The sequence below is a fragment of the Arachis ipaensis genome, chromosome B3 (genome assembly GCF_059453495.1).
Source record: "Arachis ipaensis isolate K30076 ecotype BB chromosome B3, ASM5945349v1, whole genome shotgun sequence".
NCBI lineage: Eukaryota > Viridiplantae > Streptophyta > Magnoliopsida > Fabales > Fabaceae > Arachis > Arachis ipaensis.
In genome coordinates, this window is record NC_142438.1 from 5,060,206 (window position 1) to 5,132,294 (window position 72,089).

At 30.2% G+C, this 72,089-nt stretch overlaps 4 protein-coding genes and 2 pseudogenes across 5 annotated transcripts; 4 read left to right on the forward strand and 2 right to left on the reverse strand.

Annotated features, from left to right (window-relative positions):
* Positions 1 to 2,525: 2,525 nt before the first annotated feature.
* On the reverse strand, positions 2,526 to 2,939 carry LOC107632330 (peroxiredoxin-2F, mitochondrial pseudogene; annotated as a pseudogene).
* A 4,191-nt stretch (positions 2,940 to 7,130) lies between these two features.
* On the forward strand, positions 7,131 to 10,501 carry ENODL18 (early nodulin-like protein 18). Its single transcript, XM_016331757.3, has 2 exons — positions 7,131 to 7,543; positions 9,836 to 10,501. Exons 1-2 carry the CDS (start codon positions 7,318 to 7,320, stop codon positions 10,372 to 10,374), a joined length of 765 nt encoding a protein of 254 aa, XP_016187243.1. The 5' UTR covers positions 7,131 to 7,317; the 3' UTR covers positions 10,375 to 10,501.
* Positions 10,502 to 11,923: 1,422 nt separating this feature from the next.
* On the forward strand, positions 11,924 to 27,976 carry LOC107629066 (ARM repeat superfamily protein). The gene is made up of 35 exons (XM_016331756.3): positions 11,924 to 12,303; positions 12,954 to 13,121; positions 13,544 to 13,633; positions 13,906 to 14,042; positions 14,142 to 14,229; positions 14,491 to 14,573; positions 14,701 to 14,807; positions 15,045 to 15,197; positions 15,698 to 15,762; positions 16,398 to 16,485; positions 16,571 to 16,649; positions 16,994 to 17,102; positions 17,670 to 17,729; positions 18,246 to 18,364; positions 19,156 to 19,525; positions 19,594 to 19,778; positions 19,854 to 19,926; positions 20,155 to 20,302; positions 20,408 to 20,577; positions 20,752 to 21,102; positions 21,441 to 21,608; positions 21,760 to 22,053; positions 22,665 to 22,841; positions 23,094 to 23,357; positions 23,493 to 23,591; positions 23,671 to 23,855; positions 24,308 to 24,643; positions 25,420 to 25,573; positions 25,676 to 25,786; positions 25,926 to 26,093; positions 26,223 to 26,346; positions 26,612 to 26,770; positions 26,862 to 26,974; positions 27,060 to 27,119; positions 27,578 to 27,976. Exons 1-35 carry the CDS (start codon positions 12,100 to 12,102, stop codon positions 27,761 to 27,763), a joined length of 5,445 nt encoding a protein of 1,814 aa, XP_016187242.1. The 5' UTR covers positions 11,924 to 12,099; the 3' UTR covers positions 27,764 to 27,976.
* A 1,130-nt stretch (positions 27,977 to 29,106) lies between these two features.
* LOC107629068 (octanoyltransferase) lies at positions 29,107 to 32,012 on the forward strand. The gene is made up of 6 exons (XM_016331758.3): positions 29,107 to 29,285; positions 30,384 to 30,443; positions 30,529 to 30,595; positions 30,797 to 30,837; positions 31,414 to 31,473; positions 31,818 to 32,012. The coding sequence occupies exons 1-6, from the start codon at positions 29,220 to 29,222 to the stop codon at positions 31,869 to 31,871; spliced, it is 348 nt and encodes a 115-aa protein (XP_016187244.1). The 5' UTR covers positions 29,107 to 29,219; the 3' UTR covers positions 31,872 to 32,012.
* Positions 32,013 to 49,687: 17,675 nt separating this feature from the next.
* On the reverse strand, positions 49,688 to 50,470 carry LOC148569690 (uncharacterized; annotated as a pseudogene).
* A 5,297-nt stretch (positions 50,471 to 55,767) lies between these two features.
* On the forward strand, positions 55,768 to 59,704 carry LOC107629064 (Aldolase superfamily protein). Of its 2 annotated transcripts, none has more exons than XM_016331755.3 (9): positions 55,768 to 56,084; positions 56,975 to 57,156; positions 57,272 to 57,473; positions 57,652 to 57,831; positions 58,088 to 58,168; positions 58,252 to 58,415; positions 58,531 to 58,667; positions 58,934 to 59,049; positions 59,221 to 59,704. In XM_016331755.3, exons 2-9 carry the CDS (start codon positions 56,990 to 56,992, stop codon positions 59,467 to 59,469), a joined length of 1,296 nt encoding a protein of 431 aa, XP_016187241.1. In that variant the 5' UTR covers positions 55,768 to 56,084; positions 56,975 to 56,989; the 3' UTR covers positions 59,470 to 59,704. The 2 variants fall into 2 exon arrangements, with proteins under 2 accessions (XP_016187241.1, XP_088365885.1); XM_088509759.1 differs by lacking the exon at positions 55,768 to 56,084 and adding an exon at positions 56,677 to 56,871.
* The last annotated feature ends 12,385 nt before the right edge of the window (positions 59,705 to 72,089 follow it).

Here is a 72,089-nt window from a genome sequence, read left to right on the forward strand (position 1 = left end):
TCATTTCAGATAATATTCTAATTGCCCACGAATGTATGCACTATTTGAAAAATAAGAGAAGTGGGGCAGAGCATGAGATGGCTATTAAACTAGACATGAGCAAGGCTTATGATAGGGTTGAATGACATTTCTTATAGTATATTATGGATAAGATGGGCTTTGATGCTAAATGGATTAACTGGACTAAGAAATTGGTAACGACTGTTTCTTACTCTGTCGTTGTGGAAGGTTAACCTTTTGGCTATTTTAGGCCAAATAGGGGCATCCGACAGGGTGACCCCTATCTTCATATCTCTTTCTTTTTCGACACAAGACAGAGCAAAACAGATTAATTCAAGGAGTTCAAGTTAATCAGAGATGCCAAACAGTTAATCACCTTTTGTTTGCTGATGATTCAATCATTTTTTGCAAGAGCGCACCTAATACAAGCCAAAGTATTCTAGAATTTCTAGATATCTATGAGGGTTTCAGTGGGCAAAAAGTCAATTTGAATAAGTCGGCTATCTTTTTCAGTCACAACACACCTCAGAACACAAGACTAGCAGTTGCTCAGACACTAAATATTGAACATATCGGAGCACAAGACAAATACCTGGGACTGCCCTCTATAGTTCAAAAATCAAAGAAAGCAACCTTTGGAGCTATCAAGGATAAAATTCAGAAGAGGATTATGGGTTGGAAAAGAAGTCTATTGTCATCAGGTGGCAGGCACACGCTATTGAGAGCGGTGGGGGAGGCGATTCCTATTGATACACTCTCTTGTTTCAAGCTCCCGGATACGCTGTTGACTGAGATTCATAGCATGCTCTTGCAATTTTGGTGGGGTCAAAAAGGCGCAGAACGAAAAATGGTTTGGATTAAATGAGATACAATGACGAGACCGAAGAAAGATGGAGGGCTGGGGATCAAGGATCTAAGGGCGCAAAATTTGGCTTTATTGGGCAAACAATGTTGGCGTCTAATGAAATACCCTAATTCTACTCTATCAAGAATGCTCAAAGCTAAATATTTCAGATATACAGATTTTCTACATGCAGAGATAGGAAGCGTACCGTCGTGGGGCTGGAGAAGTGTTCTTGAAGGGCGCAAGGTGATCGAGAAAGGCTTGTTATGGAAAATAGGCTCTGGTACTAATGTTCGCATCTTCCATGACCCCTGGCTCCCACCACCAGTGCCCCTTAATGTCCCTCAAAATGCACTCACAATCCCGCCAAATCTGCAAGTGTATTACGTTAGTGCGTTATTAAATCCTGATAGAAGCTGGAATAGAAATCTGATTGAGTCAATTTTTTCAGTTGATATATGCAATAAAATTTTTTCAATCAAACCAACAGAGGAGGAGGATGAAGTTAATTGGTGCTGGACAAAATCTGGTATGTATGAAGTTGGGTCAGGATACAAAATTGCTTATGGATTCTTTCATTCTCCTACTTCATTGAGGCCCCAGAACATACAGAACAACAGAGTCTGGAATAGCATTTGGGAATTGAAATTACCTCATAAAATTAAGGTTTTTCTATGGAAAAGTTTTCATGAAAAGCTTTCAGTGTTGCAACAAGTTCACAGGCGGTTCGCATCTACTTCTGCTACTTGTCCAAGATGCATGTTGAAGGCTGAATCAATTTCTCATGCTTTGTTCCAATGCCCCATGTCTTCAATAATATGGTGCCTAAGCTTAATAACCCCTGACCTATGGATGAGAGAAGAAGAGACATTTTTCAATTGGTGGCAACGAGTCTTATCCTAGGCAGTGGCTCAATTTGACGGTAGACAAAAGACCCTCCTCATAGCGGCGCTATGTTGGAGCACTTGGAAAGCGAGGAATCGGTGTGTTTTTGAGAAGGTAATAAGCCCGGCACTAAAGATAGTGAAAGAAGCCAGCAATTTAGTGCGTGAACTCGTGAGCCATACCTGATAGATGCTGTTAATTTTCTTTACTCTTACTTTACTCTTTTCTAAGCTCTTAGTCTTTCAGTCACCGTTGGTGATAAATGGGAATACCCAATTCTTTTATACTTTCTTATGGAAACACTTTTATTTTATATTAATAAAATAACACTTATCTTTGAAAAAAATTAATAGTTTAAAAAAAGATTAAATAAATTATTAAAATCATATTCTCAATTTATTAGAATAATCAATTTTTAAATTTAAATTATTAGAGTTAGGCGATATAACCTCCTCTTAATATACCGTCACATTCTCATTCCATCTCAACCTTCATCTCCTTTCTCCACTCACACCGTCGTTCATCCCGACAGTCCTCCCCTCTACGCCCAAAACTCGCTGTCGTCGATCTCCGGTTCACGCCCAAAACTCATTGTCTGTGCCAGAGACAGCCATTCCGACGCATCATAATGCCGTCGTCCCCCTAACACCGTTCAGACGCAGTCGAAACATCGCTGTCCTCCCAAACCGACGTTGCCGCACCCGCCGATACCACTGCGGCCTGACCGCGTGAAACAAAAGAGTGCATTTTATTGAGAACTCGTTACATTATATAACTATCCTACAAAACATAATCTTTAAATCTGTCCCAAAATGGTGTCTGCGCCAGAAACCTTGACATCGGATGTAGCTTCTTCAACATTAAGAGCTTTCACTTTTCCATCTACCACGTATGCTGACCACCTCTTGGATCGAGTTCCAAGCAAAGCACTAGAGAGATCAGTAACTAAATCTAAGCTTTTGTGAAAGCTCCCGTCGAAGTCTCCATAAAACTCAATAGCACTATTGGCTTGAAGCTTCTCTACCCAAGCATTCATAGTATATGGATCATTAACAGCCACACAACTAACAGAAACAATCCCTTTGGCCTTAAACTTATCAATATTTTCGATGTACTTCCGCATCCGTGCAGACGCAGCCGTGAATAGCAACCTGTGCCTTCCCCTAACATAGTCATAGATGGAATCCTCTATGAGAAATTTATTGTGCATGTTAGTGGTCAACCCATAATATGCCGGATGGTCATTTTAGTAGATATGCGGATGGTTATTTTAATTCTTATGTGAATGGTTACCTGATTAGATTGGGTTTAGTTAGATACAATTAGAATATATTGGATGTTCAATTCACCATGTATACAGATGATTATTTTTATCCTTAAGTAGATGATTATTTGATTGGATTGGAGGAGGAGGAGCCTGGCGGCGCCGTTCGTTTTCGGTCTAGAGGAGCGACGCCGATGAGGGTCCTTGTTGACGAACCAACGGCGGTGAGGAGGATCCTGATGACGACGATGGGGGCTGGTTGGCAACCAAGCGACGGCGTGAAGAACCCAGGAGGTGACGATGATGTCCGGTGAGGGAGAGAGTAACGCCGACGGCTGGTTGGTGAGGCGGCGACGGCAGAAGGTTTGGGGAAGAAGTTGGTGCTTTGGTAAATTAGGGTATAACGAATGGTTAAAATTTTTGGATTACTGATGAATGAGATTTTTTTTTGTTGGGTAATCTGGGTGGAGTATTTTTTTTTTAACTTCATTGGACCAAATTTCCAATCCATTGTTCACTTTATTCAAATAAATTTTCCGTTGTCTACCTAACGGAGCCGATAATTAAAATTTAAAATCATTAATTAACTAATAAAACTCATAAACTAACTAACAAATAAGAACCATGAACCATAATTTATAAAATTACACATAATAAGCTATAACATAATAAACCTGTAAATTGAAATAGGCATAGATTGATAGCAATAATTTGTTAAAAAAAATTACATGAAGTAGGAGTGTGACTGCACTACTGATGTAGAAGTAAAAGTAACGAAAAAAGATGAATGAACGCAGAAGAACAAGAAAGTCAACTTTCAACAAAAAGAAAAAGGCGCGATGATAAACAACTGTACACAACGGATGCGGGCAAATAAAATGAGCACAGAAAAATTGAGGGTGGAGTTGAGAATGGTAGTGCGACGACAATTTTTTGTAGAAGCGTGCTTTGGAAAGAGAAGAGTGACAAGGGAGGATGAGAAAGTGGATGTAGGAATGGCAATGCGGCGGTGAATGACCATAGAAGCGTGTGGCTTCGACGGTCAAAGAAGAGTGACAAAGGATGAAAGAAAGAGCTAGGGGAGGTGGAACAACACATAACTTCCTCGTCCAGTCTCTTGGTTAGATGTTTACTGACTTAGTATAACACTAAGCAATGATCTGATTCTCTAACTCTTTTCTTTAAAAAAAGACAAATCGATACCGTTTTAATCAAGTTGGGACAAGATTCAAACTCGTAAATAGATTCATGAATTTGAACGAGTTTGTTCGAATCTACTTGAATTCGGCTACATCTATCAAGAATCAAGATACAAATTTGAGTTGAGTCAATCTGATTTCATCAACGAATTTACTAGTTAACTCATAAATTTAACAATATATATATATGCAGTCTAATAATATTTTTTTAGCTCACACTTTTAAATATTACTAATTAACTGTTGACCAAAAATAAAAAAAAATCATAACCCTCTAACATTTCTCTAATAATATTTCAAAATTCACCTTGTTGAAGCCTTACATTTCGTTTTCTATTAAATCTATCTATTGATCTATTGATAATTTTATATGTGATATTATAGTAATCACAATATTATAGTGATCATTTCTAAGAACACTAACAATATGCATTGATCGATAGTCAATTCGAGATTTCGCAAAAAATAAACAATGATGTTTTGAGTATATAAAAAATCAGTTATTATTTTATATAAATATATATTAACAATAAAAAATAATATATATTTATATCTAAATATATAATAATTAATTTTTTTATATATAAATAATATTTTTGATAAACAAATAACAATATATTATTTCATAGCATTATCACCGTTTAAATATCACTTTCAGTGCTTATTAATATAAGCTTGTCAAACAGATAGGTCAAATCCAAGTAGTTGCATTGATTCGTTGCTTTATAGAAATTGTTGTTTACAACTCTAGTATTGCACTAAAGAACAAAACTCACAACAACTTCATTAGCTGTTAAAAGAGTGGCATTCTATCATTTACATAGCGTCTCAATTTAAAGTTTAATTTGTCATTGTCAACCTAACCAAAACATTATATATATATATACAACGACGGAGATAGATAAAATATTAGAGGAGTACACAATAAAATAAAATTAAAATAAAATTAAAAAAATTAAACTAAAATTTATATATAAAAAATTAAAATTACAAAGATCATTGTCCAACTTTCTCACCATGTGACTCTATTTCTGTATATATAACAAACAAAATAATTAAAACAATTAAACAAACTATATAGAAGCAGAGCTGTCGGCAAATCTTGAGTTTGGTACTTTACCATAATTAATTAATTAAATTAATTTATGTGCTAATACCAACAAAAAATTAAATAATGATAGGCCCTTCTACTTTATTCCTTAGCATGCATTCTCTATTCTTTGGATTGCTCTAATTATTCTTTCAACTTTTCGGTGTTGTAATAGAATTGTCTAACGAAGATAAGATAATAAGATATTTTTTGATAATCTAAAACCATTCTATTATTGAGTAGTTCTATTAGTACATTATTAAAAATTAAAATATTTACCGGAATATTTTTTTTTTAACTTTTATCATATTTTAGATATATTGTATTCGATTTGTGTTTTTAAAGATTTAAATTATATATTTAATTTAAATAAAATTCAATTAAAATATGGTCTAACTGATAAACTACTTTAGTTGGTTCCACGTGTTTGAGTTTTCATGGTGAGATTCTCTGACATCCGAAGTGATTGTTAACTTGTTTCAATCCATTTGATCTCTCTTGAGATCTTCCCCTTTGGGAACTTGTGAAACTTGGATCCTAGTTTTTTCTCTTTCTCTTGCTTTTACCCCACCGCCAATAACTAATATCTTTTTTCCCAATATGGAAATAAAATGGTAGAGCAATTTAACGACATAGTTTTATTGTAGTAAACAATCAATTAAATATTATTATATTATTGAGTCTTGTTAGGGATAATAAACATCTTCTCAAAAGATTTTTCATACTATCTAAAATAACCATATCTTGAATTCTTGAGCTTTCGGATCCAAAATTCTAATATTATGTCATGATACCACTCATCCTAAAAATTTCAGCTGATGACAAAATGTAACACTAATAGTTATATCTCTAATACTCCCTAATCCTTCATTGTACACATTGTATAAATATTCCATTGGCTCCTCATACTTTCTCTATATTATTATATAAAATTTAAAATAAATTAAAACTAAATATTAGACTACAATCATCATTTATGATTGATATGTGATCTTATAAATACTAATATAGTATTTTGTGAGATTCAAAATAAAATAAACTTAAAATTGCATATGCATAAATACATAAATGCAGATAAATGTATCTTATCATGAATATAGATAAAGTTGAAATATATATATATATATATATATATATATATTCATTTTTAATTATAGAGATCAGACTATATAATGTGTTATATTATGAATAATGTATTTCAAAATTTAAAAATTATTCTATATAATATAAATGTTTATATATTTAGTACAAGTGTATGAAATATAATGTCGTTGACTCATTTATATATGGTCTAATTGCTAAATTTAATATTTGAATTTTCAAATACTTTACTTCTTATCAATTAATAGATGGATAATAGATGAATTATGAATATACACATGCATTACTATATATAAACATAGAGCATGTTTGGATAACCCAGAAAAATAAATAAATAAAATTGTAAAACAGCTTATAATAAGGGAAAATACTATCTTGAAGACTATGATTACAAGTAAGTATTTAATTATTTTTTAATCAAAATTATTTTATCAATTTAATTTCAAATATTTATATAAACAATTATTTTGAATTTATTTTTAGAATTATACTATTTAAAAATATTTTTTAATATATATCTAAACATAATACATTATCTTAAAATAACTTTTTAACTAAAATATTTAAACAAAATTAATTATCATATAATCGATTATTTTTAAAAAAATGAATATACAAATAAATTTTAAATTTTTTCAACATTCTTAAACACATCCTTAATATGTCAATATTCTTATGAGAACCTTATTCTTGAGACCAATATAACAAGTGTGACTAATTTAGTAATTCAGCTGAAATCCAGGGTTCATGTGGGAAAAAAAAAACAGATAGAACATAAAGAGCTGGCACAGGAACAGCATAAGAGTCCACACATGATTCTTTCTCTTCTTCTCAATTCTCATCATCCACTTTAATCTCTCTCTTTCAATCCTATAATAAAAAGCAAGTTTATCTCTGGAATTAAGTGTCTTTGCACATTCACAAATCCACAAAACATGGAACACAAAAGAAGAGGAACCACTTCATCAAATGATGTTCTGTTCTCAACTCTTATCCTCATCATCATAGTACTTTGTTCTTCAGGATCTTTTGTTGTTGTTGATGCTTACAAGAATTACACAGTGGGAGATTCTTTAGGATGGTTTGATAGTACCATGAATTCTGAGATCAATTACCAGAAATGGGCTTCCAATAAAGTTTTCAGCTTGGGTGATTTCTTAAGTGAGTTTCATTTCTAACACATCATTCTGATTATTCTTCATCTTCACTTTTTCTTCAGTGTTCTTTTTGTTTTGGCCATGTAAATTTTAATTTTGGTTACTAAATGATTATGTCATGTGGTTATTTTGAAATCTGTGGTTGAAATATATATATGAGTTTAATTTTGATGTGTAAATCGTTTTGCATAATTGTGTAATTATATTCGTTTTTTAATGATTATTTATATGATTAATGTAAAAAATAATTATTTTTACTAATATGATGTTATATAATTAGATTAACATGTAAAACTATTTTATACAATCATTACATTAAAATTTTATATATATATAACATTTATGAAAGTAAGTTTTCTTATCATGTCATGAGCTTTCAAGTGCCAATTCCTTGAATCTTATCTTCAATTTTCCATTGATATGTTGTTTGTTTAGATGAAAAGTTTTGACACTAATTATATAATATCTTGTCATGTTGACAAAAAATTTTAGCAATATTGGATAGGAAAAAAATATTTATTTATTTTTTCAATTTTATTTTTGTACTTTGGTTTTATCCTTTGTACGGTTGATAAGATATGATGAAGAGCAGGAACAAAAGTTGTACTCTTCTCTAATATTTTAGGAAGCATTTCAAGTGCACCGGGAGTACCGGTGCACTAATTATTTTAACCGTTGATCTGAATTATAAAAAAAATATATAATATATATTAATTAAAATCAACGGTTAAAATAATTGGTGCTTTCCGGTGCACTTGAAATATTTCCAATATTTTAATCCTGAAATATATAATATGTGGCAGAATATGTATATCTGAAAATGGCATTAATTTATATTTGCTTAAAGCCTTAAACCTACCTTTGTTGGCCTCAAATCAAGTAATATTTCTTCCATTTAGCAAAAGGTGTAGAAATACAGAAAATAATAAATGAAATTACTGTTAACATTTGAGAAAACAAAAACTCTTTTTCTTAACCATTATTCTTTTCTTTTGGTACAATTAATAAATATTCTCTTCCGATATTGAATAGTGCTTCCTTCTTTTAAAATATTTCTTTTTAACTTTTTTTTTTTTAATGTTATGAGAATATTTTGTGACGGTGGAAATAGTGAAGAAAGGCATTGACAAGTCATGTTCATGTATAACTTTAGACTTTAGAGCATTCAGTTGGGGGTTGAAGGTAGGTCAATGTTTGAAAATAGATCATTTATTCCAATATTATAGTTAGGAAAAGTATAGGGTACCATCATATTATCTGCCAACTTCTGCCAACTCTTATTTATAATTGTGTTTCATGGAAGTGTATTTGTAGATGTGTCTTTTTTTTTGTGACAAACAAATACATGCGTTTGCCGGGAGTCTAATATATTAGATGTGTCTAATAATTAATATATTTTAAATACATATATAAAGAGACACATTCAGAAAATATATCTATAAAAACACTTCTATTAAATACAGCTATAAAAAAGACATTTTTATTAGACACATCCACGAACACACTTCCATAAAACACAATTATAAATAAGAGTTGGCAGAAATTGACAGATATGCTGTTGATAACGTAGCGGAACCGTTATAGTTATTATTGTCTCAATAAATCTTTCATTTCAATAATCTTATTCAATTCTATAATCTATTAATCTTACACAATAATTATTAGTTGTTTGATATGAGTATTTATGATCTTACTATATATTTTTTTCATATAATCTCAAAGTAAGTGTACACTTTGAAGGTCAACTAGGTTGAACACTTAACTAGCTCTATTTTTTTCTCTCCTTTTTTCACATAAGCCTTAATTTGATGCCTAACACTACAAGAGATTTTGTCATCCAATTAGATACCTTCTTTTTTTCTATTGAAGTACTTAGAGTGAAAAATATGATTATGTTAAATATTCTATTAAGTTAAGAATTCATAGATAATTAAATGACAATTTATGTTTAGATAAAAAGATAGGTAGAAAGATAAATAAAATATTTTTTTGGCAAATATATTTTTCTCAGTGATTTTTGTCCACCCATATAGGACAACAAAAATAAATATTTTTTAATTTCTAACTATCTCAATATAATATCTCTCTATTTTGTTTTATGAGGTTGTTGCTAAATGAAGCCATATTATAATTAAATATTTTAATTTTTTTTTTTACACTTATGCATATAAATTACATAGTTAGGTTCATTACCAATTTTTCATACCTCTAATCCATATAGTTTCTCTTATGACATAAAAACAATTACTTTTTAACTAATTTGGGTGATTTTGTTGTTCAATTTTGATGCATGAAGTTTTCAACACAGACACCAATCACTCAGTTGTCCAAACATACAATGCAACAACATACAAACAATGTGACTATGATGATGCACAAGACAAAGACACAAACCAATGGCTTCAATCAAATCCATCAAACACAGAAACACATTCAATCTCAGTGTCAGTTCCTTTGAAGAAGGAAGGTGTCACCTACTTCTTCTCAAGTGACTATGATGGTGACCAATGTAGAAGTGGACAAAGGTTCCAAATCAATGTCACTCATGGTCAAGGTTTACCTAAGAGCCTTAAGGATCCTTCTGAGGATTCTGCTCCTTCTCCTTCCGGCGCCGGTGGCGGTGTTGCCGGCGATGATGAGGCTGCACCGGATACTATTGTTCCGGCAAATTTTAATCACCCCAAGTATGAAAATAGTGATAGTAGTGGTGATGACGATGATAATGATAACAAGGCAAAAGGAAAAGCTAGTTCTGATTCTGTGTCGATTTATGATCAAATTCATATGAAATTATTTGGGTTTCTCGCTTTGTCATTGGTCGTTTTCTTGTTATAAACTAAGAGTGGTGGTGAAAATTTACGTGCAATAGTCTTTATAAAGTTGATAGTTAAAAATCGTTATATGATTTGATATGTTTGACTAAATTATCATTTAACAATTTTCAACTATCATATGAAGATAACTACATGATTTTTCACCATTAAGAATATTTGGTCATAATTGTGGGTATACTTTTATCATCCAAGATAATCCTACTTGAGTGGAGTAATACTGATATGATAAATCTCTCATTTTTGAGTTTTATCATAGTTACACACCATGGATTTATACCTAATATACCTTTGTCTTAGGTATCATATAACTCCCTTGCAGTTGAGTCCTATAGAGAGAGTGAGAGATTTTTTTTTTATATATATATATATATATATATATATATATATATATATATATATATATATATATATATATACATATTTGATAGATTTTACACTTTTACACCTATTTTTATGTATTTATATTTTAATTGATTGTGAAAGAGGATATATATTATTTGTAGACTAGAAATAATTTCATTATTGCATCCTTTATTGTTGTTTGTGTTGCTAAGTTCTCCTATTTTCTTTAATGTTTTCAATTGATATTGGTAGCAACTCAGTTTAATTAGCAAAGACGATTGATGCTGCCATGGTGTTGGTTTCAATTTCCTTTTCTCCTTCAATGAAGAAAATCAGAGACATCTGAGATCAGTGCGATGAGACAGAGGGGCTCTGGACAAATATCTAATATAATTAATATTAATATAATAATAAATTTCTGCTTCTAGTAATAGAGATTAGACTCTTAACTATTTGAGTTAGTTGAGTGGTCAATTTACTCGATCGCTTAAATAAGTATCAGAGGTTTGAATCGCGCTTTATATATGTAGCAATCAATTGATCCGTGATAAACCTTAAATAGAGATTAGATTCACGACAAATTAGTTCTTAACCTATTAGGTTGGGAGACATAATGAGAAAAAAAAAAAACTCTCAAACTTAGCCGTTGAACATCAATTACAAACAATTAATTTCCAACCATATAAACAACTTTGTAATAGGTTAAAAAAAACATAATGTCTCCCTTATAGGCTCATAGTAGTTACAAATAAATTAGTAAGCAATCCAAATGGAAAAAATTGCCATAAAATTAAAGATGCTTTCAAGAGATATAATTAGTTTATAATGTTGAGATTTCAATTTCACCTTGCATATTGTTCGTCTGTTCATTTAAAAGATACCATAAAAAATAAAAAATATTATTATTATAATATTCGCAATCAAATTGATATCGTCATAAATAATACAAAGTAGATTACATGATCGATTTAATTTAGTGTAAAAAGTATATCAAAACTAAAAAATTGATATGATTTTTACTAACAAATAAATTAATATTGTTATTTTATTTTGATTAAACCTCTGAATTTTTAAAATCAATTGGATTATTCAAAATTGTGATATGCAAAAATTCTAAGAGTTAACTTTTTTTTTCTTTGGTCATACATTCACACACATTCATACACATTTTAACACTATTTATAGGTTTCATCTAGTGTTACTGAGACTCGAACCCGGGTGTGGGTTTTTACCAGCAAGTCTCAGTTTCCGTAAGGAAAGCCCAAGAGGTGACTTGGAGGAAGGGAAAGACTAAGAGGCTTAAAAAGACCAAAAAGCCCAAACCACTCTTAACTCTTAATCCCGAATTTCGATCCCAAACTTGGTTTTACGAAGAAGCAAAGACATGGCGGAACCAGCACCACCTTCTTCTTCAAAAGTATCGTCAATGGTGGCAGGGAAGTCCGACGCGGAGGTCGAGGAGCTTCTTGATCGGATGCTCACTCGTTTGGCTCTCTGCGACGATTCCAAGCTTGAACCCTTGCTCTCCAAGCTCCTCCCTCTCTGCATCTCCTCACTCTCCTCCAACTCCGCCGCTGTTCGCAACAAGGTTCGCCGATTCTCCTCCCTCTATCTCTCTCTAGCTTATTTTTGTTTATCAGCAATTTCGAGTGTTTTCGCTTTTGCAATTGAAGATGCTATTGCTGAAGTTTCGTTTCGCTTTCGATTTTGTGGAATTCTTGTGTTGATTGTGCAAATGTCGTAGGATTTCACATTTGCGTTTGCGAGTGACTTAGGTGGACTTAGAATTAGAATATAGGAGGAAGATAGTTTTGCATTGTAGTGTTCTAGCTACTAGCTGGTTGAACTGATCGAGAGAGCGAGAGAGGTTTTGCATTAGCTGTTGTGTGTGTGCGTGTTACTTATATGGTGTAATTTAGGTTTTGCATCAGCTGCTTGCGGAGTGAGCATAGCTCTTGTTGTTTGTGGATTGATCATCCTAAAAGATTTAGCTACTAGGTGGAGGCTCAGGAGTCAGTAAGAGTCACTTCGTTGCACTTGAAGTGCTGCGCTGAAAATTCAGTTCAGTTTCACTTCAAACAAATAGGGCTGGTGCGGATTTAATTCTTGGTTACGTACCTAGTCTGCTGGTCATGGAGGCTCCACAGAGCAGCATTCGTTGAAAAAGCATTAAGGATTGCGTCGAGGGCTTGAATTTGTCTTACATCACTGACAATTGTTCTATTTTGTTGCTAACAGGTTCTTGAGATTTTGAGTCATGTGAACAAGAGAGTGAAACTTCAGCCTGATATTGGTTTGCCTTTATCCGAGTTGTGGGAGTTGTATTCAGAATCTGGTGCTACCCCAATAATAAGGAACTTTTGCATTGTCTATATTGAAATGGCTTTTCAGCGCGTCAGTGCAAAGGTCCGTCATCCTATATTGGATATTTTGAAATCTTAGTGCCTGTTTGTTTATTCTATTCTGTGAATGCAATGTGGACTTCCATATTGATAATTCTTCTTTTGTTATTTGGCCAAAATTTAAAAGTGTATTTAATAGTTTGGAGAAATCATTGATTTTTCATTTTTCCCATTTCAAAATATGCTTGGAAGTTTTCAATTATAAGGTTTTTTGAACTCAAAATAAGCTGATTCAAACACGAAGTTCTATTTCATTACCAGGTAGAGAAATTGACATATTCCCCCTGTTTCAGTCACCTGACTATAAAATATGACACATAGTAATTTCACAATAGATACATAAATATATCTATATATCAATATATGCTATGGAAGCTTGTCAAGGAACTTATGAAGACAATCTAACGCCCCATGCCTTTGGAATAGGAAAAAGAAGATTTGGCACCTATCCTCCTGGTGAACATCTCAAAACTTCCTCTTCAACACCAGGAAATTATCCTTAGAATCATTGTTAAGGTATCAACCTTCTTGAATCTTTTAATTGTGATATATTGTATATCTCTTTAATATATACTTCTGATTATTTATGGCTTTTGTAAGTGAACAAGTCTGAGATTGAGTCCAAAGCTTAGGCATTGATTTCTTTGCATGGGAATTCTGTGGATGTATTTCATTGATTTAGCTTTTTGGAGTCTTATCTTCCCTATTATGTGCTAGCAAGAGTCATGCTCATTCCATGCATCTTTGGGATATGCTGCTCCTTCTAATCAATTGCTGCTTGCATTTAGGTAATTGGTGAATGCCACTCGAGCCAAATTGGTGATGAAGTTGCTGCAAAGTATAAAAAAGTGAACAATTCTCAAGATAGAGACCTGTTTATTGAGTTTTGTCTTCATACAATGTTGTACCAGCGAGTTTCTCAAAGGTCTGGAAGTGGGTCTATGCTAAAAGGTGGTTATGATATATGAATTCTGTTTTAGTCTGACTGATTTTTAAGTCAAATAGTGGTTTTTCTTTATTGCAGTGGTGGGTACCCTGGACTTTCATTTGGTCAAGCTAATCGTGTTACAGGGAAACAACAGTTACAAAAAGATGAAATTTTATTGAGAAAGGTAATTATGTAATGGTTTCAGAATTGTCTTACCATTGAAGGGTCAAATAGTGCATGCTGCTTCTCATTTCAGAAGAAATTCCTTTTGATTAAAGAATTCCTCACCTAAATATGCTATGCAATTATTTTGTTTGATCTTTATAAAATTTTCACATGCAAAACGGTCAGTATTTCCATGTTCTAAATAAATACAAGAATGTTCTATTGTGCTTTTACTCAGACAGCTACATGCTATCTTACTGTTGTTATTTTCCTGGTGCAGTTGGGTATTTTGAACATCATTCAAGCTATGGATCTTCCCCCTGAGCTTGCTTATCCTCTATATGTTGTTGCTTCTGTAGATTGGTATGTTTAAGTTTTCATGTTACTCAAATCATGCTTGCACTTCCTTACTAACTTGTTGTATTAATTTTTATCTTTTTGGTGTATGATTTGTGGATCATCAAATGTGTTCTTTGGTCATTAACTCAAGTGAAGAGCCTGTTGTTAAGAGAGGCGAGGAACTATTAAAGAAGAAGGCCAGTGGTGCTAATTTAGATGATTTAAATCTGATCAACAGACTATTTTTGCTATTCAATGGTATGGTTTGTAAACTTTAGTCTATACATAAGAATATTTATTTCTGTCAAAATATAGAATTGAAATATTTTAATTTATTTTTTCTTCTGTTTGTTCTTGATTGTATGTGTATATGTAAAAGATAGCCATATTATAAAAACTTAGTAAACCTCTTTGTATGCATTATTATATTGCAGCAAATTTATGTCTCTTTTAGTTTTCCCTTCAGTATTGGTGTATGATTGAGACTGATTTCAGGTACTTCTGGAGCTGAAAATGTTGACTCAGAATCAAGAGTCAGTCCAGCAAGTCCTGCTTTGAAGGCAAAATTAATGTCTATATTCTGCCGGTCTATTGCAGCAGCAAACAGTTTCCCATCAGCATTGCAGTGCATTTTTGGATGCATCTATGGTAGTATAATACTTCTTTTTGATAATATATTTTCTTTGATTTAAACAGTAAAATTAAATTATTCCTTCTAAACATGGATCTTGCTAACAAATCCCTTGGATCTCTCTAATCATCAAATATGGTATGGCCCCAAGTAAATCATGGACTGCAGACTGAAGGGGGAGAATGGATTACTTGTCCTCATCACCATACAGAAATTGTAATCTATCGGAATTTTAATGAGCCATGGTCTGAATGCCGTATGGAAAGCAAGTGGATATCTTTTCATCCTGTGGGGATCGAAATTTCGTCTATATTTTTTAATAAATAAAATAGTCCTGTTGTTCTAAATAAAATTCTGCATTCATTATCCGTGTATGAACTCTTAAACACAATATTCTGTGGATTAAATGAGTTAGATGTCACAGCAAATTTTTTTTTCATGTTATATTTATTCTACCTTTTGCTTTTCTTCTCTTAATCTTTATCTTTGATCTTATATATACTCTTGAATTTTATAGGGAATGACACCACATCACGGTTAAAGCAATTGGGAATGGAATTTACTGTATGGGTATTTAAGCATGTGAGTGTGATATTACTTGGCTTTTGATAGTAATCTTAAATTTTAATTTCAAACAAAAATCAATTCTATCCTAGAAACTCAAATGCTGATTTAAAAGGAGCTTATAAGTTTTTATATGACTGTTATATTAGCTTTTTTTTTGGTTGGTAGTCTTACTTGACCAGTAGCTGATGTGACAGAAATCTAGATATTTATTAAACTATTAGCTCCAGTAGTTATGTACTGCTGTTCTGTGTTTCGAATATTTCATATAAAATGTTGGCTCTGAATTTTGGCGAGATCAAAAGTCTTATGGCAGGTTAATTCCTTGTTTTCCTTTTGTAGTAGTAGTGTTGTTGTTGTTGGTTTATTATTATTATTATTATTATTATAACAGAAAATCTCCTTCCCTTTCCCTTTCCCTTTCCCTTTCCTTTTCCTTTTCCGTTCCTTCTTCACAAGTGACAACAATTCAAGAACATTGCTTCTATGTGATGAGTTACCTTGACAACGCAATGGGAATGTTTCACATCTTCCTTTGTCCCTTATATCCTTTCTTCTGCAATTACATATTTTTCTATTATTTTTATTGCATTGCATTTATTGAAGTTGTTCAAGTTCTTGTTCTCTGATCATCTTAATATCTGTAAGTGCAGGCAAAAATTGATCAGCTTAAGTTAATGGGTCCAGTTATTTTGAGTGGAATCATGAAGTCCCTTGACAATTATTCAAGTTCAGAAGCAGGTTTGCTTTAAGACACTGAAGCTTTTGGTGCAATTGTTTCAATAGAGTTAGCTTGATTCATATTAAGTTTTGAGTATTGATTCAGATGCCAGTGCACGGGAGGTCAAAACTTACGCTTTTCAGGCAATTGGGCTGCTTGCTCAGCGTATGCCTCACCTTTTCAGGTTCCTGTCTCTCTATTTTTTATGATCATAAATTTCTTTTGGGGTTAGAATTTGTTGCCTTTTTGTTGACATCTTTTTGCAGATTGTTTAGATTGCAAAATTTTGCAGCTCTTGAAATAAAATAATCTACCATTTTTATCTTTAATATGATAATATACTTATTAGCATAGAGCTTGTGTTATGTACTGGATATTGACAATTGTGTTACCTAATTGCGTGTGTATAATATACTATACTTTAAATAAATCGTTCTTTTTTACAGAAGAGATTTTCATTCCTTGAGGTTAGATACTGTATGAATTGTGTTATGTAGTTACTAATAGAGCTGTTCCCTGTCCCCCCAGGGAAAAGATTGACATGGCTGCTCACCTTTTTCATGCACTGAAAGCTGAATCCCAATCTCTTCGTCATGTTGTTCAAGAAGCAACAATATCTCTTGCTGCAGCATACAAGGTATGTTGCCTTTTCTGCCTGTTGTTTGAATATGTTTTTTATTCATGGGCTTTGTTGTGTTATACATGCTATGAAGTCTTAAGTGTTACTCTACTTTGAAACTAAGTTTGTCGAGTCTAGTCAATTAGCCATGCATTTGATATTTCATCATTTCAACTCAATTGACATGATGATAATGTGCTGCAAACTGCTCCTTGCTTGCTCTTACTAGATTTCCTTCTCAGAGCATTTTGTTGGATTCAATGAACTTTTATAGTTGGTTCCTAGCTTACCTACCTCCATGCTCACCATACTGCTTCTGTTGCAGAAAAATAACATATAATTTAAACCCTCTCATAGTCATTACATATAGTAAGACCAATTTAAATTCAAGTCTTATCTCATTCTAATTGGTTAAGGAAGTAATTATCCCTAAAGTTTAAGTTGTTAGTTGTTGGTTTAAGAAATAATAATTGTGGGAGCCTATTTGCAATTTTCAAACTTCTTATCATCCCCTTATGATCATAGTTTTGAGACACTGCCCTGAATATACATTTTTTTTATTCCCTGTATTATCTTTTGTATCAGGGAGCCCCAATTGCTGTGATTCGCGATTTGGAGACCTTACTGCTTACCAATTATCAAATGGTAAGACACTTGCTGTTCTTTCCTCTCCCTAGGGCACTTTATGCAGATATATTATCTTATTCAAACAAGCTTATGGTGTTTATTATTGTTTCTTCTTCAATCTTTCTTTCTTTCTTTCTTTCTTTCTTTCTTTCTTTCTTTCTTTTGACAATAATGTTGAGAACCAATAATAAATTTATTTTCTTTGCTCTAGTTCCCAAAACAAAGATGTGTTTTCTGACAAACATGTTGTACAGGATAGTATTAGACACCTAGCATGTATTTGGTGTAAAGCTGATTATTTTTTAAAGGACTTTTTCTCTTAGACATGTTGAGAATTGGAAAGCTATGCTTTATAAATAAACCTCTTTTGCTTTGCTTTTGTATAGGTGAACGCTTATCCCCAATCTTGTTGTATCCTTCTCCTCATCTTAATGAAAGTCTTCTTCTATCCAAAATAAAATGTCCTTTTTATCAAAATTAAAATTCTAAGGATATAGATGATGCTAATTGTAACATGCTTTGTGGTGATTTCAGGAGGAAAGTGAAGTAAGATTTTGTGTTGTAAGATGGGCAACATCTTTGTTTGATTTTGAACATTGCCCGAGTCGTTATATTTGTATGCTAGGAGCATCAGATACCAAATTAGACATCAGGTATTACAAATTATTTTTGCAATTTGCCAGACATTCCTGTAATTATTTAAAGCACATGCCCTTTCTAAGGGGTTTCCCTTGCAAATATGCTGATGGATTGGGTAACTTTGGTTCAGAGATGCTTTTCATTATTTTTAGTTGTTTTGTGTTCATATAACTTTTTCTCCCAAATAATTTCAATTCTCTACACTGTCTTATTAGATCCCTTTGTCTATTTTTATTTTATTTTATTTTTAAATAATGACCGAGTCTTATTATTAGATTCCTTAATTGAAAAGGGTCTAGACAAGTGCTAGCATATTTTTTAATGAGGCATAACTAGATAATGAACTATTTATAGTGTCTTTATTCATTCTGACTCGACTATTTTCCTTGCTCAAATTCTAGTCTAGCATCATAGTTTCTAAAATGCATGTACACACCACCATAATATGCAAATTGAAATGGTATGCCTTTCATGTAAGAGAAAATGACATATAGATGTGTTATATTTTACCTAAGAAATGACACTAGGCCTCATACTTATTTATTATTATCGTCAGTAACTATGCTTCCTGAAATGTACTTATCGATGTAAAGTAGCTACTTTTATTCCACTGTTATTTTTAACTCAAGTCAATGGAATATGGATAACATGTCCATACTGAGCCGTAATAAAACTTATATAGCTCCATACAGATTCAGTGGTTGATTGAGTTTGATGTTTCCATAACGAGTCTTTTGAATTCATTATACCAGTCATGTGTTGCTCCCTTGACTTGGATTTACTTTTTTTTTATGGTTTGAAATAGAGAAATGTCACTTGAAGGTCTTCATCTTCATAAAAGCGAAAGTCCAGTTTCTGGTCTGAAGTACCCTAAACTTCAAATGATGCTGGATTATATTCTTCAACAACAGCCAAAGTTGTTGAAGTCCACTGAAATTGGAGACCAAAACCTTATTTTCCCTTCAAATACATACGTGGCGATGATAAAATTTTTGTTGAAGTGCTTTGAATCTGAGTTAGAGCAGAGGAAGTCCTCAGACAAATCGTCTGAGTTTCTGTCATCAGTAAAGACATTCTGTTTGCTCCTGGAACATTCTATGTCATTTGAAGGCTCTGTTGATTTGCATGTCAATGCTTCGAAGGCATTGCTTATAATTGGATCACATATGCCCGAGGTCAGTTCTTTGAATTTCTTGATTGCTTTCTTCCTTGCATTCCTGGTAACATAGTTATCTTTTTATAGGTGTTAGCATCACATTATGCTCCTAAAGTTTCATGGCTTAAGCAACTTCTAAGTCATGTGGATTGGGACACTCGTGAATTTGTTGCACGTTTACTTGGAATTGTGTCTTCTGGTCTTCCTGTTGCCACATCATCTGCTATTGTTTCTGAATTGACTTCCTTATTTAGTCAAACACATAAATCAAGGTTTGCATTTCTAAAGTTGTTGAGCCTTTTTTTAATCCATTTTTATATGTTAATGTTGAATTGATTTATTTATAGGTTCGAGACTCAGCATGGTGCGCTTTGTGCAATTGGATACATATCTGCGGATATTTTGTGTAGAACACCATCTGTAAGTTTAAATTTGTAGTAATTGGGTTAGAACATGTACATGCAAAGCTTAAATTGGGACCAATAAGATGTCATATTTTTGGGCCTTGACACTCATTAACATAGAATAGAAGTTTCATAATATGACATTTGAATCATGTGTGATTGTGATCTTGACCTCATTTAACATATCTTTTGAGGTAATGCCTTTTCTACATGTACATTTGTCTTTATACATAACCTTTTGCAGATGCCAGAATTATTGCTCCAGAATACACTTCGATGTCTAGTTGATGTGGTTAAATCTGAAACTTCAGCACTGGCTGCTGTTGCAATGCAAGCGCTAGGTCATATTGGACTGCGCGTTTCAATACCTCCACTTGATGATTCTAATTCAGGTAAAGTAAATTGATTTATGCTGGCTGATTGGTTTCTTTTTGACCAACAATTGAGCTATTTGGGAAGCCATTATAGGTTGTATCTTATTAATAATTAAACTGCAGATGGAATTCTGACAACTTTACATGATAAATTGAGCAAGATTATTTCGGGTGATGACACAAAAGCAATACAGAAGATTGCTATATCCATTGGACATATATGTGTAAAGGAAACATCATCTACACAGCTGGATTTGGCCCTAAATTTAATCTTTGGTCTTTCTCGATCTAAGGTGATTCAGATTCTCTCCTCCTTTTCTTGTATGATTTGCTGTTTCTTAGGCTAACTTTTGTGGGGATTATTATCTATTTTGCTTTTCTGCTCTTTGTTTTGAGCCTAAGTGTGCAGTTTTCCCCTCCTGTTCTAAGTTGCTGCGCCTGAAATGTTATGTGTGTATAATTTTCAGGTTGAGGATGTTCTGTTTGCTGCCGGGGAGGCCCTTTCTTTTTTGTGGGGTGGTGTTCCTGTCACTGCTGACATAATCCTTAAAACAAACTATACTTCACTATCCATGGCTTCAAATTTTTTAATGGGAGATTTGAACTCTTCTGTGTCAAATCAGGATCCTAATCGACAAAGTGAATATAATAAAGATTATCATGCTAGTGTAAGAGATGCAATCACCAAAAAACTCTTCGATGCTCTTTTGTATAGTAGCAGAAAAGAAGAGCGATGTGCTGGAACTGTCTGGCTAGTTTCACTCATAAAGTACTGTGGACATCATCCTACTATTCAGAGAATGCTCCCAGAAATTCAGGTTTTGTATTATGAAATGAAATATTTTAGTTTCTCCTATCTTTTAAGTAATCTATCGAACCTCCTTTATGGTACTGTATTGTTTTTCAAGGTCATCTGCACTGAGTTTGTAAATTTGATTTCATTTTGAAAGAAACAACAATTCATGTCGTGGTGGTTCATATGTATAGTTATTGATAGAAATCATGATAGAACCATATCATATCAAGTTGTCTTATATTTTGATTAAATTTTTATGCATATAAAAGAAAGTATAAAGAAACCAGGATGATTGATGGGATGGAGCTTTGCTTTTTGTGAAACCTATGATTTTATTTGACGATTATCATGTGAATGCAGGAGGCCTTTTCTCACCTTCTCGGTGAACAAAATGAACTCACACAGGAGTTGGCTTCTCAAGGCATGAGCATTGTCTATGACCTGGGTGATGAATCTATGAAAAAGAGTTTGGTGAATGCACTTGTGACTACATTGACGGGTTCAGGAAAACGAAAAAGAGCCATCAAAGTAAGTTAATGGTCTTGTGTTACTATTTACCATTTCAATTGTTACTTTCTTGACCCTGGTAGGATATGGCACAAGGTTGTCCTTTTGTTGCTCTCATCTTTAAGTTTCCCTTTTGTACTTGAAAATTAAATTCTGAAGTTTTGTGGTGCAGCTTGTTGAAGATACAGAAGTATTTCAAGAGGGAGCTCTTGGTGAAAGTGCAAGTGGAGGAAAACTGAACACTTACAAAGAGTTGTGTAACTTAGCAAATGAGATGGGACAACCGGATTTAATTTACAAATTCATGGACTTAGCTAATTATCAAGCTTCTTTGAATTCAAAGAGGGGTGCTGCATTTGGATTCTCCAAAATAGCTAAACAAGCAGGGGATGCACTTAAGCCACATTTACGTTCTCTAATTCCAAGACTTGTACGGTACCAGTATGATCCTGATAAAAATGTGCAGGTACGTACCATCATTGATGGAAAATCGTTGAAGCAAGGAGGGGAAGCTGCCCAACTTTTTTCTTAACTTAGTGATGTTATATTCAAAACAAATTAGGAGCACATACACTGTACAATAATACTAACATCACAGCTCCAGTTCATTATTCAATAGTCCATAACATTACTAAAAATAATATAGTTAAAATATATTTAATCTTACTATATTAGTGTGTTGAAATTAAGTTTTTGATAATTACTCCTTGGTATTCAAAACTTGGAAGAGTTCATCAGTATTCAATACGCTTTCTCTTTCATATCAGAAGACTTTTTTCCCCTTGGGTTCTAAGACTTGGTATCATCAAGTTTGTCAAGATTATAAACCTGCATTGAATCCTTAAAAAATATCATTTTTACCTGAATTCCATCTAGGTAACATGCTATAATCAAAACTCAAAATAAAATATATATGTTTCACTCTGAAGTTTTTAGTTTAGTTCTGCCACTGTACTTTTTCTGTGACCTGCAACCCTTCCAAACAATTCATTTTTCCCCAAGAAACCTTTCCTGTTTATCGTTTATCATATTCATCATTAAATTTTATTGACCTCTTATTGTTATTTTTCTGTCTAGGATGCGATGGTACATATATGGAAGTCACTAGTGGCTGACTCAAAGAAAACCATTGATGAAAACTTAGATCTCATCATTGACGACTTACTAGTACAATGTGGATCCAGGCTTTGGCGGTCACGTGAGGCATCGTGTCTTGCGCTTGCGGACATTATTCAAGGACGAAAGTTTTATGAGGTCATTAAGATTACTTTCGTTTCTCGAGTTCAAATAACACACTCTAAGTTCTCAATGAACTATAATATTATAAAAAAAATATGCTTAAAATTATGTCCTTCTTTCCATATTTATATCATTATATATATTGATAAAATTTAAGGGGGGAAATAGAATGCTAAAGAAGAGGTGAAAAGTGAGAAACTGTCACCATATTAGCAATTATAACCTGACCAGTTCTTAATCTTTTCATTTATCTTTTTCCATCCACAGGTTGAAAAGCATTTAAAAGGATTATGGACTGTTGCATTTCGTGCAATGGATGATATAAAGGAAACTGTTAGAATTTCTGGTGAAAGATTATGTCGTGCCATAACCACACTGACAACAAGGCTTTGCGATGTCTCTCTAACTGATACATCAGATGCACACAAAGCAATGAATATAGTTTTACCCTTTTTGCTTACAGAAGGTATCCTAAGTAAGGTTGACAGTGTTCGGAAGGCTTCAATTGGAGTTGTTATGAAGCTAACAAAGGTTAGGAATTTATCCAATAGTATTGACTCATTATATTCAATTAATAAGTGATCTATTTTTTAAGAAGCTATACTATGTTGTTATAAAAATTTCTTTATATTGAAATAGACATGACTCATTATGGTTCCTTTTCAGCATGCTGGAACTGCAATCCGTCCACATATGGCTGATCTGGTTTGCTGCATGCTCGAAAGTTTATCAAGCCTAGAAGACCAAGGGCTCAATTATGTTGAGGTTTGTTTGAGTGATACATTCATTTTTTGCATAATTTACTTACCAAGGCTTGTTCATTCATATGTTTTATCTCTTATAGCTTCACGCAGCAAATGTTGGAATACAGTCAGATAAGCTTGAAAATTTGAGAATTTCCATTGCCAAAGGTTCTCTTATGTGGGAGACTTTGGACTTGTGCATAAGAGTTATTGATGCAGAATCACTGAACACATTGATACCTCGACTTGCTCATTTAGTGCGTTCTGGGGTGGGTCTCAATACCAGGTATGCTTTTGAGAAGCTTCTGTCAATTCAGATAGGGATTAGTAGACAGGGTTTGGGGGTTTAGTAGAAAGGAGTGTGCAAATTGTGTAGATGCATCATGTTTTCCATAATGTATATTTCTCGAATAAATAAAAAACAATTTCGGTGATAAATATGATGATCATCATGATACTTTGGTTCTCAAGCATTGTTGTTTTGATATTTAGATTGTCCTTATTCTATGCTTTTTTTAATTCTTATTGTGGAGGTTTCCACCCGAAACTTGCATATCTTTGTACTAGTAAAGATTTGTTTGTTGTTGAAGTAGGAGAAACAAAAATACATCAATTCCAATTATACTATGTTTTAGAAGGAGCTGTTTCATTATATTTCTTAAAACTTGATATCACCCTTGTCCTCATCGTTCTTTTAGGAAACACTGCTTTAACACCCTGTTGTCATTTTCATGGCAGGGTTGGTGTTGCTAATTTTATTACCTTATTGCTTGAAAGTGTTGGGGTTGACATCAAGCCCTATGCAAATATGCTAGTCAGATTGTTGTTTCCAGTTGTTAAGGAGGAAAAAAGTATTACTGCAAAGCGTGCTTTTGCAAGTGCCTGTGCCAAAGTCCTAAAGTATGTACCAGTGTCGCAAGCACAAAAACTTATTGAAGATACTGCAGCATTGCATGCTGGTGACAAGAATTCACAAATTGCATGTGCATATCTCTTAAAGAGCTATTCCAGTGTGGCAGCAGATGTGGTTGGTGGATATCATGCAGTGATTATTCCTGTTGTTTTCCTTTCAAGGTTAGTAACAGCTGAATATTCTTCCTCTCTGATTTGATTTATTATATTGATATTTTATAAAAGCCTCATAACATATCAAATCTCAAATCATTGTTTTAGGCTAAAGTTCTTGCTCTTGACTTGCACCAATTATCCTCTATCATTTAGAATAGTTTGCTTTTACTTCCTGGTGAACACTTGGTGTAGGTTTTTTCATTTGCCTTGAAGCAGTTCTCGACTTCATCATGGTGCTTATGACTTCTTATCTGATATATCGTATATCTTTTTCTTTGTGCATTTTGGTTTCTCATATACCAATATAAAGGGTGTGTAATATGTTTCACTTTATACTTATCACTTGGCAGTTTGAGAAATATCTTTCCTGTTTTAATAAAAAGAATTTTAAGAATATAGCTGAAATGTGTCCAACTCTAGGTCACTTTAGATTGTAAGGTGGACACATCACACTCCAACATATGTCGTGCTGCAGTTATAATTATTTAGATAAATGACGAAACTGGCCTCTGTAGTTCAGACTATGATTTTAATGCCATTTGAGGACCAACTGTTGCTAAAAAGCTGTACCTTTTACGTGGTGCGGCGTATTGGTTTTATATGCACTGGTGAGATTATGTAATGAGTATACCTGGGTGTAAATTGTTACAGACATCTGAATTTTAAATCTAGATAAGGTAGGCTGTCTGTTTTACTAAATATGCTCACAGCCCACCTAACACAATCTCATGGTGGTAATAAAAGTACTGCATGAATACTAAAAAATATTAATTCTCATGCAGATTTGAGGATGATAAAAGTATTTCCAATATATTTGAAGAATTATGGGAAGAATATACCAGTGGGGAACGAGTCACCCTTAACTTGTACTTAGGTGAAATTGTTTTCCTTATTTGTGAAGGCATGTCATCATCATCATGGGCAAGTAAAAGAAAAGTAAGTGGTTTTCTTCTGCCCTTGCTGTTGTATTGATTTAAACTTTATTTCAGCTGAGTTATTTTCGTTTAGAGATTCACAAATTTTCTGTTGTACCTGCAGTCTGCCCAGGCTATATGTAGGCTCAGTGAAGTTTTGGGTGATTCACTTTCTTCCCATCATGAAGTTCTGCTTCAGTCTCTGATGAAGGAAATTCCTGGTCGCCTATGGGAGGTTGGATGTTGAATTAGTGTACTTTGATTAACAATGATGCCACTTGAAGTTTTTATACGTGACAATTTATTATCAAATATCAGTCTTAGACAATATTTTTCAAGTTTCATATGGATATTTTACTTATTATGCTTGACAGGGAAAAGAGGTGCTATTACTAGCATTAGGTGCTCTATCTACATCCTGCCATAAGGCAATATCCGCCGAAGGTTCTGCGCCTTCCATTGCAATTTTAAATGTGGTATCTTCTGCATGCAGCAAAAAGGCAAAAAAATATCGTGAAGCAGCATTTTCCGCTCTTGAGCAGGTTTGTGCCTAGTATTGAGTTTATTAAAAACAGCAGAGGATAACTATTTCAGTAATTTAGTGTTTTTTCTATAAAACAGTAGAGAACAACTATTATCGAATCTTGATTACTTTTGGTATACTTTATCAGGTTATAAAAGCGTTTGGCAATCCAGATTTCTTTAATATGGTATTTCCCTTGTTGTTTGATATGACCAAGTCAGCGCCCGCAAAATCTGGGCAGCAACCTTTGGCTGGTGATACCGCAAAAACAGGTGATGACAAGTTCTAGATCTTCATTTATATGTTGCCATTCTTTTTACTCATTAGATAGTTTATGACTGATGGAGGGTACTCCAATAATTAGTAGCAAAAGGAAGAAAAACTATAGGTAGAACTTTTAAGAAAGATTTGAGATTTCAATGGTCTGTTTATATATTTGATTTATGATTGGATACTACATGGCAATGGCGTTTGATTTATGATGTTGATGCCACAGACTCTACAAACTTCTTTACTGATATATCTTCTTCTTTGCAGATTCGGACGGTGTTGAAGAAATTTTTGTTCCGCATACCAAACTTGTGGAGTGTCTAACCTCTTGCATCCATGTGGCCAATATAAATGATATTCTTGAAAATCAAGAGAACTTAATGCTCTTGTACGCAGCATTTCTATCACCTGAACATAAATGGACAGGTATATTTTTATGCTTTCGTTTTTTTCATTTCCCAAATTCTGCTATCCTTTTTAAAAAGAAAGAAAATGTAAGAATGTTACCTTTCCGCAGTAAAAACTACCGCGTTTTTATCCATCAAAGAACTTTGCTCAAGGCTCCACAATGTCATCAAGGACTCCTCGGGAAGTCACGACATTACCAGGGTAGCTTCCCTGGTTCAGGAGGTAAATCCCGGTTCATTTGAAGTTGTTCTTGTATTGAATTCTGATTCTTAGATTCATCCTAAAATCAACTTCATTCTTCCTGCAGATATTTCATTCTACATCACCAAAGATATTACATTGCATAAGCACAGTAAAAATTGCACAGGTATGTTGCTATCTTTGCATGCATGAACAGTATTCACGAGTAAGATTCCCCATAAAGAAAAGGAAGAAAAAAAGAAAAAGGGGGGAATCTTGTGTTTAGAAGGAGTCAATATAATACCTACTTGTAGTTTGGTCTCTGTTTGTTCTCAGGTTTAATCAGTTTTGGAATTTAGTTCTCGTTTCATATTTAGCTCTATTTGTAGATGCTGGCTAAGCTATTTTGTTGTATCAATCCCTGTTAATGATTAAAAAAAATAATCGTGTTTGGATGTGACTCTTAAATTAAGGGAGGGTGTTGCATTTCATGAAACATAGGTTTTTCAGAGAAAACCCATAAATTGCTACCTTTCCTGAGATGAAGATTAGTAAATTAAAAAATGCAATGAATAAAAAGGATACTATTGCGCCTTGTTATACATAGTTTGTTTCATCTTTTGCGTTTCTTGTGCCCAAAATCAGGTTCATGTTTCTGCTTCAGAATGCCTTCTTGAAGTCCTCAAACTCTCCATGGAAGTGCCTACAGTGAGTGCCATCGATGAAGGATTCAAGGATGAGCTCCTTCACCAGTATGAGATAGAGAAGAACGAAGAGGCAAAGTCATTATTAAGAAAGTGTCTCAACATTCTTCAAGACTGGAAACACTAGACTTTACAGGATGAAATATCTAACATCGACGATAGAATTCTGTACCTTATGCAACTGCAGTGACATTCTTTACAATGTAGACAACAAATTTCTTCTTAGTTAATGTTGCAATACATGAAATATTCAAACTCAGAGTGCATGTAAATTAAGACAGAAAAAATATTTACTTAAAACTATATTAAATATCGTAGAGTAAACAGCACCCTCTAATCATTTGAAATTTCTCTCAACACGCCAATCATTGTTCTAATGTTATCGCAGCTTAACTTTTTTTTTTTGCAGGGAAGGTTCGTGCTCGTTGGTCAAATGTTTAAGAAAATTAATGGCCTCATTTTTATAAAGAGGCTTAAGAAAATTATCGCGTGTACCTATCATATATTCATAACCAATAATATTAGTATCAAATTCATGTGACTAAATTAATAGATTGAGATAATACACAACTTCAACTCTCTCAACTATTCTAAACATTGAGCAGACAAATGTTTTTCTCCCACGAGTTGAACATAGCTTTCAAAGGCAAGAATTTGACTGTGTAGTGTACTTTTATTTACTAAATTTTTCGATAAGAGGAAATTACTATTTTTGTCTCTACAAGCTTTAATTTTTAATAAAATGATGTTTGACCCTTTAAATATGATCTTAGTTTCACAATATTTGACGCATTTTGTCAAATTAAAATCATTGTTGGAGAATAAAATATTTTTTCTTCTGAAAAAGTATTTTACTAAAAGTTAGATATTCTTGACGACTAAATTAATATATTAAACTATCCAATATTGACATAATTGTGTGTTTGCGTGAAAATATTTGATGATAAAATTAGAATGCAAGTTATGATTTCTGAGCTTTTTTTCTTCTTAAATTCATCGACGTAACTATTATGATTTTGACGAGATAATATTCAATTTGGTTCTTGAAATTACACTCGAGTTTCAATTTAGTTCTTGAAGTTTTAATTGCTTCAATTTAGTTCCCAAATTTTTTAATTGACTTAGTGACGGAAATAACTGCAAGGACTAACGTGATAGACTAAATTGAGGTTCGAGTGTAATTTCGGTGACCAAACTGAATATTTTCTCGATTTTTACCGAGTATATCAAGCACTTTTGTTTATGTGGTTAACTGGTTATACACAAGGAGATAAGTAACTAGGATTTTAATATTTTATCACTTCTTTTTTCTTATACATTTATCAAAATTTATTCATCATATAGTATATATTTTTTGGTGACTATATAGTTGTATTTTTTAATGGGTATAAATGTATAATTAAATATAGTTATAGAAACAAAACTAAATCAGGGTTTTATAAACTTTACTAGTTTTTTAATTAATTAATTAATCTGAGTTAGTCATAATATTTTGACTGAGCTTCTTCTACTGTGCGTCTCTTCCTCCTTCAGACTTGAAAGGATTCACAGTTTCGTCACACTCAACTCAACAGTGTTCAACAATGGACGAAGCTGAATTTCAACGCCTTCTCCAACTCTTCCCCGTTGTTCGTTCTCGCGATTACTGTGTACACTCTCTCTTTCTCTCTCCCCTCCTGTGATTCTTTTTTACATGCATTTTTAGGGTTTATGCTTTTGTAATGTCTCCGTCTCTTTGTTTTTTTTTTTTAATCCATGTTGCGCTGCATATCAATCTCACTTCGCTTTTAGCTTAATGATTCGATTTTCCGGTGAGCCATTTCGTGATTTTCGATTTTTTGCTTGCTGCTTCTATCTAATGCAGTAATATGCCGTTTTGCCTTTTACTTAGGTTTTTAAGAGAGTTTTGGAATTTGAAGTATTCGTAGTGTGTGACTAGTGTGGAAATTTGAGGCGGATGCTATGGTTTTCATTTTTTGTTCTCTGTTTTGGTAAAAGATGGTTGTACCACAAAGAATAGGTGGGGGTGTAGGGTGAGATCTTAAGAAGGTCCTAAACATGAATTGAGTGATTTGATTATTATAAGAAACATGACATATTTACCGGGGTTAAGAGGGGGAATTCAATATTAGTTCATGCAAAAGAGATTTAATGAGATAACAATGCAGCCACTTTGAACTTTGAAGTTCAACTAGACACTAGAGTAGAGGCTCTATATACCTGAGGTTGATGAGTGGAGAATTTACATGTATCGTGTTTGGTGTTCCCTTTCCGGCAACTTTCTGCTTGACCTAGAAGTAAATCCTCCTTTCTGATCCGTCTGGATCATGGAGATCAACCAGCTGATGCTAGGAGGATTTGTCCAGGCAGTTGCATTACAAAACGGTTAATGTTATGTTGTTATCTGATTTCACTTTGATTTGTATCAGATGCTGACATTGGAAAATCACCATTGTTTTCTCCATTCCATTATGTTATATGTGAGAGTGAGACATTGGCACTTTGGCAGTATTTAGAATCAGTTACTTGGGTTGTTTTTTTTCATCTTCCTTAAAATCTTTTTACATATTTGATGGTTAGCATATAATTATTTCATGATGTTGAAGTACTTATTCCCAAAGTATACCGAGGAACTCGATGGCCTAGAACCCAAATTTGGATATTATAGCTTAAATATACAATTTGCTAAGCTCATTCTATATTTGAGAATGTATTCGGCTAACAAATTGAAACCTGTTAAATTTCAGGCCGAACAAACATCATCTAGGCGGTCGTCCAGACAAGCTTCTGGATCTGCAAAGGATGAGGTAGTAGTGCTGGAGCTGCTGTGTGCATTGTTGACTTCTTTTCTGAACATGTATGGCATGGCTGCTAACTTATTTGTCGCTGCAGTATAGGGAATGGCAAGATGCATGGAATGAAAGAGATATAAATTTCGAGAACCAAGGAAATAACCCACGTGAGTATCACATATAACCTTTGTTATTGAACAAATTTAACCTCTCTATTATCTTTGCAATACTTTGGTCAACTTTAACTGTCCAGAATGAGCATCAAAGTTCATTGAATTGTTTCTGTAGTAACTTGTAAATTATAACAATCTACTGCGTTATGCTTTTGAAATTTTTGTCGTGCTTATGTGAATTCTTTAAACCTACAGATTCATTTTGGAGCAAGCTAAAGTCAGAGGCTGCTAAGAAGGTAATAATGTAATCCATTTTTATTGAGGACTTTCTTTTGAGCCGTGATTTAAATCCTTCCTCACTTTTCAATACATACAAAAACACTCTCTCAAGTTTGAAGCTGGTTATACAAACTTCTAAGTGGGCATTTGTGAGCTGAGTTTTGAATAAGCCGAGGCCTTGCGTAGCAACCGTGAGCTAGTATACTTGTTTTCCTTCCTCAATTGAAAATTTCATTTTTTGATTGGCTTTATTTTTATCGATTTTGTAGAGGGAGGAGAGAACGCGTTTCTAACCTAATGTGATAAGGCTTTTGTTGTTGTAGTAGTAGAGAAACATTCTAATCAACATTTCTATGCGTGACCTATATTCAGTTTTCAGCATTCTCTTTTCTTTTATAAACCTGTTTGAGGGTTCAAAACATAAACGTTTACATGCAAAAAGACTAGAAGTTAGAAGTTATAGAGAAAAGAGGTTGAGGAGAATGAGTGTTTCATCTACAATATTGTTTATGTCATTTTCCAATGATTGTTAAACAAGTTCTCAAGAAAACTTAGATTGAGACTCAGCATTTCGGTTCTAAAATTTGAAACAGGTTGGTCCAGAAGAGGCCGAGAGATTTTGCAAGGCTTTCCAACAAGTTCACAAGAAACTGGTACGTACAATTTCATTTAAGCTTGTATTTCATATGTATATACTTCGTAGGAGTTGGCGAAACATGTTAGAAACCTAATAATTTTGTTCTCACAAAGGTCTTCTTTATAATTCTCTTTTATAGATTCAGAAAATAACTCTGTGAACCATGTCTATAGTGACTTTAGAAAATTATTTTAATGCATGTTTTGCAACAAATATAGATAGAAAATTATACAATCTCTTAAATGAAGTTTCAGAGAAAATAAAACAGTAAAAATATGTTCTCTTTGTTAGTGCCTTTTTTTTAATGAAAATTCATTTTGGTTTCTATTATTATTAATCTTTTATGGTTCATTTTATTAGGTCTATGAAGAGTTGAATTCAGATGCTGGCAGAAGCTTCATAAACTCTTCGTAGAGTTCAAAAGAAGAATTAGATACATGCTTTACTCCTCTTGAATTGTGATTCAACAATCATCCATTGTAATTTTATTGTACTTTGTCAAAGTATTTGAATATTTAATTATATATGACATCTATATTAGTTATTTACTATTTATTTATTTATTTTAACCTTTTAATATTCCAAGTTTAGTTGAAGCTTACTTTTGCATTTTATTTATTTCTTTATTTATCACTATTCTCTCTTGGTTAATTTTTTTATATTGATTAAATATGTGTAATATATTGTTATTGAAAGATTGGGTGTTTTTCTTAAAATTATTGTCTCCTCATACTTTTTCTTTTATACTCATTTGTATGAAGAATGAAGCAAGGACAAATTTATTCATTGTTAACAATAATGGTTTGTTATTTCCATTACAATATTAATTTTGACCTTACTCTATTAAATTATTATCAAATAAAGTTTATTATCACTAATAATCTTTAATATATTTTTACATTTAATTTGATATAAACATAAAACTGAAGAAAAATATTTTACTTCAATAAAAAACTCACTTTTAGAATTGAAGAAAAATATCATAATATAACAAATACTAGAACTTGTTTATTAAAATATCAACAAAAAATTATGATAATAAAAATAATAATTGTTAGATAAATACATAACAATTTCACCATCCGCATTAGTACTCAACCAAATGAAAAATTTTTAGTTTCGCATCAAAATCTAACTGTCTGTTATATTTTTCATACACATTGTACAAAGCACGAACAAATTTATTTATTGTTAACAATAATGGTTCGTTGTTTCCATTACATTATTAATTTTGACATTACTCTAAAAAATTATTATCAAATAAAGTTTATTATTACTAATAATCTTTAATATATTTTTACATTTAATTTGATATAAACATAAAACTGAAGAAAAATATTTTACTTCAATAAAAAACTCATTTTTAAAATTGAAGAAAAATATTATGATATAACAAATACTAGATTTTGGCTATCAAAACATCAACCAAAAATTAAGATAATAGAAATAATAATTTTTAGACAAATATACAACAATTCCACCATCTGCAGTAGCACTCACGCAAATTCAATGATGAGAATTTCTGAGTTCAACTCTTGACTGCGGAAAAATTTTTAGTTTCGCATCAAAATCTAACTTTTTGGCATGTTATATTTTTATACTCATTTGTATGAAGTACGGACGAATTTATTCATTGTTAACAATAATGGTTTGTTATTCTCATTTGCAATATTAATTTTGACCTTACTCTATTAAATTATTATCAAATAAAGTTTATTATCACTAATAATCTTTAATATATTTTTATATTTAATTTGATATAAACATAAAACTGAAGAAAAATATTTTACTTCAATAAAAAACTCACTTTTAGAATTGAAAAAAATATATCATAATATAACAAATACTAGAACTTATCTATTAAAACATCAATAAAAAATTAAGATAATAAAAATAATAATTGTTAGATAAATACACAACAATTCCACCATCTGCACTAGCACTCAAGCAAATTCAATGATGAGAATTTTTGGATTCAACTCCTGGCGGTGGAAGAATGACAACAATTCCACCATCCGTAGTAGCATTCAGGCAAATTCAATGATGAGAATTTCTGGGTTCAACTCTCGATTGCGGAAAAATTTTTAGTTTCTCACCAAAATCCTGTTATATTTTTTATACTCATTTGTACGAAACACGAATGAATTTATTCATTGTTAACAATAATGGTTCATTATTCCCATTACATTATTAATTTTGACCTTACTCTAAAAAATTATTATCAAATAAACTTTATTATCACTAATAATCTTTAATATATTTTTACATTTAATTTGATATAAACATAAAACTGAAGAAAAATATTTTACTTCAATAAAAAACTCATTTTTAGAATTGAAGAAAAATATTATGATATAACAAATACTAGAACTTGGCTATCAAAACATCAACAAAAAATTAAGATAATAAAAATAACATTTTTTAGATAAATAGACAACAATTCCACCATTCACAGTAGCACTCAGGCAAATTCAATGATGAGAATTTCTGGCTTCAACTCCTGACTGCAGAAAAATTTTTAGTTTTGCACCAAAATCCAACTTCTTGGCGTGTTATATTTTTATACTCGAATTCCGCTAGGGAGACAACGAAGAATCTTGACAATGTGTACAATGAATTTTGAATTAGGCCCAATACAAGGAAAAAAAATCAAAGAGTTATTTCAAAAAATTAACCATCCCAATTCTAATTTACAAAAGAATTTATCCAAACACCATCTTCTCTCTCTCCCTTCCGAAACTGTCTGTTACCCATCCTCATCAATCATCCCATCTCTACGGCGTTAGAAGCTCCCTTACTGGCCATCAACTTAAATAAAAAAACCCAATTAGTTATTTCAAAAAAATAACAATCTCAAACCCTAATTTATCAAAGCATTTCACTCCAATACCCTCTTCTTTTCCAACCGGCTATCATCCCACATTCATCAATAATCATCTCACCTCACCGTCGCTGCTTGGCTTGTCACATGCCGTCACCGGCGTCACTCACCCATAGTGAAAATAACCATCCACTTAAAGATAAAAATAATCATTCGCATACTTAATAAATTGAGCATCCAACATATTTTAATTATATATAATTAAACCCAATCCAATTAAAATAATCATCCACATAAAATTAAAATAACCATTCCCATACCTACTAAAATGATACTCCTAAAGCCATTGTTGGTTGGGTTGCCGTGTTCTTGGGAATTTTCTCACTCCTTCCATTTGTTTTTATGGAATTACTGGTCATTCCTGACTTGAAATCCTCGAGATGGTATGCGGCAAATGTGGATGATATTGATTGGAATTTGTATTTGAACAGTCTATTTTAGAACCTTAATTATTGGGAGTCCAGAAGTACTCTTGCCAGAGAAGTGAAAAATTCAAAGAAAACTCTTCCTAAAGCTCTCTTTTACGCTTTGATCTTGGTGGTTCTGGGGTATTTTCTCCCTCTTCTAGTCGACACCGGTGCTGTCCCCCTCAATCGGGAGTTGTGGACGGACGGATACTTCTCAGATATTTCGATGATTGTTGGAGGAGTTTGGATGAGAAGGTGGCTTTGGGCTGACCGGCGAAGGTGGAGGCTAGATGTGTATGGGAGGTTACGATGATTTTAGGAATAATCGTAATGTGAATAAATTTAAATGCTAATCCTAATTTTTTAAATTTAAAAATTTAAAATTAAATAATTAATCAATGATCTGCTTTTTAATTTTAATTTTACTTTTCTATTTTAATCTATTGTATATATTATACACTAAAATTATTGTTTCCCTATACTTTTTCTTTTTTTAATTGATATTAATCAAATTGGACAGTATAATTTATTGTCTCCCTATACTAAAATTTGTTAAAAAAGCTAAACAATACAAAAAAAATTGGAAGCACCGATTTATGTAGTCCACACCAATATAAATCACTTCTCTTATCACATCATTTTGTGATACACATTCCTCTCTAACACAGGAAAAATAATAAGCGTCAAAGCCACGTAGTGACGTAGCCTTGCTGTTCTAGAATTTTATTGACGTGGGTATCTGTGTTTTTGGTTTTAGGCTTTTAGAGTATCTCTAATAGGGTATTTTTAGAGTATTATTTTTGATATTTTTAAAAAATGAATTGATTTAGAGTTAAAATTTACATTAGAGTTAATTGATGAAATAAAACCGGTATCACTTTAGAGATATGATATTACTTTGATAGAGAATCAATAAAATTTTGCCACTCATATAATTATATTAATGAAATAATTAAAAATAATATAAAATTTTAACTAAACTAAGATTTAAACATTGGAGGAGCAAATTTTACTTTTAATTTCAAATCATTATTTATCATATATGATTCTACAAATATTTATGTATCATCTTGTAGAATCCAAAGTAAAACTAAAATTTGATATAGCATTGATGATGCTCTTAGGTCCAGTTTGGATAAACTTTTTAAATAAATTCTTTTGAAAAAGAGCTAAAAATATAAGAACTTTTATTAATAGCATCTTATGAATAAGTTATTTTGTATTTGGATTTTTAGTTATAGAAGTACTTATTTTAAAGTTGTAGCGTTTAAATAAATGACTCAAAAAATACAATTTTTTTACACAAGAGAATGGATATTAAAATAAGGGATAAGTACTTTTTTCGTCCCCAAGGTCTGGGGTCAAAATCAAAATCGTCCCCAACCTTTTTTTTTTATTAAAATCATTCTCAACGTTACAAAACGATATAAAATCATCCTTTTCTACTTCAATTTTATTTTTTTTACTAAATTACCCTTATTAAATAATAAAAATAATTAAAAAATTAAAACAAAACCTAACCCACCCCCCCCCCCCAAAACTCCCTCACCACCGTAACCCCCTCCCCCCCCAACTCCCCCCCACCCCTCACCCCCTCATCCCCTTCTTCATCACCACTAATCCAGTAACTTCCAATTCCCTTCTTCATCATCAAACCTCTTACTCCCTTCTTCAAAAATCAGTCAATCAAATTAACTAACAGAGTCATTGCCATTGATAATAAATTAACAATAATAATCAGAATCACCAATAATAAATTAACAACAATAATTCTGAAGGGTGAATCAACAATGGTAAAGCAACAACAAAAACAAAAATAGAAACAGAAGTAGAAGCAGAAAGCAAAAACAGAAAAGCAGAGGCGGCGGCGGGTTGGACGCGGGGCGGCGGCGGGTTGGATGCAGGGGCGGTGGCAGTGAGGGGGTGATGGAGTGAGGGGGTTACGATGAGGGGGGTGAGGGAGTGGGAACTGATGATGATGATGGGATGGGATGGGATGGGATGTGATTTGGGGGTGGGTATAGGAGGAAGGGAAATTTTGGGGGGGAGGGGGAGACGAAGAGATGATGATGGGTGTGGGTGGGTGGGGTTTTATTTTTTTAATATTATTTTTAATTTTTATTAATAGTTAAGGGTAATTTAGTCAAAAAAATAGAAAATGACGATTTTATAACGTTTTGTAACGTTGATGATGATTTTAATATAAAAAAAAGGTCGGGGACGATTTTGATTTTGACCCCAGACCTTGGGGACGAAAAAAGTACTTATCCCTTAAAATAACAATGATAACAAATACCTTTCAATATTGAATGTTGATTTTACATAACCTAATCACTAAGATTACAATCGGTTAGACAATTGATTCTTTATTTGCTCTTTTATTAGTTTCATTTTTCTAACGCTTTCAACATTCGATTCTTCCCACATAATATCATTAGAAACTGTTTCTTCTACTTCACCTTCACCGAGAAGATCAAAATTTTCATGAAATTCTTTAAACTGTTCATCACTTGTGTCATTCCGTCGAATAAAATTGTATAAAGTCATACAAACGCCAATGATTCTAACTTGTGTGTCCAAGGAAAAATAATAGCATGGCACCTAAGATTTTTCATCTTGCTTTGCAACATCCAAATACGCGTTCAATTATACATCTAAGGCTAGAATGATAGTAGTTGAATACTTTATTTCTTCCTCTTGCTTTTGGACCTAATATAAAGTGCGAAAGATGGTATCTCTTGTTGTGAAGATGTGGATGACCACGTATGTCTTGAGTGGACTAACCTTCTCAAGAATGAAGGAATCATTTTTCAAGAGAAACTACATTTAATAAGGTTTGACAAAGTAATCTTGTGTATGTATATAAATAGAGGCTTTGCCTCTGACGAAAGACACAATAATAACAATAAGAATATCAAATATTCTTCACTCTCTCTCTCTTATTATTCTCTCTCTTATATATTAAACATATTAATATTAATTATATCTATTATATTGATATAGTAATTCTAGTAAATATTACTACTAGTGTTATCTAATTATATTTCCATATTTTACATGTGTTACCTCTTTCTTATTTATTTAGTTATTTTACAACATCTGTGACTTTTATAAGGACTTAAAAAATCCATAAGACATAGATAGCCAGAATCTACCAAGTAGTATTTGCCTAAAAAAAATTTAGTGCACCATAAAATCAATTAATAAAAATAGAGTTTAATCTAATATACATAATAGTAGTCTCAAATATGCTAACCTTTAGAAAAAAAAGAGGAAAATGAAGACTTAATTTACGCACAACTTGATTGAAATTTTAGTATCGTGTACAGATCTCTCCCAACCTTCCCATACAAATATAAAATACATGTTAAAATCATATATTGCCATCATATTTGTAGTTGTGATCTCCCTTCTACCAATGTATGGGATTTTCTTATCGGCAGAAACAACAACAGGTATATGAGTTCCATTTATTGCACCAATGCAATTTTCAAAATATAGATAATATCTTTCATCATTTCTACTGGAGTATATGTGAATTGTGGATCAGTTGGTAAAAATAATATGTTAAGCAAGCTTGCAAACAGCATCCAATACAAAATGAAATTGTCTAAAAATGATTTTTTCTAAAAGTTGGAATCTCTCTTCTATATTACGTATTGAACCTGGTTGTCCAATGATATATAAAATTATACCTACTTGTTCATGAATTTCAATACCTTTTGTTGTCCTTAGATTGTAAGTATTTTGTAAAATATTACAGAGATGAAGGAACACATGATTTTTCATACTAAATTGTTGATAGCAACAAATAGGATACCCATTTAAAAGTTTATTTACCCAACTATTTCATGTCAACCTTAAAGTCCTTTGTGAATTTTTCACAACGTACTTTAGAAAATAATCAACACAAGTTGCAATTGTTATTAAAATCACCGTCTTCTTCTTAAATTTGGCTGCGACCTTTTGTTTGTTTTTAAATTTTTCATCTGGCACATTTGTGTTTGATATTAAACTTTTGGTTGACAAACTTTCAATTGACAAACTTTCAGTTGAGCTGTTAGATATCCTGTTATACAAATATTTTAAACTAATATCAAATAATAAATACTAATCACACCTGTCAAAAAACCACAATCTTTAAATAAACACTAGTTCACATCTTAAATATAAAATAACAAACAACCATAGAAAATAATAGAAAAACATAATCATAAAAAATATTTTTTGAATAACACATAAATATATTAAAGAGAGACATTCTAGCCAAAAAAACTTTAAGAACCAGACACATCTGCTAAACTATGAGTCTTCAACCAATCAAATTGTAAGACTAGTCCAATAAAAATCTCTCTATTTGACTTTTTTGCCTTTAGTCTTGTAGCTATAAAGAATATATCACTCCCCACTTCTAGCCTAGGCAATTGTTTGAAAGCAGCTAAACAAGTTGATATACTTGATACGTTATTTCTATGTCTTTTCTTCTTCAAACACATTAATTATACGTTCTAGTTGAATTGAAAGTTGAGAGGCTCCCGATCTTTTATCACCTCTCCCAACCATTCTTCTCTTCTGCCTCATTGCACTAGAAGGTGTTGATTCATCATTTAACTCATCCTCTAAACCTTCTTCCTCATCATCATTATTTTCGTCATTATCTCTATCGTTATAACTATTATTTATATCTTGAGAGGGTGCCCATGCACCTACACCAGTAGCTACAATATTTTCAAAAAAAAAATTCAATTTCATCAAGATATTTTAGACTTTGCTCTCTAAATTTTGCCACATCAGGATTTTCCTATGAGACAACAAAATAGTAATTAAAAATCTCTCTCAGTAAAATTGATATTTCTGAAATAGTTTTTAAAAAAATGTAACATACCTGACATCTCACCAATCATCACTTGCTTGTTTGTATGGTCTTTTAATAGGATCCCAACCAAGACCGGTTTCTTTTCCTTTTAGTTTAGTCCACAGTCTCCACTCTCTTTTCATAGTCTCCCACTTGTTTTTAAATTGTTTATACTCATAACTCAAATCATTCTGTTTCAAGAACTTTATTTTTAAATTTGCCCAACCAGTTTTGTAAAAATATGTTCCAGGTCTATTTCCAGTTACTATATCTCCTTTACATATTTTCATAAATATAATAATATTTTGTTCATTTCAATCAACTTTAAATTTTTTTTTTAATTTGTCACTTTCATGAATTTGTTGAGAAAGAACATAAAAAAAATCAAATAAATATTTTGTACATGAAGAGATACATAAAAAATTGGAGAGATATTGTAAAATAAGAGAATGATCCTATTGAAAAAAAAATAAGCAAGCTATATAAAAACAAAACCACATGTAAAAAAATAAAATTAAAACTGAAATTTTATATCACACATAATATTAAATACAAATTTAATAATAAAAATAAGGTGGTAAAATAATAAAAAAAATATTTAAAAGGGACATATGCAAGACAATCCGAAACCTCAGCTGATCGGCGGCGTTGTTGGAGCATATAACTGAATAGCAAAGAGAAATGAGGACAGTAATGAAAGCAAAAATGTTGTTCTGTTGTATAATTGCCCTCTATTGTATTTTTATCTTTTATTAAGTGAATTATAAAGTGTCATGGAAGGATAATACTTTGTAAATATTTAATCAGTTATATAATCTGTTTCGGATTTATTATTAATTGTTAGATTATCTAATATTATATTAATTAAATCTATTTAAAAATTTATTATAAATACAAAATTTAGTTTCTGCTACTAAACCAGTTTCTATCAGCATATTAGTTCAAATAAATTGAGCTAGCCTTACTGATAATTTATTATACAACAACAACAAAGCCTTATCCCACTAAGTGGGGTCGGCTACATGAATCAAATGACGCTATTGTGCTCTGTCATGTATCATGTCTACAGAGAGACCGTTTACATGTAGGTCTCGTTTGACCACCTCATGGATGGTCTTTTTAGGTCTTCCTCTGCTTTTCGCCTTTTGTCCATCTTCCATCTCATCCACCATCCTGACTGGATGTTCTATCGGTCTTCTTCTCACATGTCCAAACCACCTGAGACGCGATTCAACCATCTTTTCCACAATGGGTGCTACTCCAACTCTCTCCATTATATCTCCATTCCTTATTTTATCCAATCGCGTATGACCACTCATCCATCTCAACATCTTCATCTCTGCCACACTCAGCTTATGTTCGTGCTCCCCTTTAGCCGCCCAACACTCCGTACCATACAGCATAGCCGGTCTTATAGCGGTGCGATAGAATTTACCTTTAAGTTTTAAAGGTACTTTTTTGTCGCATATAAAACCATATGCACTCCGCCATTTTGACCAACCTGCTTGGATCCTATGATTTACATCCTGTTCAATCTCTCCATTATACTGTATGATGCACCCAAGATACTTAAAACTTTTAACTTTACTGATAATTTATTATAAATACATATTTTTTTTTAAAAAATTAGCCTCTTGTTGAAGCTTACCTTTGCATTTATATTTATTTATTTATCATTATTCTCTCCTTTCTTTCTTTTACTATGTTATTTAATTTCTTAGAGATCATTTCATTCGTTTGTTTCCAACTTTTTATTTTGTTGCTTCCAAAAACATAAAATTGGCGTGTATTGTGTGTGTGACAGTGTTATAATGTTACGCTCACAAGAAATAAAAAAGAAGATGGACAATTGGATGGTGTGTTTTTATACTATAATTTGGAACATATGATTGGAATAGAACAACAGAATTTTTCATAATAAAAGTAGAAAGATTGAGAAGATAATCAACATGTGCTTTATGAATTATAGAGAGTGGATTGGTGCAGACCCCTTTTGTTGTTGATGGCTATGCCGAAAATGACAATGGAGTATCTTTTTTTTAGCTAGGTTGTTTTCATTTGTTCGTTTGTTTCGTTGTTTCTGTTCAGACGTCTTTACGCTCCATTTATAGTGTTGAGCTTTTCTTTCAAAAAAAAAAAAAGTTAGAGTAGTAATTACTGTAGCTAAACTTATTGCAAAAAAGGAGTGGATTATTCACATTTTATTTAATGATTAAAGGCAAATTAAAAATTAAGCAGTGATAATTTTAAAGATTGAATTTTTCAAAAAAAAAAAAGAGATATCTCTTACATTATCCGAATTATGCGTAAGTAGCAACGTAATTTTATGGAGTCATTAGGTCTAAATATTACATGAAAAACATAAGTCAGATGAAGGAACAGGAAGACCCAGGTTATAGACGATCATAACATGAATGATTCGACAAATTTAAATTTCTATATATCTACTCATGTGGTACTTCATTGTGTGATATATATAACATTCATTTATATAGATATCATTATCTACATCAAAAATACCGTATATTTTAAAAGAAGTTTGTACAGTTTGAGAAGGAATTTTGATTTATCAAAAAGCAAATTCCACTTCAACCGATACTGCCATACATAACATAGAAATCATACTAAAAAAAGATAAACAATTAGCAAACATCACAATAAATTAGAATATATCTGTAGTGTAGTACCACTGAATGGACATTTTCCTAAATATCATAATGCGGATTGTTCCTCAAAACAATACTTTTTTTTTTCTATAGTTAGATAATATTATAAGAAAACTTTCAAGTGTGCCATTCACTTTATTGTAATACTGGTATGTTAAGTACGGTCCGGTTAAAATTCAAATTTTTGTCATATTATGTATGATGAATTACCATAAATATCCCTTGAGTTTTGCTTAAAAGACCAGCGGCTGCTGACCAATGAGCACAAAGTTAAAAAATTGTTGAAGCCAAGTCTAGTGCAAGAAGGCTGTGAATAATATAATCCAATCATACAATGAAGCTCCACTTGGCATAATTTTAATTAGTTATATATGTGTATTTTTTAATATTGATAGTAATTAATAAATATTATTAAATATTAAAATTATACATACTATTATTTTTAATAAAATTCTCAAATCATTATGTATACATAGTAGAATCGTACTAAGTTAATTTACTCCAAATCATATTTATGAAATAGAAAAGGTTTTAAATACTAATATATTTTTAAAAAGTTATAATATATACAGCAAAGCAAACTCAATTTAATTTTAAAATTTTATATTTTTATTAAAAATATAAATAATATTAAGTAAGAAAAAAACTAAAATTATTCAAAGTGTATTATTAATTTAATTATGAAAAAAAAATAAACGAATGATATTTCAATACATGTGAAAAATAAATCTATTAAATATTACCATATAGAAAGTGCCGAGAAACATAAAACAAGAAAAGAAAATAAAATAAAAAAGTACAAAGTTTTTTTTTATCAAAAAACACAAAAATTTTAGTTATATAAAATAAATTTATTTTGAATTGTATAATTTTTTGTTGAATAACAATAAAGAAAAACACAAAAATTTTGTTTCATAACACACAAAAAGTTATTTTAAATAATGCAAATATATTTTTTTTATCTTTTTTCTTCTTTTCTTTTATATGTTTTATTATTGACATAAAATAATTTATGTGTCTTCATATATTTCTCTAAAAAAATAGTGAATTTCATTTAAACAAATTAGTTTTGAAGTTAAATTATATAAAGATATAATAAAAAAATAACACAATAAAATACATAAATTTATTTGAAAATTACAGAAATTATTTTAAATTGTACAAATTTTAAAAAGGACATAAAAGCAGAGAAAGACCGGAAGAAGAGGATGGAAAGAAGATACTTACTTGTATGTGCATGTAACTAACACGACTTGATTAAAATTTACTGATTACAAAAATGAATTTTTCAACTAGTATTTTTGTAGGTTTTGTTTATTAATATTTTTAAATAAAAATTAAAAATAATAATGAATCCACTATAGTAATACGAAAGACAATTAATAAAATAAAACAAGAGTATTGTATTATATATATTGTTACAAGAACACCTAAAAGAAAATTAAGGGTTCTAACTTATTTTAATTTTCAATTATCTTCTTAATATTTAATAAGTTCAATTTCAATATATATTTAAAAAAACCAAAATGATAAGAAATTTAAAGCTTTTAATTTAAAAATTAAAAAAATAATTAAAATAAGTTAAAAATTCAGTATTTTTCAATTGATAAAAGTAGTTCAATTATTATTACGAATAAAAGATAATATTTATTGTGAAATTAAGATGGATAAATAGATAATTTTTTATTAATACTTATGTATGTTTAAAAGGAATAGATAATTTTTAAATTAGTGTTCTAATAAGTTATAATGACCCCAACAAAATACATAGGTTATATAATTAATTATTTACCTATTTTGTAGAAAACAATAAATTAAGAAAATATAGTAAATTCGTTTTTAAAATTTTTTGGTCGAAAAGTTCAATTTTCAACAAATTTTAATTATTAAATCAGTTACTAATAAACTTATTACACAAATTAATTTTCATGTTAAATTCTATAACAAATAGACAAATTAACTTTCATTATTATTTAGAGAAATATTAGAAAGCCATCAAAATTTATTATTTTTTTATTATTACTTAGTTCTTGAGTCAATTCTTTTAGTTTAATCTTTTTAATCTAATAATCTAAGAACATATTTTATCCCATACTTTTATATATTAATGACTAAGTAATGGCCAAAAATAATAAATTTTGATAACCTTTTAATATTTTTTATTAAATAATAAAAATTTGAATATCTATATATAACAAATTAGAAAGCTAACAATACATTTAAAAACTACCTTAAATTCTCTTTTAATACATTATTAATAAATGGATAAATAGATAAACTAGTAAATTAGTAGGTATAAAAATACTTTTTAATTTTTTTATTTATTAAATATATATAATTATTACAATGCAAGATTAATAAAGATGATGAGTATATGAATATCTTATTCTTTAATTAAGAAATTTTGGGTTTAAATCTTGTAAATGGGAAAAGAATATGTTTTTTATCCATATACATATGATGAAGACTATTTTAGAAATAAAATAAAAAATATTATGGGTTATTAGAATTTTTTATTTTTTGTTATTATTTAGTTATCAACTCAATTTTTTAGTTTAATAGTCCAACAATATATTTTATCTCATACTTTTAAATATTTATGACTAATTAATAGCCAAAAATAATAAACTCTAATAATCCTCTAGTATTTTTCATAACAAAATACATTAAATCTATCTTTCTCTAATTTCTTTTATTATATCAGTTAATACTTTTTGTATTATTAAAAATATTATTTGGTTGAATCTCACTTTTTTTTTTTATTTTACCGATATGATAAAGGATTTTTTTTTAATCTCAGAACCAAAAATTTTATTTATAATCTATTATAATACTTGTGTAATACTTGAAATAATAATGATAATTTTAATGGTTAATAACATTAGACTAGTCTAGTGACAACTTTTTTTTAATTAGACATATATATTCTAACTATTTTTTTAATTTAAACCTATATATATATATATATATATATATATATATATATATATCACAAAATCTAAATTAAACCACTATAACAGTCTAATGACAAAATCGCATCTCTATTTACCTAGGCTCATTTTTTTTAGAAAAAAAAAATCCATAATAGAGCATTGGACTAAGGCCCAGTTTGAGTAACCAACTTAATTAAGTTCTTTTTGATAAAATAACTTAAACAATAAATGACTCTGTTAAAAGTAACTTATAAATAAGTTATTTTGTGTTTGGATTTTTAACTCTAGAAGTACTTATTTTATAGAAATGTGATGAAAAATAGAAGTATTATGAGAGAAGTCATTTTTTTTAACTTCTCTATAAGTTCTAAAATAGCTTTTTAAAAAGTTACAATTTGGTTTTAAAAATTGCACCAGATATTAATACTACTACTTTTCATAAGTCAAAAATTAAAAAAAATTACTTCTAAAGTTTCCAAACGGGTCCTAAGTCCTAATATAACTAAGCTAGCTGAACCAAAAGTCATTTATAAGCCATCAACGCTACAATAGTACAATCCACCAAGAAGAGGGACACAAAATTTTCCTGCAACATCTATGTACAACCGATAAGACAAGTCTATTACACACCATGTTCTAAATATTCTAAAAAGCACTTCAGTTATTTCCTCTAACATCTCAACCGTTTTTATTTTTTTATTAATATCTGAATGGCTATTATTTATTGTATACAGGTGTACTAGTCAAGTACACTGGTATATGTGAAAGTCTTCCAATATTATATAAGATATAATTAAGTTTGGTTAGTCTAGTGATCAGCTCACTAATCTGCTTAAATAAGTGTTGAAAATTTAAATCCTATTTTGTATATACAACAATTTAACAAATTTTTAAATAAAATTTTAATTTGTGACCGATTAGTCTTTAGTCTATTAAATTAAGAGATACCGTTAAAAAACCATTATTTCTAAAGGTACGGTTCTTTTTGAGATTTAGGTTATATATATGGTGAATGCTATGATACCTTTAAAATTATGCCTAACTTACTAAAAAAAGGCAAATAGATAATATTTAATAAATTTTAAACATTTTATTTTTTGTTTTAAACATTTTATTTTTTACCTTTAAAAGCAAGTTAAGCAATTTAAACACCATAATAAAAAGTCACCAAAAAAAATACCATAATAAAAGACACTATATATATATATATAGTGATATTGTGTGCAGTGTCACCAAATGGCACTGTAATTTGCTCCTTCAAACTATAACTTTCACGCCCTGTCAGTTCATATATTTATTTAATACCATTACAAAGATATCACAAGTGTATGACTAAATTATTATTGGAAGCATTTCAGGTGAGGCAGTGTATTTTTTAGAAGTTTAGCGTGCCACGCTTTAAAACTAATGAGATTTAATGTAAAATATTTGAAGGGTCGAAATTAAAAGAAACATGATTGATGTGAATACTGAATACTAAGTTAAGTGAGTGCATGGTACACATATAATCCATTTATTCGTTGCGGATTTCTAAGACACTGAATATCTCCATTATCTCCTTTTTTTTTAATATCCTTCGTTATATATACTTTATAAAATATGTTATTAGTAAAATTTAAACTCAAAATCTTTTAATTAGTGTATATCATTTTTTTTACTAACTTCTATTTATTAATATTATACACATTTAATTTATAAAAAAGAATTAATGAAAATGTTAGTGTCCGTTAAGTATTAATATACTAATATGGAAAAAGAGGTTACAAGTAAGTAGGGGTGTTCGCGGTGCGGTTTAGATCGGTTTTGAGTCAAAAATTCATCCAATCCGAATACTAATTTTGCTTGCGGTGCGATTTGGATTGGATGACTTTAAAAAAAATTCTGATCCGATCCTATCCATTTTCAAGCGGTTTGGATTGGATTGGATTTGCGGTTTTACAAATTAAAAAAATTAAATACATATAACAAGTCTTAGCATCAAATTTTAAATAATCAACAATAACATAACAAATCTCAACAATATTTTTAAAAGCCAACGATAACATAACAATAGAAATAAAATTATAGGTTAGTTAAAATAAATAAGTAAATAACATTTTAAACATAAAATATTTATTATATAATAATAATACTGAATAATATAAAAATGTATAATAAATTGAACATGTTATAAGTATAATTGTAAATATAATAATAAAATAATAATATTATAGTACATTGTGCGGTTTGGATTAGATTGGATCGGTTATGAAAAGTAGATCTAAAATCCGATCCGATCCAACGACTTGTAAAAAATAGAATCCAATCAAATACAAATTAGTACAGTTTTAATTAGTTTTCGGTTTGAATTGGATTAAATGAGCGGTTTAATTTGGATCAGTTTAAATTTGAACACCCCTGTAATTAAGACCATATCAGGTCAAAAGAAGATAGAAATTGGGGGTTTTTCTATCAAGCCATCCACATTGATCTCAAGAGAAATAAAATAAAGATAGAAACAAATTCATCATGATTTAAATTTTTTTGTTGTTCACGGTATCTTGGTATTTAAAAGGTTAAAAATTAATTCATCCTGAATTTGAATTTTATTTAAAAATTTATTATTAGACAATTGATTGCTATATAGATAAAGTAGAATTTGAATTCTCAACACTTATTTAAACGAATGAGTCAGGTTATTGCTTAACTAATTAAAATTAATTAGGATTTGAATACTATAATTATCATTTTGAAAAGATTATTTATTTTACCATTGTTCAGTTAAATTTTTTCTCACAATGATATATATTAATATTAATACAAAGAAAACATAGATAAATTTAAAAAAGCAAATGATTAACATTCTGTATCAACATATTGCCAAATTAAATGATACTAATAGTCAAATGAAAGGAGAAGTATGTTGGATATTGTCAACCAACAATTTGTTGAAAGTTCTTTTACACAAGTTGGTGTAGATGGAGTCAAACTTGAAGATATAACTGCCAAACATTAAATCCAGCAAACCAAACATGTCTAAAGTCTAGAAAAACATAAAGAATTGAGTTGAAAATACACCTTTAAACAACAATACAAAATGTTGGTTTTCTAAGAGTGCATTCACCGGCAGCCTCCGTTCTACTTCAATCTTAAAAAGTTTTTCTACGTGGATTAATGATTAAAATGGTCCTAAACGAGTTAATGGTCAAAATAGTCCTTAGTATTCGAAAGATTCTTAAATTAGTTCCTAAAACAGTAGTTAATCAAATTGGTTTTTCTGTCGATTGGATGATAACAAAACACAAAATCTTATCCCACTCGACGAAAATAGATTATATGAATCAATTTGATAGGGTATGACATTTTGATATACAGATAAATTGTGAATTGGTATGTGCAAATTGGTATAAGTACATTGTTAATTGGTAAATTAATGTAACTGAGTTGGTACTAAGATATTTAATATGGCAGTTATTATCAATGTTGAAATTTTGGGTTACCTTGCTGAATTTTCATGCACCTACAATAATATATATAATAGTAGCCTATAACCAATTCCTTAACAACAATGCATAATGCATAAGAAGAAGAAGAAGTAAGAGAATAAGCAAAAAAGGTTTGCTCTCTCAACTATTCAGTCCTCTGGTTTTCATGCTTCATGTTTCTTTTCTTTTCATTTATTTATTTATTTATTTTAATTTGCTACTATTATTACTTTTTTTTATGAAGTAGTATTTACAAGCTAATCGATATAATTATGCAAATATATTATATGGATTAACTAAACAATTAACTATTAGAATAATCAAACTTACCACACTAAAATAATTAAACTTGTAACATACCAATATTTTGAAAATTTACATAGTGGCTTTTTTTTTTAATTACACACAACATGATTGATAATTATAATATAATAGTTATTTTAAACTATAAATAGCATTTTTTATTTTATCCATTTCTTAAAACAACTATGTATTTTGAGTTTTTCATTGGAAAAAAATTTTAAACAGAAAAGTTACAAGTCTCTTTTAACAAGCTTTATAATATTTTATATATTAAAATAATCAAAATAATAGGACAATTTACCATAACAAATAAACTGGCATCTAGTATTACCAGATTACACAATGCAAAACGTATACCAAAATGCATTTTTTCCATAATCTATGTAAATCGTGACAGGGGTCCTGCAGTTTACGAATACACGTAATCTACTACAGGAGTGTCGCGGATTACGTTATAGGGAAAGTAAGCATAATCCGCGACAGGGGTGTCGCGGTTTATGTGTGAATGACGAGTGTGCATAAACCGCGACAAGGGTCTAGCGGTTTATGCGTTAATGAGTAGTTTGCATAAACATAAAATAAAGTAAGTGTATTGTAAACAAAAACATACATAACACACACATAAGTCCATGGAAATAAACTAAGTACCATCATATAATACAAAAGTACACGACAAATCTGACATACATAGGTAACATCAATGAAAACATGAGATAAATAGCTACGGCTCCTGTCTGTCCTCATCCTCTTCGTGAGAGTCATGTCCAAATGCGCCTAGGAGATGCGACCATGTACCACATCGAGCGGCCCGTCTGACTCTGGTTGGCCTCTGGCGCTGCTGTGCTGGAGGATCGACGGGCATGCCCACGCCATATGTAGATGGAGGCATCCCTCCCATGCCCAACCAACTGTCATACCAGCTGCTAGCAGGCTCATTCAGGTCTACATGAAACTGGGGCTGGTACCCCTGAGGGTCAGACATCTGCAACTGGTACCGCTGCATATCCTCTATATCTGGGAGATACCCCTGTGCAACGTCCATCTGGGGCTGGGTCTCCGACACCTGATCCTGTGGGGTCTGATGCTGAAAATGCGGAGGGTCGTCATCCCGGATGAGATCTGCAAAGTCAGAATAGAATTGTGAACTGCCGACCTCGTGGTCCATATCCATCGTGAAAGTCGGGTCCGCCAGGTCACCATACATCTGTCCATGGATCTCATGGTATATCTAGGAGCTCGAAACATGTGTAAGAGGAACCTCCTGGGACCCCGCCCCTGCCTGCTCAGTGGGTATATCACCAGGACCACTAGATGCGACCCCTGATGTACCACCCTGACGCCGAGGATGCCCACGCCGGACACGGTGATCGGCATGTCCGACTTCGTCACCACCAGATCTGTCATCCTGAATCATGTCATCCAGCAATCGCCACTCCCGGTCTATAGCTTGGGTACCAATGCGTCGTCGCCGCTCGACGCGCCTGTTATCAGGCACGTCCGGCATCGGAACCCTAGAAGGCGCCTGTGATGACCCTCTCTAAACAACATCCTGACTGATCTCCTCGGCCCTAGGATCGGCAATCATGGAATCCGGCGACAGAAACCTATGGGCCACTCTGTACCACCATCGCAGAAAGTCTGCGGACGGCCCGGGATCAGGCACCCGGGGGATACTCAGAACAGCATCAACCATGTTCTGCCAACTAAGGTGTCATACCTGATAGTAGCTCGGGAACCATTTGTCCCCACCCCTCCCATCCTTGGCATGGAGCCAGTCTATATTTGAGGCTGTCTCCGGCTCGTGCTGAACGCCACCCAGCTGTGGCAGCACCCTATCCACCTGGTGCCACTCAATGACGGCGAAGTATATCAAGCAAGTACATGCGTGCCATAACCGACTGTGCTAGGAAACCGCCAGAAAATTCATGACTGTAGTAGCTGCAGGGGGCCTGCCAAGTTTGTCACATTTCTGTTGGCCACCGGACACATGCAACGATATAGCCAAGCCAACGCTGCCGACCCCCAACTATAACTGCCCATATCATCAAGCCTCGCCAGAAAGGGCAACCACTGTATATGAACCCGATTTTTAGTTTTCCACTCTTGTCATCGAACAACTAAGTGGAAAGCAGCATCATAATATAAGCCCGTGCATATATGTGTACGGTCTCCTCCGTAGCATCATCCGGCAGCACTCTGAACCTCTCATAAAACCAGGTGAAGTGGACTATATACTGCTTTACCTTATTCTGTGGTGGAAGCTCGCCAAACAGTTCTTGAAACCACTCCCACGCCAGTTTGCTTTCTTCCATAAGCTTCTCAAAATCTGTAAGGCACCAGGATATAGGTAAACCATCCACGGGCAGCCCCAGCTGGTATGCTACATCTTGCAACGTGATTGTGCACTCTCTAAAAGGCATATGAAAGGTATGCATCTCAGGACGCCACCTCTCAATGAAAGCGCTGACTAAGGACTCATCCAACCAGAACCACCTGGCGTTGAGCCTCGCCAGGTGGTACAAACCAGCCCTCTCCAGATAGAGTACGATCCTGTCTTGCAGAGGCATGTTCTACTGCCTCCGAACACTATAAATACACCTAGTCAGCTGGAGCATGTGACAGAAGAAACCAAACATATAAAAAATCCAACACTAATTTAGAGTAATCTAACACAAAAAATACAATATTAAAGTTTATACAGGTAACATATAGTTCCTATTTTTTAATCACAAAATTCAATAAAAGGCATAAACGATTCAAGACCTTAATCTAAATTAATTAAATACTAAATTTTATGATTTTAAAATAATAATTTAAATATAAATTTAAATACCTAAATCACAATCATTGGAAAAATATTATACGAAATACATTAACTAAAAATAACCAAATTAACCTCTTCGTTTATGCTGCCAGCAACGTGCGCAACGCCGTTAAGTCTGTAAAGACTGCGTGCCTCCGCCATAGTCCCGACCCGATCTCAACTCAACCAACCCACAATTTTCTCTCTTTTCCTCTCTCTAGAAAACCTCTCCTTCTCTCTTTAAAAAACCTTACAACCACCACAAATGTAATCCGTGAGACCCCTAAAACGTATTTATACTAACACATAAACCGCTAGACCTCTGTCACGGTTTATGCACACTCGTCATTTACACATAAACCGCGACACCCTTGTCGCGGATTATGCTTACTTTTTCTAGAATGTAATCCGCGACACCCCTGTAGCGGATTATGTGTATTCGTAAACCACGGGACTCCTGTTGCGGTTTATATAGATTATAAAAAAAATATATTTTGGTATCCATTTTGCATTTTGTGTAATCTGATAATATTGTATGCCAGTTTATTTATTATGGTGAATTGTCCAAAATAATACATATAATGAATTTAAAAAGAAAAACATAACTGGGTGTCATGGTGTGTCTTTTTCTATTAAGAGAAATTGATTGTCCATTTAAATTGATCATCCTTGTTACGTTGACCTTAGATAATTGCCTAATTTATTAAAAAAGAATAAATATTAATATTTAATTTAAAAATATAAAAATAAATAGTTTTTAAATATTTAAAATTTATCATAAAAGATAAGTAGTTTGGCAAATCCGACACCAAATTTATAGACATTAAAAAATTTGCTTAAATTGATTTCCCTATTACATGGCATAACTTTTGTTGACTGTTGTTTTGAATTATTTTATTTTATTTTATACCAAAGATAGTAATTGGATTTTTTTTAAGGTTAAATGTGACAGATATTTCTAGAAAATTTAGTTTCACGTCATGTTCAATTCATAAATTTATTTAATAACATTACGAAGATGTCACACTAAGTTACTCTTATTCTGTTTCAAGCAAACCCAATCAATCATTGTTGCAATTGTCTCCGTTGAGTGCAATCAATTCAACCATTTCTATTGTCTAAGAAGTAAATCTTTATTCATTATTTCAATTAACTATTTTAGTTTTGACAAGTTTTCTGAACTTTTCTTATATTAAATGCATAAAATAAGATATTAACCTTCATTTTCACTGTAAGAAATTAGAAGAGCAGTAGTGTTATTTGACTTAATTATTATTTATTTGCTATGATCATGACACACCAATGTTTCTTAAACTTCACTACTTATATCAATTAAGGTAGCTATAACTATACGCCAAGAAAAAATGTCTACATTGAAAGCACAAAGGACTGTGCGATAGGCTCATGCTACCTTCCTGAAATAGACATACAATATTGATTTAATAATATAAAAATTTTTCATATGATTTCTATTTTATATTTTATATATATGTATTTTTGTTCTTATAAAATTTTAAAATTTGTGTGTCAATATATTTCATATTGTATCGTGTTCTGTGTCCGTATTAATGTTTGTGCATTGTAGGATTTATGCCATTAGATTATTATGATTAATCTATACTAAGTGCATATTTGGGTGCCATTATTTTGTTAAAAAAGATCTTTTTTCATTGAAAAAAAATCTTTTTTTATTTTTTAACGTGTTTGGCAAATTTCTAGTAGTAAAAGTAAAAGCACTAGTAAAATTAAAAAAAGATCTTTTTTGAAAAGCTGTAATTTACATCTTTTTTTAAAAGATCTTTTTTCCTTAAAAAAAAGATGCTTTTCATGTAATAAATAAATAAAAAAGTACTTTTATATTGTTATACCCAAACATAATTGATAGATAAAAAGACCTTTTTACATGAGATATCTAAACATAAAATTACTTTTACTTCTCTATAAAATCTTTTAAAAAAAGATAACTAAAAAAAATCTTTTTTTAAAGCTCACCCAAACAAGTTCTAAATGTGTTATAGTGCAATTTATTGCTAAAATATGGTATTACTTTAACCTAGAATACATGTGTCGTGCCTTATTGATCCATGCATCAAAAATCAAGATTGACTAATTGACCCATTTAAAATTTCAAATGAATCATAATTAGGGGTGTTTGTGGTGCGATTTAGATCAATTTTGAGTAAAAAATTTATTCGATCTGAACACTAATTTTATTTGTAGTGCGGTTTAGATCGGATAAATTTAAAAAAAAATGATCTGATCCGATCCAATTTCAAGCGATTTAGATTGGATTGGATTGGATTTGTGGTTTTGTAAAAAAATTAAATACATATAACAAATCTCAACATCAAATTTTAAATAATCAATAATGACGTAACAAGTCTCAACAATATTTTAAAAAGTCAACGATATCATAACAATAGAAATAAAATTATAGATTAATTAAAATAAATAAATAAATAACATTTTGAACATAAAATATTTATTAAATAATAACAATAAATGAATAATATAAAAATGTATAACAAATTGAACATGTTATAAGTATAATTGTAAATATAATAATAAGATAATAATATTATAGCACATTGTGCGATTTGGATTAAATTTGATTGATTATGAAAAATAGATCCGAAATTCAATCCGATCCAACAGTTTGCAAAAAATAAAATCCAATCAAATTCGAATTAGTACAATTTTAATCAATTTTCAGTTTGAATTAGATTGAATGAACAATTTAATTTAGATCGATTTAAATTTAAATACCCCTAATCATAATCTTGTTCTTACCATCAAAAAAAGGGTTTTATTAATTAATTGTTACTCAAGGGGTGGAATATGTTTAAACAAAACTAGAAAAGTTTATAAACTATTTAATTTACGTTTATATATCTATGTTAATAACTATTTTGAATAAATATAAAAAATTATTTTAATTAGTCAATATTAATTAATTTTTTACTATGAAATTATTTTTTAAGCCTCATTTTTTGAAAGATTTAGAGTTAAAATTAGAATTTAAGATTTAAAATTTAGAATAAAAATAATTTAAAAAAAATCACTAATATTAACTATAAAGAATTAACTCTCTACTTAAACTCAAAAAATTTATATACAACTCATGACAAAAGAAAAAAAAAAAAAGAAAAACAAACATACACGCAAAAGAGATAGAAATAAGTGTTATCCGCCACAATTAAACAAATAAATTCTTCCCAAATAATAATAATAATAATAAAAATAATGATTGAACAATTGGCTTGTGTTCTTAGGCCTTTATTGCATGTGTCTTATTTTGGTTAAGTTGGTGGTTGAGAAGAACTCTTACCAATCACCGACCAATAAAAAACCATCTATTGGTTGCGGAAATTGAGTGAAAACATGCCACATAAATATCACATACTTAAGACAAAAATAAATAAATGAACCAAATATTATATTTATATTTATATTATGTTTCTTTCTATTATTAGAGTAGATATTATTAATTAATTATGTTTCTATAGGACTTCTGTTAGGGGAATTCTGCATTAACTTTATGAGTTTTAAATTGAATTATAATTAGATAGCTATCTAATATTTTTTGTTTAATATGTGAAAATGAGTAAAAATTTCATTTAATTTTATTGTGTGAGTTCTTAAGCCCTCAAGAAATTAATACTTTCGATTCTTTTGCAAAATGCAAATAATTTAAATATTTGATTATATTCTTTTTAAATATTTTATGTTAGAATATATTTAGGATATTATATATTAATATAATATCTAAATATATATATCTCGTATTAATTTTATGTTTATTTAATTTGATATTAAATAGATTTTGTTATTATAATTAAATTTATAGACACTCTTGATTGTATAACAATATATAAAATAATATTTAAATACCAAATTTATTTTTGAAATATTATTATTAATTTTTAAATTTTGTATAAAACAGTTATTTCAATATTTATTGTATTTTATATATTAAGATCACAATCACACTTCAAGCCAAATTAAAAAAGGAAAGAAAACAAATGTTTGGTCGGCTAACTAAAAAATCAAAGATCCAAAATTGTGGAGGGAGAAAAAATTTTTTTCTTAAAAGAAAATTAATATAAAATTATTATTTTTTTTTTTTGTTTTAAAAATTAGATATTGTGTGTAGCAGAAACAAGAGGGAAAGAAAAGAAGCGTAGAGGGAAAAAGAAAACGCCAACTACCAACTGATTCCTAATTCTACCTACTTCTATTTCACCCCCAATTTCTAGGGTTTCCTTTCTCTTCTTCAATTCCCGCGATTTCTTTCTCTTTCTTCCCTTCATTCCAGGTCCGTCTGCTTCTTCCGATTCTCAATTTCGTTTGCTTGTCTTCAATTAACCCGATTTCGTATACTCATATTTTAAACAGTTCGTTTTTTCCCTCCTTTTTTTTGTGGTTTCGTTGATTATGACTGTTTCCCTAAATTTCTTTTATATGTTGAATTAATTTCTTCTGATTTGAGCTTATGTTTCAACCTTTAACTGTGAGATTTGCGTTTTTTTTTTAAATAAAAAGAATAAAAGTTTTTGCTGGTTGCTAACTTGGTATTGCTATCACACTTGGAGTCAATTGTGATCACATGCAATTTTGAAAACCCCCCTAATAAAGCATGATAATTTAGCAGACAATGCTGTTTATTTGTTGAAATTTTATTGATATTGATCTTATAAAATGGGGAATGAAGAATTCACTTTTATATATGCTTAGTCCAACACAAATTTGGGGAAGCTGTGAGTGGAAGAATGTGATTCATTTACATTCCACACCACAATTTTTTGGTCATTACTAAGTATGAAAGTGAGTTGAAAGTGATTTTCTTGCCTTTGAAGATTGAAAATTTAAACCTTTTATATTCTGAGTTCGTTTTCAATTGTCTCCTCATTTTCCACCTGTTCAAGTAATACAGAACTGAGTTTAATTACAGCTCATAATGTTTCTGTTTCCGCTCGCGGAGTTTTAATTTGCATTACAAGCTATTTCATTACTTTGTATATGATATATAGGGGCAATGAATTTAACTAAAAAATTTAACTGATTGCAAAGGAGAATGTTAAATCAGAACTGTATATCTTTGTGTGAGGATAAATAGACACATAATTTGTAGATGAAATTTTGCATATACTTATAATGTTATTGGATATCCTTGCTTACACTGTATCTTTTGCCAATTTCCTTCAGTTCATCCACTTCACCATGTCGAGCTTGGAGGAACCGCTTGGTCTTGACAAGTTGCCGAGCATGAATACCGTTGATAGGATTCAGAGGTTCTCATCTGGTGCTTGCCGTCCTAGAGAAGATAACTTTGGTATGGGAATCTGCTTTATTGAAGGACGAAGTTGCAGCACATCTAACAGCTGCGAGTGAGTCAAATGTTTCAATTTAAGTTTAGAAACTTAATTGGATTCTAGTCCATGGTATTATTTAGTCATCTCTGTATTGTATCCATTACATTGACCCAATCGTATCTTGTTGCAGTGAAGACAATGAAGAGTATACAGCGGAGACTTACCCATGGAAAAGGCACACAAGAGATATTGCTCAATGTCGCACCTTCAGTCAAAAGACTATGACCAAAGGGAGAAACTCAATGAAGTTTGGAATGATTGATGATTCTTTATCTGATTTCCACTCTAGTCCAAGGGGGAATAGCAAAGACATACCACATTCAACGCATAAGGTAATTCAACGGCTGCAGTATTTTGTAGTTATTTTACTGCTACTAGGGTTGGTTTATAGACATTACCACTTTACATTTTGATTTATGTATAGATTGTAAACTTTGTGATTTATATATTTCCATATTTTCCTGACTTGATAATTGGAATATTAAAAATTTTCAAAATGGCATAACGCAGTTTCTGAGTAGCATACCGAGTTATGTGAAGATAGTTGAAGTTGGTCCAAGGGATGGATTACAGAATGAGAAGAACACTGTACCAACTGCTGTAAAGATTGAATTGATTCATAGACTAGCTTCTTGCGGGTTGTCTGTTATTGAGGCTACAAGTTTTGTATCTCCCAAATGGGTGCCACAGGTAAAGTAGATTTACTGTTGTTATTGTAACCTGATATTGATGCTTTTAATCGTGATTGTGGTGGTTGATTTTCTCCAGTGTTCACTTATCTGAAGCATCGAATGGTTTTTGATACAATATATATGAATCACTTACATATCAAATTACAATCCAACCATGTCATTCTGAATTACTTCTATAGATATTATCCTTCCTTTTCTTTTGATCTGTTTTTTAAATCCTTCTTTTTTTCTCGGTCTTTACTTTTGTCTTCCAGTTGGCTGATGCAAAGGACGTGATGCAAGGGGTTCATGGCTTGGAAGGCATCAGATTGCCAGTTCTGACTCCTAATTTAAGGGTATGTATTTCTAAAAAAGATATAAAAAATAGGAATATTCATTGAAGATTCACATTCATATTTCTTACTTATCATATTTATAGGGCTTTGACGCTGCTATAGCAGCTGGTGCAAGAGAAGTAGCTGTTTTTGCATCAGCATCTGAATCATTTTCAAAATCAAACATTAACTGTAATATTGAAGAGAGTCTTGTTCGTTACCGGGCTGTTACCCGTGCTGCTAAAGAACTATCGATTCCTGTTCGAGGGTATGTCTCTTATTTTCTTTATTTATCCCATGAAAATCACTTAAAAAAAAAATTACAATTCTGTTTGGGTTCTGCCTATTCTGAATTCTAATGGTTTTGTGTTGAACAATCATAGATATGTATCTTGTGTTATCGGATGCCCAGTGGAAGGACCAATCCCTCCCTCAAAAGTGGCATATGTTGCTAAAGAACTATATGATATGGGCTGCTTTGAGATCTCCCTTGGCGACACAATTGGTGTCGGCACACCAGGTAAAAAGTTAGATGGATTTTTGTTATCTTTAAAATTTAAACATTTCCTTAGCACCAAATTTCTTTTGTTTCAATAATAAACAAGATTCTGTCTCCTTTTAGAGTATCTTGTTAAGTAAGACCTTGATAAGAAAAAAAAAAATTCAGCTCTTGGCTTAGATTGAGAATGAATATCAAACTTTGTGCTTTCAATTTTCTTAAGAATTGTTATCAGCTCGTGTTGATAATATACTTGCATTGATCTCTTTTCATTCTGTTATGTTCAGGAACTGTAGTTCCTATGCTTTTGGCTGTCATGGCTGTTGTTCCGACAGAGAAGCTTGCAGTCCACTTCCATGACACTTATGGCCAGTCCCTTTCGAATATTCTTGTATCGCTCCAAGTAAGTCATCAAACAATTGTTTATACCTTTTACTTGTTTGATCTTTGTGTTGCTAGTTTCAACCTAGAGCAATGCTAGATTTTTTTTTTATCACATGCGTTTTAGATTTCCACAAACAAGCTTGAAAACCATTAATGGAAAAAAATATATTAATTTGCATGTTAACAATAGATGGGGATTAGTACGGTGGATTCCTCCATCGCCGGTCTAGGTGGGTGTCCATATGCCAAGGGTGCTTCAGGAAATGTTGCTACTGAAGATGTTGTGTACATGCTGAATGGACTTGGTGTGAAGACCAACACTGATCTCGGAAAGCTCATGTCGGTTGGCGACTTCATCAGCAAGCAATTGGGGCGCCCCTCTGGTTCGAAGACTGCCGTCGCCTTGAGCCAAGTCACCGCCGAAGCCTCTAAGATATAAGATTAATATCCGTAACAGCAACCGAGCTCGTCCTATGCAAGGTTGGCTATAGATATAAGATTAATTAATGTACCATAATACAACATTGTTATATTCAAATGCTTAAAGCAGAAACATGTCATTCCACACATTTTTTATGCTACCATATTATACAAATAGAAGAGGAATAAAATGATTACTTCTATTGATTGTCTGAGAAGTAAGAATGAATCAAATAGGGAATTTGATTTTCCAATTGTATGTGCGAACTGAAAATTTGAAGTTTGCTAGTTTCAGTCATTATTGTACTTGTTGCAACACATTTTCATGGTTAATACTAAACTTGACCAGTTTTATTCAGCAAAGAACAGAGTTTTGGCAGGTTTAATGAACAATGCAAAATAAATCATGCAACCTTTTCTTTCCCTTAAGATGGAAATTTATGAATAAGTGTACGATTAAAATGTGCAAATTGTAGGGAATAAAAAATTCATCATAATTAGCCATTCTATTTTCAAAATTGTAGAGAAATTTATATAAGAATTAATTTGGCTGAATTTTTAAAATTTTAGAGAAAAATAATTTGCGCATATTTTCAGGGACTAATTTGACTCTATAAAAAAATATATGACATATTAGATAATATACAGCAAGCCACATTAACTGATGTAATACATCAACTAATTAATTTATAACACGTCTGTCATCATATCACACGACACTTAATATGATATGTTATCATTTACCAACTTAATTTACTGTTGTATCTTTTAAGAATGGTTGTGATTAATTTAAATTTTAGAAAACCAATTTAAAAAACAGATGATATTTCAAGAATAAATTTGAGAAATAAACGGTTAAGTAATCTAAAACAATTAAATTCTTACTAATAGAACTTAGATGTCCCGTACCGTAATTTTATAAATAAAAAATAAAAACATCAATTTCTGGTATTTAGTCATTTCTTTGGTCACTAATTATACACAAAATGCTAAGGTGAATGCACGAGTTTGATACACATCAAAGCTAGAATGTGAAATGAAATTGAAACTTAGATGCACAACTACATGTGACAGATTGTGCTCAATTATTACAAATTAAAGTGCCATAATGCCATTACTATTCAATCACCGCCACGAAAACTAATTATTATTATTATTAGGTCACACATATTAAACTGATGAAACTTATTGATGAAATAATTTTATTATTTGGCTCTTTATTATGTGTATGGAAGCATTTGAGATCCCAATGATGTTAGAGGCAGGCATGACTACTTTGACCCGTGAAAACAAAATTAAAGGGCAACAAAAAGTAAACACCAAAGTTAGAAAAAAGAGACATGTTAATTATTTAGCTTTTGCTTGTGCACCAATTTATGTTCCTTGCCTTAATGATAACCTCTGTGTACTCATCTTTTTTCTCTCTCTTTTTTAAAATGCAATTAAGCCTCTTATAAACTTTTTGATAAACATATTTAAAAATTAAAATGTAGGGGTAATTTGACATTTTGAAATAATTGTTAAATAATAAATAAGAGATCTTTTGTTAATTTTTCTTCTAAAGTTATCTTTGTATGAATATGAAGAAAAAAAATTTAACATTCTTTTAATATACTATTTGACAATTTTTTAAGATGTTAAATTGTGTATTATATATATAATATATATTCTGTTAATATTTTCAAGAACAAACTACTATTTCTACCCATAAAAATTGAAGGAAGGCGCTGACATATCTGTCCATACCATTTATACCTATAAAAGATTGAATTTCGTAAGTAAAATTATCCAAATTCTAAATAATTATATAAAATTTTCAAGCTATCTTTGGTGAGTCTTATTTTCTTCAATTCTTCATCTATAGCCGTGAACCAGCGGCCGCACCGTCCCCCTTTCTACTCTCTCTCTTTCACTCACCCTCTCACTCATCTATATTATTTATTTTTTTAAAATTACTTATTTATTTATTGACAATAATATGCTCATTGACGGTCAAAGAGTCAAAGCTACTTAAGACCCTCAGAGAAATGATCACTTTGGCTCCCTTTCTTAACCTCAACTTTGAGAGTGGTGGGTGTCCAATTCATCATGATTTTAGGGTTTTAGCTTTTGATGAGGCTATAATTAAGTTTTGTGAGTGTGATACAGATAACATAGATAGATTATGCATGGTAAGAGTTGAAGGTTAATTTGAAGGAAAACAAAATTGCATGATGATGGCTTATGATGTTTAGTATGGGCATTATGATTTTACTTTATTATAACATTTTGCATATGTAGAAGTATATATTTGCATGCATGCAATGTACTCACTTGGGTCTTAATTAATTGTGTTTGGATCAACTTTGATATATTATTAAATATAAGATGAAAATTTATATATAGTTATTTTTATATAAAGTTGATAGTTAAAAAATTATTAAATGACAATTTAACTAAATACATTAAATCATCTAATAATTTTTAATTATCAATTTTACTTATTAAAGATAATTTCATTTGAATCTTCATCTTAATATAAATATTTTACATTATTAACCAAGTTCTGAATCTTCCGATTGTGAAGTAGAGTGCTGTTTACTTTGAAAAAGGACAAAACCATGTAAACTTGCCAAGTAGCTTTAGAGCACCTCCAATGGTGAGTTCTTCTTTGACTTTTTTCTGACATATAGGAACTCTAACCATTGGAGGAGAGGAGGAGTGAGTTCCCGCACAAGGATCAAGGTAAGGGAGTCCCTCTAAGCAGGGACTCAAATTAACCAATAATAACTTGCCATTTGGCAAGTTATTATAAAAAAATAATAATATAAAATCTAAAATAATTAAATAATTAAATAATAATTAAATTAGTAATAATTATAATAAAAATTATATTTTTATTTAATTAATAATTTATATTAATTATTTAAATAATAATTAATTAAATAATTAATTAGATTAAATAATTAAGTTTTTATTTAATTAATAATTTATATTAATTATTTATATTATAATTAATATTGAATATTATTTATATTATTATATTAAATGATAATTAATTAAATTTACTTACATTAAAAAATAAATTTAATTTTTATACCTTATAAAATAATTTTTAGTTGAGTTGGTTATTTTTATTTTTAAAATTTAAAATGCTAATGATATTATTAAAATTAGCAGTTGTAAACACAAAACTATAAATTAGTATAATCTCGAATTATATATTGTGTATTATTATTATATATGAATTTATTTAATATTAATATCTTTTAATAATGAATTATTTTTAAATTTATAAATTTAAATAATATTATTGAAAAAAATTAATTATATTAATTTTAAGTATTTTAATTAATTAATTAAGTGGGATCACAATAGGGACTAAAGTTAGTTCCTCCTAATGGAGAAGAGAGAGATGCTTTGAGTTCCTATTTATTGTTTATGACGCAAAAGCTGATGTGGAGTTACTTTTTATGACAGGTGGGCCATAAACAGGAACTGGGATGAGTTCCCTACTGGAGATGGTCTTAAGTATTTGTATTGGGAAAGGGATCAAGAAAATGTTCATAGTTTTCCACTTTTCCAATAAACAGTGGTTTAGGAAATCTATGCATGTATATTTATATGGGTTTGTTATTATATTCGTCCATAAAAAATCATTCGATAATAATTAATTTTTTTTAACAATATTTTAATGAGTTATATTTGTTATTATGTCAAAATAATTTTATTTAAATTTAAGTGAATATTGTGTTGTCATTTAACACTTTAATTCAGTATTGTTAGCATCGATCAAGAGTAACATGAATTGAAACAGAGACTAAGACTGAGTATTGGTAGCGTTTGGTGGAGAGATTGAGACGGAAAGACTGAGACTGAGAGACAGAGACTAAGAGATAGGGATTGAAATAAATCTCAGTATTCTGTTTGGTGCAAAATGGGAGACATGAATTGAAACAAGAATGAAACTCTAATTTAATTTGCACAAAGGATAAAATTGGAATTAATTAATTAAAATGAAAGTATTTTAGGTATAAAATGTTATTAAAGTTTCAGTCTCCATCTCTAAAAATTTCAGTCCCCTGTGTCCCTACTTTTTGGAGGTACTGAAATACTGAAATTTTAGAGACAGAGACAGAAATTTTAGTACCAGTCTCTGAACTAACAAACACGATACTGAATCTCAGTCTCTCAATCTCTGTCTCAGTACCTCAAAACAAACGCTACTTTAAAGTGACAATAAAAGAACAAATACAACTTAATGAATTGCCTCTCTAAGCTAAGAACTAAATATTCTCATCCTTTAGACCTTCTAAACTTTCTATTTATTATATTTTATGTCAATCATTTATATTTATAGTTTAAAATTTAAGATTTAAATTTAAAATTCAATATCTTGAATTTAATCTTTAAACTTTAAAATTCAAAGAGTAATATTTTTTTTACTTTTTTCAAAGTGCATTAACATTAGCAACATACATTAACCTATATTCATATATATACTTGCTAGAGGAAATAAATTAAAAAATAAAACCAGGCCATCAAGTTTGAATTATAAAATAAAAGTTGGTAATCTAGAAAAGTAATCTATATATTCTGCCAATTTTATTTTCCTAATCATAAAGCTAATGGGCCTCTCCCACGAGAGGGACTAAAAAACAAATATAAAAAAGTTGTCCCCATCCAAAAAGCCATAAGCTTTTACCTTTGTGTTTGTGTAAACTGTAAAGGGAATGAAGACAACATCATTCTTTGTAAGAAAAAAGATGGTAAAAAGATTGATGTATACTCATTGTCTACATTCTTCATGGCTCATTTGTCAAACCATTGCCTGTTTGACCAAATTATTTTCTTTCTTTTTTTTTTTATAAAAATAAAAAGGAGAATCAAAGTACTATACTAGTGAAAAACTATTACTTGATTTGATGATTTCCTCTACTACATGAACAGACCACATTCCAAAACCTGAGATTAAAGATCATGGCCATTTATTATAATATATTAAAATATATAGAATCTAATTAAGATAGTCATCTAATACATTTTTAATTTTTTTGTTTTCTAATATTATATTACATCAATTTAAATAGTTAATTAGAATCATTTATTTATTATTTATCTAATTAAATTATTTTTAATTAAATTACTTTTTAATATTTTTACTTTTAGTTTTTATGTATCTCATTATTATTTTAGGATTTTTTTTATTTTTCTTCTTATTTTCATGATATTTATTTTTTTTTAAATTACTCTATAATTTTTATATCATTCTCTTTTTTTATATTCACTCTTTCTCGTATTTACTATATAGAAATATAACTCATGATTCTTCTTCATTTTTGTTCTCATTCTTATGATATTTATTTTTCTTTAAGTTACTCTATACTTTTCATATTTTCTTACTCTTTATATAGGATATTATATAATTTTAATATTAATGTTATTTCTCTTTAATAGGTATAAATTTGAGTAATAAAATATAATTCATTCTCTTCTTTCATACTCATCACTCCTTCTTATGTAACATTCACTTCACACTTTTTCTTTATTTCCTCTTTTCACATAATCTCATTCCTCTTATTCTTTTTTCTCCATTTTTACTAATATTTTGCACAAATATTTAAAAAATTTGGTTGATCACTACAACTTTTTTTGTAGTTTGCTAAACATGTGTATTAGACAATAAATTCTTAAAACACTAGACCTTTATAATTTTTTTTAGTTTTATATATCATTTCTTTTTCCCTTTCAACAATTTATATTATTAATATTATGTAGTTGTAATATTATTAAAAATATATGGTGTTATTGTGAATCATGAAAAATAAAATATTAATTTCAATTATATATATCATGTCTTTTATAATTTTTTTAGTTTTTTTATTTTTAGTCTAATTTTTAGTTAAATTTTAGTTGTACTCATTATTTTAGTTGTATTTGTTATAAAACGATTGAATATAATAAAAAATTTTAAAAATTATAACAAAAAAAAAATGAATGAACAATTTAGTATAATACAACTAAGTTTATAAAGAAATCACTTTTCTAGTAAATCTGTTTATGTTAAATTGATTTATATATGTTTTGTAACTCTAATGAATCGGTTTAAGATAAAGTGAATTACCTTAAAACATTTTTTTACTAAATCAATTTAAGTTAAATGATCTACTTGGTAATAGTAAATCAATTTAAGTTAAAACGATTTATTATAACTTTTTGGTAGATCTTTTTAACTTATATCGATTTATATAAAGACATTTTGGAAATGGTAATATTAAAAGCCAATCAATTTAAAAACGTGTTTTATCTTTTTTTTATATTGAATTATTAGATATAATTTTTTTTAAAATGATCTAAATTATGTGTTATTATACTGATGTGGGTCTTTAGGTGATATTTTGTTTTTCATAATTAAAATAATATATTTTTTTTTTATAAAATGTCAATGATATTTTTTATATTTAAAAAATATTTTTATTACAAAATATCAAATTTTTATAATTATATTTTTTTATTACAACTATATATAATAGTTTAAAATACTAAAATAGTATGATAGTTCTGTATTTCACACTAAAATCATCCATATGCAAAATATTTAGCCTAGTTCAAAATTATTTGACCAACCCTTTTCTTTCTTAACTAGAATAATATCTTGGATTTTTTTTTTTATATCAACATTTGGTACTACGCGCATTGAAAATTTGTTGAATAAATATAAATCTATACATGTCATATTTAGACATATTATAAATATGTATTGATGCCCGTAGATATATATATTAGTAAAACAAACAAGACCAAGTTTTATTGTAAATATAGCTATAGATAAAAATATCTATGTTAGATATAAATAAGGTAAAATTCGAGTCAACACTTACCTAGACAGACTAGTGAACTAATTAGTTTCTCACTAACATAAATCCAATCTCACTAATCTATCCGCACACATATATAATTGAATTAATTTTTCATGCATATACCTACCTATTAATTAATTAGATACATTATGTTCTAAAAAAAGTTAAATTAGATACATTATGTTCTATTAAATTTTTATTCGCTTGAAGTCTTCAAAAATTATTTGTATTGGACAAATTAATCCATCTGTTGTTTTAAAAATAAAATAATTTGTCTTGTAGTAATTATTTTTCTAAGACTTAATTATTTTATAATAAAATTTATTAAAAATTTATTTATTCAATACATATATTAAAAATTTGATTCAAAACGATGAATGGTTGAATCAATCTGTCTTATGAACATAAGTTAGCTTGAGAATTTTTAAAGAATAAAACTTTATCGAAAATCAAAATATTGAATCCAAAACTATTTAGAGATCAAATTTAAGCGTTTGCTCTTTTTGAATTTGGGAAATGCCCTCCACACATGAAATTTTATTTTTATAGTTTCATAGTTTCATAGTTTCATGCATGTTTGAGCGAGATTACCTTTTTTAACACAGCATTGCATAAGTGCACATAATTAGAAATTTAAACAAAACAATGTAAATGATATAGAATGGTTTATTTCATCACATGAAATTATATGCATACAAAATGACAGATTGACAATTGCACTAAAAAGTTAGACATTAAAAACTGATTCTACATAGAAATGTATGTAAATATCTAATTGATTTAATTACTCTACTGATCTGTATAGTTTTGTAAAATTTTTAATTACGTCCCTATACTTTTTTTCTTTTAATTGAGTCCTTGCATCAAAATTTTTTTTAGTTAAGTCCCTATGAAATTAAACCAATTACTACTAAAAGGGACTTAATTAAAAAAAAAAATTTGGTGCAGATACCTAATTAAAAAGAAAAAAAGTATAAAGACTTAATTGAAAATTTCACAAAACTATAGGGACCAATAGAGTAATTAAACCTATCTAATTTCACTAATATAATCAAATGTTTGTGCCTCTATTAATTTTATAAAAAGATAGAGGTACAAACATTATCCTCTTTTTTATACTACTATCTTGTTAGATAGTAATTTCAATTTTCAAAATACAAATTATTGAAATATTAGATAATAAAAAAAATAAAATATAAAAAATATTTTAAAATAGTTTTTATTTATATTTATTTATCTAAACAACTTTAAATATTCTAATATTTTTGTATTTCTTTTCTATAATAGTAAAAAATGAGTAAACACTTAATTTAGTCTTTAACAAATTTTTATTTTTTAAAAATACTTGAAAATTATTTCATTTATTACTTTATTCAAATTTTTAATATGCATGATAAACTTAACAAATTTTATTATAAGATAATTAGATTAAAAAATATATTTTAAGATGAATTAGTCCCGTTTAAAATTACGGATGAATCAATTTGTCTAATAAAAATAATTTTTGAAAATTTATAAAAAATAAAAATTTATTAAAGAATAAAGTATTCTACCTAAATATATAAACACATATGCAAATAAGAGAAGTTTAGATAAAAATCTCCTTGAACTCCACAGGAATCAGCTAAAAAAATAAAGTAAAAGAAGGCCCCTCTTATGTTAGTACCCTCTCACACTTTCTCTTGTCTATGTATGGTCCATAGTTGTTTGTTTCCCAAGTGAAAAAGGGGCTCTGAAATCTGCATCCAAGAAGCACACACACCCTGCAGCCATATTAATTTGCAATATAGTAGTAACTATAAGGCACTAACCCCTATGCATGTTGACCCTCATTCATTCATTGACTATCCTCATTTTCAGAGCTCACTCTTCAAGGCACCACAACAACATTACTACACTCCCAACATAACATAACACAATCCCCATATAAACTTTGTCAAAAAGTAAGGAGAAAAAAGAAAAAAGGGTCACTATATCAGATCCTTGGTGGTATATCCTTCCTTCAAGAAAAATCAAATTTTGTTTGTATTTTCAGTGACCCTTTTAAGAATTAGATCCAAAAAGGAGCTTGTCTTGTTTTGTTCTTCATGGGTTTCTGAGCTTTTTCTCTTTCATTTCATTCCATGCACACAAAGTACTATATGCCTTGAGAAAGAACCATGAGGCTGATGCTGAGTACTCTGGCTTGTTTCTCTCTCCTTCTTTTGGTTCTTTTCATGTTCAAAACTTCATTTCCTAAAGATGGTTCTGGTAAATTTCAAAGCTTTGCAACTGGGTCTATGTCAAAGCATTCTCAAGCCAAAAGAGGTTCAAGACATCAACATAAAGATGAAGATAATGGAAGAGGTGAAGTTGGTGGTGTTCTTGGTGATGAAAAAAGAAAAGTCTACACTGGTCCTAATCCCTTACATAATAGATAAGACTTTGATTATTTATTTTACTTTTATTTTTCTTGCTTATTGGTAGAAGATCATTTTTTTAATTTCCTTTCTTTTATCTAAATTCTAAAGTTCACTTCTATATGTGTATATATAGTTTTATTGTTTAGTAAAATTTTCACTATGTTTTTCCACTTTCTTTTTCTATTATGAGCAAATTTGTGAGTATTTTTTGTGGACAAGATTAATTCAATTTCTTGTGGTGTATTGTCCATAAGAATGTTGATTTGAATATATTGCAAGGAAAGGAATTTAAACTTTTGTAGTTCTGTTTAGAATATTTATCATGTATATATATAATTTTAAATATTCAAATAAAATTGGGTCTAATAATAAAGAAAATACACGTAATTTGACTAAAATATACATGAATAATAGAGGAGTTATTTGGTGCCAATTTCCTGTATAAAGAAAGACTTATCAGTATTTTTTTGTTTAAAAATAAAAAAGAAAAAGAAAGAAAGAAAGAAGGGAATCAAAGTATAAATAGTTTTCCATACACAACATTCAAACATGAAATTCAGACAATAATTAGTTGTCCTTATTACTAAAACAGTTGTTTTTTGGTTGCTAGTTCAAAAACTTGGTTTTTAACTTTTTATCAAAATTTATATTCATGATAAAAGGTTATCATTAAAATGATAAAGCAATGTACTAAACATTAAAAATCCTGCATGAACTTAGTATGTGAAGGTACCGCGTATTTTATTCCATGCCACCAATAATGTTTACATTTAAGAAAGAAATATTAAGATAGTTAAATAATGTATCAAAAATATTATTTATACACCAAAATCAGTCACTAAAATCAGCTACTAATGTATTTGTATATAAATACATATATAGTTTAATTTATTTTCAATATATATTTGTATTCTAATTTGTATTTCATACTGATAACTGATTTTGGTATACACGTAATATATTAATTTTAAGCAATATGATTATAAAAGAGCTTTATATAAATAATTAATAATGTATTTTCATATTAATAAAAGTAATTAATTTTTTAGTTTATTATTTAAAATATAATTATATAATCATGTAAAATATTTTACATTATCAATATTAAAATTAAATTTGTAATTAAATTAAAATATGAACGATTTTCTTTTTTTTTTTAAGTGATAAATGAATATAAAAATAGATAATACTCTCAGCACCATAAATAACTTTGAATCACATTACATTAATACTTAGCCAAGACATATATAGACTACAGGAAGGTTAGAGAAACAAAAAAAAAAACTAAAATTTATTTTATTTAATATTTATTAATTATTATAACAATTAATATAATAATTAATAAATATTAAATAAAATAAATTCTACTTATTTTTTACTAATATTTTTTTATTATCAAATATTTTTGTATACCCTACTCATCCCTGCAACATGATTCAAACAATTACTTAGATCTTTCTCCTGCTTCAAAATTTTCTATATAATACTCTTTTTGGCGCTGGGGATTTTATTTTATTTCTGGTTATTGAACGGCCTAAATAGTAAATATCCAAGAAAGCAAGAAGATATATAACTGGGCATAAAAGGCCCAATCCTTCCTAATAATAATAATTTTGCACTTTTGCTTCTTTAGGCCATTGTAGCTTTGTTTGTGTTTAGAGTTTTCATTTGACGGAAATAATTTTAAAAGAAGGAAAAAAGAAAGAATATACAAACCAATTTGAATTGGTTAAATTATTAATTCACTTATTCATCTAAGGAAGTGCTAAATATTCAAATTCACCTTTTGTATGTAGTAATAAAACTCACATTTGTGATATCATAGCAAAAAAATGAATATGCAATTTGTAAGGCCCACATCGGTTGGAGAGGGGAACGAAACATGTCTTATAAGGGTGTGGATACCTCTCCCTAGCATAACGCGTTTTGACGAGTGAGTGTGGGGGGCTTCGACTAGCATCCCTATCGTCAAAAAGCAAAACCGTGAGGCTTTGTGTGCCAAAGCGGACAATATCGTGCTAGCGGGTGGTCTGGACTGTTACAGATGGTATCAGAGCCAAAACCCGAATCGATGTGCCAAACAATATCGTGTTAGCGGGTGGTCTGGACTGTTACAGATGGTATCAGAGCCAGAATCCGGATCGATGTGCCAGCGAGGGCGTTGGACGGACTAAGTATGGGGGGCTTCGGCTAGCATCCCTATCGTCAAAAAGCAAAACAATTTGGTTATGTAATTGTATAATGTCACCATTTTTTTTCTTCATTTTTTCTTTTTTGGCATGAACCTGTCTGAATCTTGACTTATAAAGACCTAAATTAACCTCTTAATTGAAGCCCTAGAAATAATCCTATGTAAATTGCATTCTCTTTTTGGGGTCTGATCTTGCCTCTTAGTCAATTGGTTGGCATTTGGGCAATTCAAAAGGAAATTACACCTATGTCCTCATTAATATATATGAAATGAAATATACCATATTTATCCCTATTCAAGTGTCTCTTTACTCTCTTATGTCCCTAATAAATTTCTTTTAGAATTTAACCAACATGTATTCTAGAATATATATAAAAATTTATTAATTATTTTTTATAGAAAAAGATATAAATTAAAATTTAGGTTTTAATATATTTATTATGTATTTATTAAAATAAAAAATTTAAAAATATCTATTAATAATAATCTCAATATCTATCTTATACAAAACTCTTATTTTAATAATTATGATATGTATACACAAAAATTAACAATTAAATTAATTATTTATATAAAATACATGTTAAAATATAAAATATATATATTAAAAATATATAAAATAACACGTATATTTATATATGAATATATAATAATTAATTTAATAATTTTAATTTTAGTGTATACACATAGCATTTTTATTTTTATTTTTTTAATTTTAATGAAATTTTCCCTATCTATTTATTACAAATAATTCGACTCGATAGGATAGAAACTTCGTAACGGAAATAAGAGTTTTTTCTATTGAGAATGTGCTCACTCTCAAACTTAAACCTAAAACTTCTTGTTAAGAAACAAAAAAAATACTTACTAAATTGATTGATCCGAAATTTATTATTTATAGTCTTGAGTAATAATACATTTTCGATTTTTGTCAATAAACTATAACTTAAATAGTATAATTTTTTCATTCTCGTCTAGAAGTTTTAGATTTGAATTTCACTCCAAACTAAAAAAAAAAAAAAAATTCCCAATTTCCTTAAATTTAGGCCTATTCAAGAGTCAAACCTCCTAAGCAGGGTCAAAGGGCAATAATAAGACCGAATATGTTTATTAGAAAATTATATGGTACAGATCTAAATCTGTACAGATTTAAAGATTTGCTTACTTAAACCACACTTTTTAAAGCCACACTTTTCACTTAAAACCG

Excerpts from the sequence above, each read along its gene's own strand:
- ENODL18 (XM_016331757.3), top strand. The coding sequence starts at position 7,318 with ATGGAACACAAAAGAAGAGGAACCACTTCATCAAATGATGTTCTGTTC. Across the intron at positions 7,544-9,835 it reads CAGCTTGGGTGATTTCTTAA|TTTTCAACACAGACACCAAT; the intron begins GTGAGTTTCATT and ends TGATGCATGAAG.
- LOC107629066 (XM_016331756.3), top strand. The coding sequence starts at position 12,100 with ATGGCGGAACCAGCACCACCTTCTTCTTCAAAAGTATCGTCAATGGTG. Across the intron at positions 20,303-20,407 it reads ACTTGATGATTCTAATTCAG|ATGGAATTCTGACAACTTTA; the intron begins GTAAAGTAAATT and ends ATTAAACTGCAG. Across the intron at positions 25,787-25,925 it reads TTCCTGGTCGCCTATGGGAG|GGAAAAGAGGTGCTATTACT; the intron begins GTTGGATGTTGA and ends TATGCTTGACAG.
- LOC107629068 (XM_016331758.3), top strand. The coding sequence starts at position 29,220 with ATGGACGAAGCTGAATTTCAACGCCTTCTCCAACTCTTCCCCGTTGTT. Across the intron at positions 29,286-30,383 it reads TTCGTTCTCGCGATTACTGT|GCCGAACAAACATCATCTAG; the intron begins GTACACTCTCTC and ends GTTAAATTTCAG. Across the intron at positions 30,444-30,528 it reads CTGGATCTGCAAAGGATGAG|TATAGGGAATGGCAAGATGC; the intron begins GTAGTAGTGCTG and ends TTGTCGCTGCAG.
- LOC107629064 (XM_016331755.3), top strand. The coding sequence starts at position 56,990 with ATGTCGAGCTTGGAGGAACCGCTTGGTCTTGACAAGTTGCCGAGCATG. Across the intron at positions 58,668-58,933 it reads AATTGGTGTCGGCACACCAG|GAACTGTAGTTCCTATGCTT; the intron begins GTAAAAAGTTAG and ends TGTTATGTTCAG. Across the intron at positions 59,050-59,220 it reads ATATTCTTGTATCGCTCCAA|ATGGGGATTAGTACGGTGGA; the intron begins GTAAGTCATCAA and ends TGTTAACAATAG.